Source organism: Papaver somniferum, chromosome 9 (genome assembly GCF_003573695.1).
Source record: "Papaver somniferum cultivar HN1 chromosome 9, ASM357369v1, whole genome shotgun sequence".
Taxonomy (NCBI): domain Eukaryota; kingdom Viridiplantae; phylum Streptophyta; class Magnoliopsida; order Ranunculales; family Papaveraceae; genus Papaver; species Papaver somniferum.
Genome location: NC_039366.1, coordinates 153,222,008 through 153,294,096, shown reverse-complemented (window position 1 = coordinate 153,294,096; position 72,089 = coordinate 153,222,008).

The window sequence follows — 72,089 nt, the reverse complement described above, 5'->3', positions numbered from 1 at the left end:
CTCCACAATTAGGTTTTATCACTTAACGCTCGCACGAGCACTATTCTAATAAATGATCAACACCAACATTTGATCATTCTTTCACCAACCGGTCAACTAAGGACTCTGGTGCATGCTCACTCGAGCACTAAGGCACCACATGGTCGTCCATCATCCCATGTGGTCGGTCCCTCCTTCACTAAGTGACCTATTTTCAGTAATTCATCAATTGACGAATAATTGATCAAAATTAGGTTTTCGAACAAACGCTCCAAAAATCATAATAATCTGAGCAAGTTCAAACACTAATAATTTTATGTTGATCCAGCAATCAACATCTTAATCAATTATATAATATTCGGTCCAGCTACCAATATTCTAATTAATATCTTATTTGGTCATGCTACCAATAATTCATCAAACGAGCAATATTTGCTCAGACGAGCAATATTTGCTCAATTCGTTAATATTGGTTCAACTATCAATATCCAACAATTCATCATACGAGCAATATTTTCTCAGTTCATCAATATTCATCATATTGATCTAATTATCAACATTTATTCAAGAATTATACGTCTCAACAGACATGTTCAATCCATGAATCACTGAGCATTCGTGAATCGTGCTCAATTCAATAAAACTTAGACTCATTGTTTAATCAAGTCAACGACTGACTAATCAAATACGCATCTGCTTTGCAGACTCCACGTTCGTGAGGCATCAATCACGTCACATGGGGGATATTACTTAGGGTTTTGGTCTGGCGGCCTACAACACGTGTGTTCATCCACGATGAGAAATGTGAGTAAGTTGTGTAAGCAGTTGAGGGAGTTAGAAAAGTAGTGGGTGGACAATCAACCAAGTCTCCGCATGACCTGGAACTGGTTAACACACGATTTCCCACTTTCCCACTCTTTCACTCGATCAACCGTCATACTTACTGGAGATCAATGTGTCTACTATTCTGGCAATACAAATAAGTCTTTGAATCCATGATTGAAACATAACACAATTTCGAGTAATCACTCTCAAGAATTCATCAATCAACCAGAACTTATTTGAACTCAACAGTTCACAGAAAACTTGCAGAAACCCACAACACATTCAAAATCCTTGATCATCATTGATGTCACACACCTCTCACCTTCCATCCTACAGATCAACTCATCTCCCTCTTTGTGACCGATTTGACTTTGGAATGACCATTGACTTGGTTTAGGCCAGAGTCCTACAGATTGATCTCTCGAACTTAAAAACACTCCCATGTAGTGCATCTGTTTGAGGTTAAGCAGTTTGCTCGGTTGAGGAGTCTCGTCCGCACAGTTGTCTCTTCACTTTCCTAAAAAAAACCAGCAAATCGTTTTCCCCCATCTACAACAATATACCTGTGAAATTATAATAAGATTAAAACTACCTAAAATGATAAAATTACATTCATAAATCTTCGACATCATAGAAATTCTCCGTCCTCCGTCAGTACCCGATGATTTGTCAGCTAATACTGCCAGTATGTATGTCACCACAAGCAGGTTGTGGAAGTTGAGCGTGTTCATTCGTTATAAAACTATCAATGTATGATTTTGAGCCCTTCTATCAATAGCGAAACTAATTAATATGTTAGAGCATCGCTCGGTTGAACCCATCAAGCGTTGGTATGTCAAGGTTGGTTTTCATATTTTAGTATCAAAACTCAATTAGAGTCGCTTAATTAAAATTACTAGAGTCAATTTCGCTTAGGTTGAATAATAAAGTCTAGGAATGTTGAGACATACAAGTATTACTCTAAAGACCTGAAGAACGTGAAGATGTAACGACTACAACCAAAACATCATCCTTCCACTTGAGGTTAGTAATACTTACTTGAGTTGTTTCCATCCCATCGTTTAAGATTGAAAACATAACATGCGAGGTTACATATATGATACTATAATACTAGACTTGGTCATATTTGTAGGAACCAAACACAGATGTATTGAGAAGTGTGTGAAGGGTTACAAAATAAGGGCTAGGGTTCAACTATTTATAGCCCATAGTGAACCACTAGAGGACATAACGAAACATAAAAGAAAGTAACACTACATATACGCTTATATCATCTAACACTTGTTGAGACATTAGCTTGCAAATACAAGAATGAAACTGAACAACACCAAATCTTTTAGTAAACACATCTGCAAGCTGGTGTTGAGATGGAACATATGCGAGTTTGAGAAAGCCATGTTGAACCAAATCACGAATATAGTGATAGTCAATCTCCACATGTTTAGTACGAGCATGAAAAACTGGATTTGTAGCTAGGTTGTTGGCGCCAATATTATAACAGTAAAGAGTGGCAGGTCTAGATAGCGAAATACCCAACTCTTTAAGTAGGTAAGAAATCTAGAGAAGCTCTGCACTAGTCACTGCTAAGGACTTATACTCTGCCCCAGTACTGGAACGAGAAATAATTGGCTACTTTTTAGAGTACCAAGAAATAAGAGAATTGCCTAAGGATATGCAGTAACCACTAGTAGACTTTCGAGTGTTAGGGCATCCTGCCCAATCTAAATCAGAGTAGGCCGTCAAAGTATCACAAGGTCCATCTGAGAGAGTAACACTAGAGATAATGCTACCCTTGAAATATCTCAAAATTCTTTTTACTAGTTGTAGATGAGAAGTAGTAGGTGAAAATGCGGGGGTCTAACAACCACACCCAACAATTCGTTTGGCAATCTGAGAGGACTTACTCAAATACACTTCCTAGAGAATCAACTAGACAGTCAGACTCAATCTAGAAAAAAGTATATCAAAGAGTTTAATATCTCTAAATCTTAATTCAATCGGCAATCAGCAAATAGAAATCTGCGAGCCCGATTAAATATAATAGGAATTACTTGAACAGTACCACAAACCAATATTCAAGTGTCAATCAATGTAAATCAACAACCAAAGGTTGGATATTTTAATTGATTGATCTTAACGCACAACCTATGATATTTTAATTATATAATAAAATATAATGCGGAAAAGAAATAACACATACACCAAAATTTTGCTAACGAGGAAACCGCAAATGTTGAAAAACCCCGGAACCTAGTCCAGGTTGAACACCACACTGTATTAAGCCGCTACAGACACTAGACTACAACCAATTAACTTCAGACTGGACTATAGTTGAACCCTAATCAATCTCACACTGATTCAAGGTACAGTTGCGCTCCTTACGTCTCTGATCCCAGTAGGATTCTGTAGTGATTTCACTACAATTGATATGCATAAACAACACTTGAAGAATTAAGATGAGGATTAGAATAATAAGATGAGAAGAAGTTAGGGTTGAGGAGAGAACAGATTCACAGAGAAACAATTCCACTAAGTGGTTGAGTTAGTTGTAAGGCGTGCGAGCCAAAAACGTCTATAGGATTGAATAAATATGTCTCCCACAGAAATACCCAAGAGTTTTTGTTCCGTCTTTTGATAAATCAAGGTGAACAGGAACCAATTAATAAACCGGACTTATATTCCCAAAGAACAGTCTAGTATTATCAATCACCTCACTGTAAACTTAATCGACTAGCGAAACAAGTTATTGTGGAATCACAAACGATGAGACGAAGGTGTTTGTGATTACTTTTTTTATCTTGCCTATCGGAGATATAAAATCTCGAGCCAATTATTTCAATTGTACTCAACACGATAGAAACAACAAGATCAGATCTCGCAACTACAAAGATAATAGTTGGGTCTGGCTTCACAATCCCAATGAAGTCTTCAAGTCGTTAACCTACAGGGTCTCGAGAAGAAACCTAAGGTTAAAGGAGAATCGACTCTAGTTATGCAACTAGTAACACACATGAGGTGTGGGGATTAGGTTTCCCAGTTGCTAGATTTCTCCTTTATATAGTTTTCAAATCAGGGTTTGCAATCCAAGTTACCTTGGTAACAAAGCATTCAGTAATCACTGTTAGATGAAAAACCGATTCAACCAAGCTAATATCTTTTAACCGTTAGATCGAACTTAGCTTGTTACACACAAATGAAATGTACCCTCATTTAGATTTATGTAACCGTACCCAAATAATTAACCAAAGTTAGCCACATGATTACTCTCATATCAACCTCATTCATCTCAACCATAACTAGTTCAAATGACTCAAATGAAACTAGTTAAAGAGTTATTCAATTGTTATAGAAAACACAATTGAAACCAAATCGGTTTGATTCACTTAAATCAATCATGAACATTATAGCCACAATTTGCAAAGATTGCATTCCTTCTGATCGATTTGACAAAGTAACCAGCTTAAGTATGCGTACGGGTATGCGTACTTAAGCAACCAGATTTGAGTTTGTTAAGTTTCCAAACTCAGCAGAAATTTTCGGTTCGAAAACTTCCGCCAGTATACGTACGGGTACGCATACTTAAGCTGACTAGTTTAGGAGTTTGTAATTCCCAAACTCAGCGGATATTTTCGGTTCGAAAACTTCCGCCAGTATGCATACGGGTACGCATACTTATCTTGTCTCCTTCACCAATTTGGTATACACACATATGCATACACTTGGTTCCCGGTTTGTGGATTTATACACTAATGTGAGAACACACTATATATGCTTATATCCAAACATGGTTACATTCTCAACTCTTTATTTCAATCATTGAAACATTCTTCTATAATGACAATAACCGTTTTCACACACTATTAGCATCAAAGCAATTTTCAAGATATTGAAATAATCATTATCGAAACATTCCAAGCCTACATCAAATGATTATATCACACAAACCATGTAAGATGTTACTCGGCAATTTTCTCATGATATAAGATGAACTTGGTCGAAGCGAAAGCTTACCAACACATATTTCGAGAAATATGTAAGCGAGATATACTCAGCTCGAAATCTCAAATGTCTATAGAGAAAACTATATCGTAACACGACTTATGTCTCAATATAGGATATAGTAGAAATATACTTTCCAAGTGATAGATGATTTCAAGTCTCCACATACCTTTTTTCGAAGAAGTTCCACAAGCTCCCCTTAGTAGTTCTTCGTCTTCAAATGATGAACTCTATGAAATCTAAGCTCAACTACACTATCTATGTCCTAGTACGAGACATCTATAAATATGCTACAAATCAAGACTTATAGTTTTGATCACTAACATTGACAAACATGCTTGAGATAGAAACGCATGCGAGTTCGACCGAGCAGTGCTCTAACAATCTCCCCCTTTGTCAATTTTAGTGACAAAACTATCAATACATATGGATTACATAATAGATAGAAATTATAGTTTCTCATCCAAATGCTTGATCTACTTGGCATCTTCAACGCGACTCGAAATCTTCGTCACTTCCAAGTACTCCATGATCCTAAATGTTGTAAGTTCAGCATCACAGTTGTTGAAGATCCGTAGCGATAACAATGAGAAGACAAAATGCTCTCAATCATTGTTATACAGTGTTATAGTATTAATATACAACATCAAAGTTCAATTGTATCACAACTTTGTCAACAATACTATGGTGATATGTATCACTCCCCCTTAGCCAATAGTTCATCTCAACATGAAAACCACTCCCCCTTACATAATGATCCGTAAACCATATGTATTTGTAGTATCACATTACATATTAATTCTCCCCCTTTTGTCAATATAAATTGGCAAAGGTACGAAAACTAGTGGAATCCTCATGAAATTTTCACAGAGATACTTCATGACCAAAAGAGAATACCATATCAACTTATTTAGATGCCATCATAAAGCCGAAGCTAAATGCATTCATCAAGGAGTTTATAAAGATACAATATAACCCCTAACATTCCACAGCCGCACTCCCCATAAAGATTTGACAATTAAGCACAAGTTCAAAATGAACTCTCCCCCATAAAATGTCATTCCCGAAAGAACAACAAAGGCGACCTTACTTTCACAAGAAAAGAAGGATTTCTTTGGACAAAATCAAATCACAAGAAAACATGAATTTGAATCCAAAGTATTCAATAGAATTATCCATAAAATAATTCATGATTAATCCAATCGAAATGCACAATTAAATTAATCACAAAAATTCATAATTAATTCAATCGGAATTACACAACTAAATTAACCACAACGTGATCAATTCAATTGGTCATGCTCGACATAAGAAATCTTACGGAGCAACAACTAAACTGACCACAAGAGAATGATCAATTTCATTGGTCATGCTCAAACATAAGGAACCTTACGGAGCAACACAGTATATGCTCAAAGATGTGGACCGGAGATCGACCAATACTGCGGAATAGACAATAATTCATTCTATTTTCCGTCACTATTTGCACAATGACATATAATAGATTTAATCCTTGTAAACAAAAGTTTTATACTTTCTTTCATCAAAACAATGACATAAAAGGCTTTAAATTTTGTAATGTCAAAAGTTCATTATATCTTCTATCAATACATTCATACCGGCATAATAGAGATAACATTTGAACAAATATGGGACAGTCACTGGTTCACGGACGTAAAAAACACATCCCATAACAGTTTGCAATATATAAAATCATAAAGATTAAAATTGCAAAAAATCATCTTCCAAACTTAGAATTTAAATAAATAAATCTAAAAACATCGAAGATGAAAATTATTGGACATAGCTATGTGTACTCACAATAATGGCTATTCCAAACCCAAGTTATTCTTCTAAAAACATAAAGAGAAGATTTACTAGACAAGATCAAAAACAACTCTAAAACAAAGAGCAAAAATCAGAGTTCCGGCACGGAAGTTTCACTGGTTCCAAAACCTTCAAGCGTGTGACATACAGAATTGACAGTATCCTCAGACACGACATTGAGACGATCCTTAAGACTTGTCTTCGTTAGAACGAGTTCGGTGTTGACCTTTATCAATTCGGTTCTTAACCCATCTATCTCTTTTAGAGTGTTCACAAGCAACATTTTTGCATCGTTAAACTTTTCGATAAAGTTTCGAACAACTTCATTAGAAATTTCTTCATCATCCTCAAAATCTGAGAAGTTATCAGGAGATTGAGAAGATGTGTCAATAACTTCCACTAGAGACAAAAACCCTTATCAAGAAATCCTCTTGAAAAATTACAAGTTCCCGACGGAGAATCCATGCTTGACGAAAACGCAGTCTGAGTATGCGTACTTCTTAAACAGGGTTTGGTATTTAAAAGGTTTCAAAGGAACCAGGAGATTAGGCTTTCTAAAGTCAGTCCGTAACATGTAACAAGGATACCCGTACGAACACAAACTTGGCCCGTCATCCATAAAAAACTCAAGAAGAGAAAGACTCAAAAAAACTTTTTAACAAAGAATGTTTGTCTATGTGAGAAGTTTCACAGATCTTAGCTCAATAAATTTTGTATACTCATATGAGAGAAAATTTAGAGCATAAGAGTAGCAATTTTTGATACACAAAATTTCAAAAATAAATTAAGAAATTAAAAGTTTGACAAGACAAACACATTATGCAAAAATGTTTGCGATTGATAATCCAGCTAAGAGCGATAAAAAATAGCTAGAGAGTCACAAAACACTTTGACATCAAGTATACCTGACTATATCTAACTCAACCAGGATTTTTTGTGAGTGAGATTTCAACCTTGTGATTAATTAGCACAAGCATGAGCCTTGGGCTCATCAAATGACCGTTGTTTACGGTTAAATCTCTTTCTCCCGATCTTTGAGGAAAAACCGTTATGATGTGAAAAGTTATCATAAAATTTGCTATCATCAAAATACGATGCATAGTTTTTATTCTTACCAGAAGTAATTTGACCAGGGCGATTTAACAACCTATTAATGATCTCATTATATCCCTTCAGTTATCATTTTTAGATTGTTTTTCAGCTCGCCATTTTTGCTTCCTTCTTTTGGTACCTTTTCCACATCGAGAACAACACACTCTCCCTTTTTAATCGAAGAAGATCCTTGAGCACTTCTTGAACGAAAGGTGTTTGGGAGTTTGTTAAGTTTTTGAACATTTGAAGAACATCTCGAACTCACTTTCCTGGTACGATACACAGGGTGAGTACTGAAACCAATTGGTTTAGACATACGAATGTCAGTTACAGCTTTGAGAATTAAATCTAAGGTGTGTTGAAGACGAATAATCGATTTGTCATTCAACCTAGATTTCTTCCTTCATTCAACATGACCTTTTGAATTACAAAGGAGACACATCTTTTGATCACCTGAATGACTAGACAGAACAAACTCAACACCATTGTTGGGAGGTTTCTTCCTTCCATGTGATGTGGACGTTCCTTGATTAGAGGAACGTACAAGCACATCTTTCTCAACATGAAGGGATTTTGATTTTTCTTCTAAACCAGAAGTTTTTCCAGTTATGTCAGAAGCAGTTGGTATATCAGACTCTTTGGAACATTCTTGAATAGAGAGGTTACTCAAAAGAGGTTCAATTTCCAAATCATACTCTATGAGGTTTTTCACATGAGAGTTCTGTGAAGGATAGACAGAGGCGTTTTCCTCACAAGGGATTTTTATAAGAGAGTCACGCTCATTTACCATACCAACAAGAACATTGACTTTGTGTTTAAACCGATTGATTTTATCAGCCTGGATTCTAACAAGTTTCAGAATCACTGTACTCTCTTTGCCTGTATTCCTTTTAACTTCAGAGTCAGACTCGTTAGTAAGGTAATCAGGGTAACACTTGTCAACGTACGTCTGTTTCATTGGAACACTAGGTTCATCTATATTCGAGATTGACAAATCTTTATCTTTAATAGACTTCATAGAAACAGAATTTTTATTTCTGGCGATGCGTTTATCAGAGACAATATCGTTCATCCTCAGATCTCTACAAACACAGACTGATAAGGTCTTTAACGTGTTTGCCTGCTCTGATACCAACTGAAAATGCAGGGGTCTAACAACTACACCCAACAATTCATTTGGAAATCTGAGAGGACTTACTCCAATACACTTTCTAGAGAATCAACTAGACAGTCAGACTCAATCTAGAATAAAGTATATCAAAGAGTTTAATATCTCTAACTCTTAATTCAATTCGCAATCAGCAAATAGAAATATGCGAGCCCGATTGAATATAAAAAGGAATTACTTGAACGGTACGAAAGATCAATGTTCAAGTGTCAATCAATGTAAATAAACAACCAAAGGTTGGATATTCTAATTGATTGATCTTAACGCACAACCTTTGGTATTTCAATTATATAACAAAATATAATTCAGAAAAGAAATAACACAGACACCAGAATTTTGTTAACGAGGAAACCACAAATGCATAAAAAGCCCGGGACCTAGTCCAGATTGAACACCACACTGTATTAAGCCGCTACAAACACTAGCCTACTACTAATTAACTTCGGACTGGACTGTAGTTTAACCCTAATCAATATCATACTGATTCAAGGTACAGTTGCGCTCCTTACGTCTTTGATCCCAGTAGGATACTACGCACTTGATTCCCTTAGTTGATCTCACCCACAACCAAGAGTTTCTACGACCCAAAATCGAAGACTTGATAGACAAATATGTCTCACACAAAAAAGTCTATAGGATTGAATAAATCTGTCACCCACAGAAATACCCAAGAGTTTTTGTTCCGTCTTTTGATAAATCAAGGTGAATACGAACCAATTGATAAACCGGACTTACATTCCCAAAGAACAACCTAGTATTATCAATTTCCTCACAATAAACTTAATCGACTAGCGAAACAAGTTATTGTGGAATCACAAACGATGAGACGAAGGTGTTTGTGATTACTTTTATATCTTGCCTATCGTAGATATAAAATCTCGAGCCAATTATTTCAATTGTACTCAACACGATAGAAACAGCAAGATCAGATCACACAACTACGGAGATAATAGTTGGGTCTGGCTTCACAATCCCAATGAAGTCTTCAAGTCGTTACCCTACAGGGTCTCGAGAAGAAACCTAAGGTTAAAGGAGAATCGACTCTTGTTATGCAAATAGTAACACACATGAGGTGTGAGGATTAGGTTTCCCAGTTGCTAGATTTCTCCTTTATATACTCCCTCCGTCTCACTAATAAGTGACCTATTTACTTTTAGACTTTGTCCCACCATTAAGTGACCTATATCACTAAACAAAGAGATATTTCTAAAATTATCCCTTGAATTGATTATAAGAAATATAAGAAATATACATAACTTGATAGTCGTGTTTATATTCGTTACATAGGTGTTTTAAAATGCTTTTCAATGGTACGAAGTTTGCGAACATCCGTGGTGTATTTTGAGAGATAAACCATTTCAAAATTTCACTATTTATTATCCATAAGGGTATAATTGTAAAAAGTGCTTAAAAATACTTTTCTCCTTGTTTGCCTTAAAAATTGTGCAAACTTGAACTAGGTCACTTAATAATGGGACGGAGGGAGTAGTTTTCAAATCAGGGTCTGCAATCCAAGTTACCTTGGTAACAAAGCATTCATTAATCACCGTTAGATGAAAAACCTAATTCAACCAAGCTATTATCTTTCAACCATTAGATCGAACTTAGCTTGTTACACATAAATGAAATGTACCCTCATTTAGGTTTATGTAACCGTACCTAAACGTGTACACCATGTTGGTTCACAAATAGTTAACCAAGGTTAGCCATATGATTACTCTCATATCAACCTTATTCATCTCAACCATAACTAGTTCAAATGACTCAAGTGAAACTAGTTAAAGAGTTGTTCAATGTTATAGAAAACATAATTGACACCAAATAGGTTTGATTCACTTGAATCAATCATGAACATTATAGCCACGGTTTGCAAAGATTGCATTCCTTATGATTTAAATGTTTAAGTCCATGAACTGATCGATTTGACAAAGTAACCAGCTTAAGTATGCGTACAGATATGCGTACTTAACCAACCGGATACTCAGCAGAAATTTTCGGTTCGAAAACTTCCGCCAGTATGCGTACGGGTACGCATACTTAAGGTGACTAGTTTAGGCGTTTGTAATTCCCAAACTCAGCAGATATTTTCGGTTCGAAAACTTCCGCCAGTATGCGTACGGGTACGCATAGTTATCTTGTCTCCTTAACCAATTTGGTATACACACATATGCATACACTTGGTTCCCGGTTTGTTGATTTATACACTAATGTGCGAACACACTATATATACTTATATCCAAACTTGGTTACATTCTCAACTCTTTATTTCAATTATTGAAACATTCTTCTATAATGACAATAGCTGTTTTCACACAGTATTACTATCAAAGCAATTTTCAAGATATTGAAATAATCATTATTGAAACATTCCAAGCCTATATCAAATGATTGTACCAAAAAAACCATGTAAGATGTTACTCGGCAATTTTCTCATGATATAAGATGAACTTGGTCGAAGCGAAATCTTACCAACACATATTTCGAGAAATATGTAAGCGAGATATACTCAGCTTGAAATCTCAAATGTGTATAGAGAAAACTATATCGTAACACGACGTATGTCTCAATACAGGATATCGTAGAAATAGACTTTCCAAGTGATAGATGAGTTCAAGTCTCCACATACCTTTTGTTGAAGAAGTTACACAAGCTCCCCTTAGTAGTTCTTCGTCTTCAAATGACGAACTCTGTGAAATATAATCTCAACTACACTATATATGTCCTAGTCCGAGACATCTATAAATAAGATAGAAATCAAGACTTATAGTTTTGATCACTAATATTGAAAACCATGCTTGAGATAGAAAAGCATGCGAGTTCGACCGAGCAGTGCTCTAACAGTAGGAGTACGCATAAACTGGGAGACATAATTGACTGAAAAACATAAGTCTGGTCTAGTGAGAGTTAGGTATTGCAAACCTCAAACCAGACTTATGTATAATCCAGCATCATCAAAAGAATCACCATTATATAAGGACAGTATTTGTCCTGCAGCTACAGGGGTACTGGCAGAGCTACATGTAAGCACATCAGATTTTTGTAGTAATTAAAGAACATATTTTTGTTATGTAAGAAGAATAGAAGTAGAATACCTAGAACATTTAATGCTAAGAAAATAGTGTAGAGGGTCCAGTTCCTTCATAGAGAATTCTTTGCGCAGAACAACTACAAAAGAGTCCAATAATGCCGGAGAAGAGCCAATAAGTATTATATCATCTACATATAAGAGAACAAGTATCCGATACTCACCAGAAGCATAAGAGAACAATGATTGATCACTAACTGACTTATGAAATCCACGACTGTCAAGAAAAATACTAAATCTCTCAAACCAAGCTCTAGGAGCTTGTTTGAGACCATAAAGAGATTTCTTTATATGACAGATATAATCAGGTTTTAGCTCATCAACAAAGCCTTTGGGTTGAGCCATATAGACATCCTCCTTGAGAGAACCATGAAGAAAAGCATTGGATACATCCAACTGCCTGATATCCTAGCCATTTGTAATTGCAATAGTCAACACACACCTAATAGTTGTAGTCTTTATGAAAAGACGAGGGTACCCAAATATACCACAATCTTAAACTTTTCCACCTATAAGTCCTCTTACCGAAAGTGATTATCTATGGACTTAGTCGAGACAATACAACGAACCGATATTCACACGTTGCGTGATCATCTATGGATATAAGATCGAGCCAATACAACAATCAAAGTGTGATTACTTGATAATAGGTTCAGACTTAATCAAACTCTATAGGATCACTATCAAGTAATACGGAGTTAACGTTTGTGTAATTTACTTTAAATTATAATAACAAAAACTATAATTGCGGAAAACAAAAGTAAATGACACAACAAGATTTTGTTAACGAGGAAACCGTAAATGCAGAAAAACCCCGGGACCTAGTCCAGAGTTGAATACTCTCAGAATTAAGCAACTAAACCTATAGTTCACCTAGTTTCTTCAGTATCCCTGCGCAATTCCAACATTCAATAAGTGCACGCACTGGAACAATTCCTTTCGATCGTATTCCAAACAGTAAAGGAACAACAAATCTGTTCGGTAACAACTCTATTCAATCTCAGTGATATGAGTTAGACAAAGGCTTTTCTGTTTAATCCAATAAACTCCTTTGTCGGGTTTTAGATCAATCTATCCAACAACAACCAAAGTAGCAAAGTTTAGATTATGCAATCAATAATAGGATCTATCAAGATGCTAAATACCGGTGTCGATCTACGCAACTAATCAACCAAATATATCAAAGATAAACCGATTATAGTTGGATCCCATCCGATCAAGTTTTTTGCACACCAAAGATTATGAACCCAAATAAGAAATCTTCTTCGTCTTCAAATCTTCTTAAATCTTCAATAAACACCTGCACACAACAACTTGAATCTCTTGTGATCAATCACGCACAGAACGGAGTCTGTTAATAACAGATTATCACAAGATATCTTTAGATCTACAAACAGTTCTAAAGATCCATGTTTGTACCCTGTTAAAATAGTGTACGTGCGAACCGCACAAGCTATTTGATATCGGTAAAACGTGGGTTTATTGAGGAAACCCACACGGCTTATTGTGGAAGCCAAAATGGGTTTATTGTGGAAACCCATATGGCTTATTGTGGAAGCCAAAATGGGTTTATTGTGGAAACCCGTGGGTTTATTGTGGAAACCCACATGGCTTATTGTGGAAGCCAAAATGGGTTTATTATGGAAACCCGTGGGTTTATTCTGGAAACCCACATGGCTTATTGTGGAAGCCAAAATGGGTTTATTGTGGAAACCCACATGGCTTATTGTGGAAGTCAAAATGGGTTTATTGTGGAAACCCGTGGGTTTATTGAGGAAACCCACATGGCTTATTGTGGAAGCCCAATTGGGTTTATTGTGGAAACCCACATGGCTTATTGTGGAAGCCCAATCTAGCTTATTATGGAAACCCAAAAGACTTATTTTAGAAGTCATTTTGAGATAGACACAAATCTTGGGAGATAGATAAGAATATTCCAAGATAGATACAAATATTGTGCAGATATATAAGGATCTTTCAAGATATATTCAAATCATGTGAAGATATACAAGGATCTTTCAAGATAAACATAAATTTGTGGAAGATAGACATGGATCTTCAAGGATAAGTACAAATCTAGGTAGTTATTTTGGATAACTACAAATTTAGGGATAACTACAACTAGCTTTGGTTTTTGCCTATAAATAGAGGCCAACAGCCAACTCGAATATAGGGAATTCTGGGTTTGCTAACCATACACAACTATTGTAATCATCATATCAATACAATCTCTCCCTATGGGATTCCATCCGTGGACGTAGGCATCAATCGCCGAACCACGTTAAATTTGTTGTCTCCTTTTACTTTTTTCTTCAAATTGTTTTCTAACCCTAATTTCGCAACATCATCATTAATCATCGTGTTTGTGCCTAGAATTCATTTCGGGTACGAACATTAGCACCGACTAAGGGGATTCGTGAAAGCAATCGTGTTTTACCATTGAGAAAAGCGCGGAAGAAATCTGCACGAATTCCATGCAAAAATCAGCAGCAAAAAAAAAAAATAGGGTTCTTCTGTAACCGTTGCAGAAGAAGCAATACCGTTGCGAAACAGTTGAACCAGCTGTTGCGACAACAGTAGCAGAAGAGTTGCGAAATCCAAAGATATTGTAACAGATATATATGTTGCAGAAAGCATTGCGACAGCCTAATCTTCATCCAACATTAGGGACAGCCTCGCGTACAGCTTCAAATCCAACGATCTGGATCTGTCAGATTTACAAGATCACATCCGTACGATCTGTTGAGCCTCCCATACAGCTTAAGATCCAGCGAATCAGATACGTCAGATTAAGAAGATCTGATCTATTGGTTGTCCAGCAGCCGCATCAAGCTTGTTAGAGCATTGCCCGGTCGAATTCGCATGCGTTGATATCTCAAGCATGTTTGTCAATGTTAGTGATCAAAAGATTCAAAACTATAAGTCTTGATTTCTAGCCTACATAGCTAAAGGTCTCGGACTAGGATAGAAAGTGTAGTTGAGATCAAGAACTCCATGACAATCATCATATAAGACGAAGGACTACTGAAGGAACTGGTGGATCTTCATTGACTAAAACGTATGTGGAGACTTGAACTTATCTGTCACTCAAAAGTCTATCTATTCTATCTCCTACTCTTAAGACAAAAGTCGTTTTGATATATAGATTTTCATTATACACATTTGCTATTTCGAGCCGAGTTTATCTCGCCTATCTATTTCTCGAAATATGTGTTGGTAAGATTTCGCTTTAGCTGAATTCTTCTTTACCTAGTGACGAAAGTCATGTTATGTTTCAATCACTTTGAAAATTGCTCTGACGAAAAATGGTATGTAAATAACGGCTATATCCGTCCTCTGAGAATGTTTCAGTGATTGAAATGAGAGTTTAGATTACATAACCATTGGTAGGATATCTGCATTATTGTGGAAACACATATATGTATAAGTCCTTATTCCTTGAACCAAAGTTTGCGAACTTTGTCGATCAAGAGAAATGGAAGTGGCCTGAGCCAAGTCCGCGAACTGGCGGAAGTTCTCGACCCGAGAATTTCTGCTGGAGTTTGTGAACTCCTTCCATAAGCTTAAGTCCGCGAACCCAGTCCGCGAACTTGAGCATGTTATATCCAAAACCGATTGTTCTTGAACTAATGTTTATTTAAACTAAGGGATGCTTTTGCAAACCATGGCTATAAAGTTCATGAACCGATTCGAGTGAATCAAATCGTTTTTGCTTCGATTGTGTCTTGTGTAGTTACATAAGATCTAAGCAATTGAACAACTCTCTAACTAGTTCATTTGAGTCATCTGAACTAGTTATGGTGAAGAAGAATATGGTTGATATGAAAGTAATCATATGGCTAACCATTTGGTTGACTTGTTGAACCCACAAATATTAATGTTTGGGTACGGTTCATAAACCCAAAATTGGACATTTCATTTGTGTGTGACAAGCTAAGTTTTCGATCTAACGGTTGAGAAATATTAGCTTGAATCTAATCAGGTTTTCATCTAACGGTGAATATTGAATGCTTTGTTACTAAGCTAACATTGATCGCAAACCCTGATTTGAAAGTGTATATAAGGGGGAACTCTAGCAACTGGGAAACCTAATCCCCACACATTCTGTGTGATACTAGTTGCTCTAAGCTAGAGTCGATTCTCCTTTAACCTTTGGTTTCTTCTTCTAAACCAGGTTAACGACTTAAAGACTTCATTAGGATTGTGAAGCCAGACCGATACTACTTTTCTTGTAGTTGTGTGATCTGATCTTGCATCTTCTATCGTACGAGTACAATTGAAATAATTGGCTTGATATTTTATATCTCCGATAGGCAAGATAGAAAAGTAATCACAAACAAACTTCGTCTCATCGTTTGTGATTCCACAATATCTTTTTTCGCTGCGTCGATTAAGATTATTGTGAGGTGATTGAGAATACTAAGTTGTTCATCGAGAATATAAGTCTGGTATTATTGATTGGTTCCTGTTCACCTTGATTTATCAAAAGACGGAACAAAACTCATATGTATATTAGTGGGAGACGGATTTATCTATTATCGTAGACTTTTCTGTGTGATACAGATTTGTTTGTTAAAGTCTTCGACTTTGGGTCGTAGAAACTCTTAGTTGTGGGTGAGATCAGCTAAGGGAATCAAGTGCGCAGTATCCTGCTGGGGTCATAGGCGTAGGATCATAACTGTACCTTGAATCAGTGTGAGATTGATTGGGGTTCAACTACAGTCCAGACCGAAGTTAATTTGGAGTAGACTAGTGTTTGTAGCGGCTTAATACAGTGTATGTTCAATCTGGACTAGGTACCGGGATTTTTCTGCATTTGCGGTTTCCTCGTTAACAAAATTCTGGTGTCTGTGTTATTTCTTTTCCGCATTATATTTTGTTATATAATTGAAATATCACAGGTTGTGCGTTGCTCAATCAATTAGAATATCCGACCTTTTGGTTGTTGATTTAAATTGATTGACACTTGGATATTAGTCTTTGGTACCATCCAAGTTATCTCTCTATTATTTGATAAAGACATGCAGATTTCTATTTGCTTGAGTATATATCAAATCGAGAGATTGAGATATAAACTCTTTGATATCCTTTTTATCTAGATTGAGTCTGACTGTCTAGTTGATTCTCTAGAAAGTATATTGGAGTTTGTCCATACAGATTTCTAAGCGAAATATTGGGTGTGGTTGTTGTACCCCCTCTTTTTCAAAGCTTTCGATGCATCGAACCGGTTCAGAGAGTTTCAGAAAATCAGATACAGACACTTTTCAAACCGGTCTGGTTCGGTAACGGTCCGACCACAGCAGCGAAATATCATCTGCTACGTCACCAAAAGGCCACGTCACCAAAAGGCCACGTCATTAGTGACGTGTCGGCGTTGTTTAGTGCTACATTAGCAAGCCCGATCCAGTCTACAAAATCGTGTATGCCACGTCCGCACAGGGAGACACTTCAAGCGGCCACGTCAGCATGCATGTAGCCATGTCAGCCGTGTGACAAATCATCCCCTTGCCACGACGACACGGTGCCAAGTCACCAAGGTATCCATGTCATCCGTGTGACACATCATCCCCTTGCCACGACGGCATGGTGCCCCGTCACCAAGGTCGAGCCAAGCAGCAAGACCATGCCGTGTCACCATAGTGACACGTCAGCAGGTTGGTGCCACGTCAGCGTGTTGGGCGTCCTGTCAGCAAGTTCGACTCTCGACATCACCTTTGCTACGTCATCGGGCTAAGTAACATAACCCTGCTTCCATGTCAGCAAGTTTGAACCCGGTCACATGCCACGTCAGCAAGTTCGAGCCTGGTCACCATAATGACATGTCCGCGCATTGGGCGCCATGCCAGATTGGTGCCACATCAGCAGTTTTGTACATTCAGCGTCGCCATATCAGCAGCTTCAGTCCATTCATTGACTGCCACGGGAGCATACGGATCCAGTCAACATTCCACGTCTGCAAAGTGTGCCACGCTACCTTGACAGTTCAAGAAAAAGATGAAAATGTGCACGAGTTTGGATTCGAAGGCATGACCAGCTTCTCGAGTTCTGCAATCTTGACCAACTGTGCCAACTATCATTTGTGCAATAAAACATGACTCAGTAATCTTAGTCTGTTCGTCACGCGTGATTCATGCAAATATTGTTTCATTAATAACTTCTTCGTTTTAAGTCTGAATTGAGTGCTTTTTGGCTCGTTAGAATCGTCTTTCGATTCACTACAGCATGGAAGCAAAATTTTGTGTGTCCGAGAAACTTTTATGCGCACTTGGGGCAACAACATGATCGAGTTCGAGGTTCTTGGATAACGATATAATCGAATTCGAGGTTCGGGACCAGCGACATGATCGAGTGCGAGATGAGGACATCCTAGACCCTTCAATATTTAGCCTTGCATCACATCGCAAGCACCTAAAGCCTCACCTTGCACGTGAGCACATAAGTCTTGCTCTTATCGCAAGCATAAAATCTCGCCTTGCACGCGAGTATGAAAGACTTGCATCTTTGGCAAGCATAAAGTCTCGTCTGAACCACGAGCACAATGCCCGATATTGGTCCAAAGACTCGTACTCAACACAAGAAACAACCAGACTGCCCGAGCAGCAAGCGCTTCAGCCTTGTAACGCTGCGAGCAAAAAGCCTTGCCCCAGCCGCAAGCACACTACATTCTACTCAAGACTCGACTAGCTCTCGAGCATCACAAGTCCACCACGGGGCAAAAATCTCTCCTAGCACGTGAGAAAACTTTATTGCAGGTTATTACAGTTGGTGGAGTCTTTGTAGTGTCTCTACTCACGCTCGAGGGAGATTCCAAAAGGAAAAATCACGATGGAACCACAAATAAGATGGAACCGGAAAAGATACCTGATCATAATCCCAGAGCCATCTATCAAGTGAGGAACGTATATAATAGATCTAGTTCATGCTTCACATGGGGGTGTCTTTCTTACTTGGGAATATCTCTACAGATATTGGGGGCGGCTAAAGTGACCTCGAGCATGCAATCAACAACAACTTGTTTAAAGAAGTCGAACAAAGAAGACATCTTTTTCAGTATCATGGAAAGTAATGGGGGCGGCTAAGGTTGAAGGAACGAATGTCTGGGGAGAGAAAAACAAAAACGAAGTGTTTTACTTTTCAAGGAAATAGTTGTAATGTTTTTCTAGAAAAGAGAAAAACAAAGAAGAAGTGTTTTGACAAAAGTACTTCATGAATAAGAGTAAAATGGTCACCTTACCCAAGATATGGATCAAAATGTGCCAAAGCAAGACCGAAGTAGCTGGACAATTAACGTGCCTGGTTAGCTACTGGTGGTGCCTGCATTCGAACAAGTGGAAACAGATAAATAAAATGCTATTCGATGAAAGAGAAACATCAAAGTGGCTGGTCACTAACTCCAGGTCAAAACAAGGAAGTTCTAACAGAGAGCACATCTACACATCAAGCCTCACATGCCGGTATGTGCGTAAATTTATATAAGAAATATTTTAGTACATTATTGGTACTTTGAACGTGTTTCCAGTGTGCTAGGTACCTGCAGTATGAGGGTGCATGGAAATTTTAAGTATAATTGCTATACTTAGAATTGTTGACATAAACCCGAGCGCACTCCGAAAAGTTAGCAACGCTAAATTCGCGGCAAGATGATCGTAAAAGTAACGGGATCATCGTAGGCACGATGCGACGGACGGGCGGGATTATACTCTTCTTAATTCTTCAACAAGTTGAGAATTAAGGGGGGGGGGGGCGATGTTTGTACCCTATTAAAATAGTGTACGTGCGAACCGCACAAGCTATTTGATATCGGTAAAACGTGGGCTTATTGAGGAAACCCACATGGCTTATTGTGGAAGCCAAAATGGGTTTATTGTGGAAATCCGTGGGTTTATTGAGGAAGCCCACATGGCTTACTGTGGAAGCTAAAATAGGTTTATTGTGGAAACCCGTGGGTTTATTGTGGAAACCCACATGGCTTATTGTGGAAGCCAAAATGGGTTTATTGTGGAAACCCACATGGCTTATTGTGGAAGCCAAAATGGGTTTATTGTGGAAACCCCTGGGTTTATTGTGGAAACCCACATGGCTTATTGTGGAAGCCAAAATGGGTTTATTGTGGAAACCTGCGGGTTTATTGAGGAAACCCACATGGCTTATTGCGGAAGCCCAATTGGGTTTATTGTGGAAACCCACATGGCTTATTGTGGAAGCCCAGTCTAGCTTATTATGGAAATCCAAAAGACTTATTTTAGAAGTCATTTTGAGATAGACACAAATCTTGGGAGATAGATAAGAATCTTCCAGGATAGATACAAATATTGTGCAAATATACAAGGATCTTTCAAGATATATTCAAATCATGTGAAGATATACAATGATATTTCAAGATAAACATAAATCTGTGGAAGATAGACATGGATCTTTAAGGATAAGTACAAATCTAGGTAGTTATTTTGGATAACTACAAATCTAGGGCTAACTACAACTAGATTTGGTTTTTGCCTATAAATAGAGGCCAAAAACCAACTCAAATATAGGGAATTCTAGGTTTGCTAACCACACACAACTATTGTAATCATCATATGAATACAATCTCTCCTTATGGGATTCCATCCGTGGACGTAGGCATCAATCGCCGAGCCACGTTAAATTTGTTGTCTCCTTTTACTTTTTCTTCAAATTGTTTTCTAACCCTAATTTCTCAACATCATCATCAATCATCGTGTTTTGTGCCTAGAATTTATTTCGGGTACGAACAATCTCGTCGACACTTCGATCTAGTTTGAGTGAATCTTATATCAGAAGAGAAGATTCTCAAGAATAAACAAACTGGGTGCAATCAAAGTTCAACAACCGTTAGTCAATCAAATCAAATCTAAAACTAATAATACTGCAATTATCTAGTTTCCCACCAACGGTACTCGTGGAGCTTCTTGATCCCACATAAGTCTTTAAACGAGCGGTCGTAAGAGATTTCGCCTAATTAGGGTACTTTCCTCTCCTAATAGACTGCTCCACCAGTAACAACACAACAAGGTAGTTTTGCTGGCTCTTAGGATAGTTTGCTCGAAATGCAAACTTGGGTATTTATAGACCAAGGAATTTCCAAAACCGAAAATATTCGTAAGATATGCAATATATTTCCAAATTCGATTTTCATAATTCCTAGAAATGCTCTGTCCAATATTAACCAAAATCCTACTAGAAAATCTGCAATTAGTAAATGCACATTACCAATTTTTATTTTCCAGAGATATGCATTTTAATTGCTGGTAATTAAAAGCATATGAAATTAACAACCTTAATTAAAAGATTCTGAACTTATTTAGGTCCGGGATCTCCTTGAGTTATTAAGGAATATCTTTGAACAATAAAAGATAAGAGTTACTGAACATGTTCAAAGTATGTCGACATCTTATTTCTTTGTAAATCCTTTTTCATATTTACAATCTTGGAACCGATTATACCACACTTCCAAACAAGTTTAGAACTGGTTCATCTGATTTCCAAGAACTATGTTATTGATCAAATCAACATACTAATCATGGGTTTAGCGTTCTACCAAATACAAGGATCGGTTCTACCTTAGTATGGTTACTGGGACCGGTTACATCAGTTACCAAATTGGTTACGTCAATTACCAGGACCGGTAACCATATTCTCATGGTATTACTTGTGATCGGTCACACTAGTTACCAGGATCGGTTACACCAATTACCAGGATCGGTTACACCAATTACAAGGATCGATTACACATTCTTTTGAGATCGATGACACCAATTACTAGGATCGGTTACACCAATTACTAGGATCAGTCACACCAATAACAAATATCGATCATACCATCTTAGGTGATTACTTAGGATCGGTTACACTAATAAAAGTCATACCAATACAGAAGTCAGCCATTGTGACTAGTTTTACCAAGATATAACAAGTTATGATCGGTTCTACTAACTCACACATATTGGTAATCCAAATATATGCAATGAATAACAATACCAATAAGCCTAGCGATTTCCTTTTTGATTCATAAAACAAGTTCATGAATATACTTCCTTTAAACGAATGTAAACATTGTTTCCTAGGACGAGATCTTCACCCATACCCATACACATAATCACAATAGCATTCATACGATTATGTCGATGTCTTATATACGAAGTTCAGAAGATAAGCGTTATACTTCGTATTGTAATTCCTTAACACTATGTCTACTAGAATATAATCATTCACAGCTTCGCAGTTATGTTTTCAATATAGCACGACTTGAAAGATACGTTGGGAATGAAACAGTTCAAGTCAAAATATTACTAACCTCAAGAGGAAGGATGATGTCGTCGATGTAGCTTGTTACTTCTTCACATTCTTCAAGTCTTCGAGTAATACTTGTATGTCTCATTATCCTAATCTTTATAGCCTAACCTATACGAAGTTGTCTCTAGTACATAATCAAGCGACTATTTAATTGAGTTTTGATTCACTAAAATATGACAACCAAACTTGACATACCAACGCTTGGTGGGTTCAACCGAGCTATGCTCTAACAATCTCCCCCTTTGTCAATTTTAGTGACAAAACTCTTACAATCATATGGATAAACAAATTACAAAAATTCATTATACATATGCTTGATTCCAAGTTTCAACAACACAATACCCTGCATATATTCAATCCATAAATGCCATTGTTGACATTTAAATAACAAAGCTAATACTCCCCCTAAAGTTAAGATAGGTAGATTTTCAATCCGCACATCTTTGTTATTTCCCTTTGTAGTCCAAATAACTACAATCATCTTATGATATGTTTCTCCCCCTTAGTCAGTGCTTTACTCTTTCATTAGATATAACGTTTAAGCACAATTGTCCTTTCCTAAGTGATTACAAATCACCTGTTTACTCCATATATTTCTCCCCCTTTTTGTCACAAAATGACAAAGGTCCGAGCAAATACCAAAAACCAAAATGATCTTACAATCTAAAAGAATTGTACAACCTATAAGAGTTAAACACGAGGGTTTCACATACCATTTTAGATAACCAATATCAAAACTGAAACTGCAAGTAATTTGGTTTTAATATGTTATCAAGGAAACAATTGCACGAAGAAATTTTCCCTAATAGTTTAACAAATTGACTAAGAAAACTTAGTTCCCTTGCTAAACCGATTGCACAAGTACAATCGCTTGTTTCGATAAGACCAAAATAAAGATCAGGATTAACTTTATTTTTCTCATCAGACACTAATTATTCAGAAAATAACTTAGACTTTTCACGTTAGACAAGACAAGGTTAGTTAAATAATATTTCTTTTCAAGGCATTCGATTATACTTGAATAACCGATCCTTTACTTTTGATAAGTCTAACTAAGATCAGAATTAACTTAGTTTCTTTTATCCGGAATCGAATTGGACTAAACAAATGATCCCATATTTTGTTAAGCCATAAACAATACAACAAACCAAATAAATTGACTTGCACAATTATTTCTCTTAACCGGAAGCAATTGATACAAACATAGACATTAAAGCACCGCAATTGCACCGAATTTCGTTAAGTCTAAAACGATTGATACCAAACAATAAAGAAAGATATCAAACCAGTTTTTCTTAACCGGAAACAATTGAATCACATAAATACATGCATCCATACACACATAATAGAATCAACATCAATTGTACCGAATTTTGTTAAGCAAAAGCAAAATATATGTAATAAACTCAAGTTTTTTTTAAACAGGAAAACGATTAACTAACAAACTCGTTACCTCAAATTCCGCGTCCTCTTCTCCTTTTATTTGCATCTTTCTTGGGAGGAATATCATTGTGTTGTCATCCTCTCGCATGAACAAAAGAACAACAACAAAAGCAACCTTTACCAGAGAAAGGTTGAATCGGTTTTAACTAATGCAAATAACAAGAGTTGAAAACCCGAAACACGTATGCTTTTATGTTAAACAAAAATTCAACATATTGTGACTTTTTCACATATGAGTTTCAATCGTAATACCTTATGATCCTTTGATAAAGCCTACCAACATGGGCTAGAACTTAATCCCGCTAAATCAAAAAGCCACACAAACCATAAGGGGTCACACATCATATGAGATCGAATATTAAGGTTAGAAAACCGAAATAAAACAACCCATAAACACAAACGATACACACCATAAATATTCAACAAAGAATCAAATATTGCAATTACCTCAATCTTTTAGGAAATTGAATTACGAAACTGTTTGTACCCTATTAAAATAGTGTACGCGCGTGCCGCACAAGCTATTTAATAACGTCAACCTGTGGGTTTATTGAGGAAACCCACATGGCTTATTGAAGAAGCCCAGACCAGACTTATTGAGGAAGTACGGAGGTTTATTAAGGAAACCAACCCGTGGGTTTATTGAGGAAACCCACAGGGATTATTGAGGAAGCCCAGACCAGACTTATTGAGGAAGTCCGGAGGTTTATTGAGGAAACCAACCCGTGGGTTTATTGAGGAAACCCACAGGTCTTATTGAGGAAACCCACAGGTCTTATTGAGGAAGCCCAGACCAGACTTATTGAGGAAGTCCGGATGTTTATTGAGGAAAACAACCCGTGAGTTTATTGAGGAAACCCACATGGCTTATCGAGGAAGCCCAGACCGGACTTATTGAGGAAGTCTGAAGGTTTATTCAGGAAACCCACAGGGCTTATTGAGGAAACCCACAAGGCTTATTGAGGAAGCCCAGACCGGACTTATTGAGGAAGTCCGGAGGTTTATTGAGGAAACCAACCCGTGGGTTTATTGAGGAAACCCACAGGGCTTATTGAGGAAGCCCAGACCGGACTTATTGAGGAAACCAACCCGTGGGTTTATTGAGGAAACCCATAGGTCTTATTGAGGGAGCCCAATACGGTTTATTGTGGAAACTGGTGGGTTTATTGAGGAAACCCACATGACTTATATAGAATCCCAAAAGACTTATTTAGAAGTCATTTTGGGATAGACACAAATTTTGGGAGATAGATAAGAATCTTCCAAGATAGATACAAATCTGATGAAGATATACAAAGATCTTTCAAGATAAACTCAAATCATGTGAAGATATACAAGAATCTCTCAAGATAGACATGGATCTTCAAGGATAGACACAAATAAGGATAAGTACAAATCCAGGTGGTTATTTTGGATAACTACAAATCAAGGGTTATTATGGAACCAGTGTAGATGGTGGATTTTCGACAAAGGGTAAAATTGTAAAAGTATACTCCGGATCCGGCAATCGGATGAGTATTGAGGCTCATGCCTCTCAATAAAGCATGAAAGCTCATGCCATAAACCTCTGATTGAGAAAGTTCTCTCAGAGATGATGTGGATGTGTAGTCTCTCAGCTGAGACCACGACACATCTCATGAATACTGAGCAATTTCAGTAATTACTCCGGATCCGGCAATCGGATGAGTATTGAGACTCATGTCTCTAAGCATGAAAGCTCATGCCATAAAACTCTGACTGAGAAGGCCGTCTTTCAGAGTACATGTAGATGTGTAGTCTCTCAGCTGAGGCCACGACACATCTCATGAATACTGAGCAATTTCAGTAATTACTCCGGATCCGGCAATCAGATGAGTATCGAGACTCATGTCTCTATGCATGAAAGCTCATGCCACCTCTGATGGAGAAAGTCTCTCAGGGAAGATGAAGATGTGTAGTCTCTCAGCTGAGGCCACGACACATCTCATACTGTATAGAATCGAAAGATTGGGAGGCTCCTAGACAGCATGTCTGCTAGTATAGAGCGACAACGTCTTCGGGATGTAACCAGGTTTTCCCCGACTATGCAAGAGGAATATGACACTCCAGCAAGTTCATATTGCTCAACCCTCAGATAATTAATGCTCCTAGACAGGAAGCCCTTTTAGTATAGAGCCAGCAATTAATTATCTTAAATCATTTGAATATCCAGGAATATTCTACGAGCCATCGTCTGAATATCCAACAATATTCTACGAGTCGTCAATTAATCGCCTGAATATCCAGCAATACTCTACGATTCCTCGTTATATTTCGTTACTTCAATCTGTGGTTCTTCCCAGCAGAATTCCATAGGTTAGTAATCAATATTCAACGAAACAGGCATCTGAGCATCGAATAAGCCCTGACAAAAATGGTGCAAGTGTAATTAGCAGATAATGCACAGACCAGCATTTTGAATGCACGAACGAGCATTTCAAAAATACGAACGAACGAGGAACCTATGCAAAATAGGAAGGGAAAATAATAATAATAAAATATTAAACAAAAGCGCTAAGGGACTAGGCTCACCAGCCGGACAGTCATGCCGTGGCTAGTCCCGCGCCCAATTTTATATTTTACCATATTTTTACTATTTTCACGATCTCATGAAAATCCTCTCGTTCGAGCAAATTTCCTTTATTTCAAAGAAATTATCTAAATCACATGATTTTATCAAAAAATAATAAAATTAGGGAAAGATGTCGCGGGACCGAGCACCAGCCGGCCATGCCTTGGCCGTGGCCGGTCCCACACCTCACGTCTCCATTATTTTATTATTTCTCTCAAATTATGAAAATTCCTTGATTTTATGAATTTTCCCTAAAATCATGAAAATTACCTAATTTCATGTATTTTTATCTGAATCACATGATTTTATCAAAAAATAATAAAATTAGGGAAAGGTGTCGCGAGACCGCCGGCCGGTCATGCCTTGGCCGTGGCCGGTCCCACACCTCACATCCCATTATTTTATTCCTTCTCAAATTATGAAAATTCCTTGATTTTATGAATTTTCCTTAAAATTATCTAATTCCATGTATTTTCTCTAAAATCATGGAAAATTTGGAAAACTTGTGGGACCGGGCTCTAACCGGCCGACCATGCCCTAGCCGGTCCCACACGCCGATTATTTTATTATTATTTGGTGTTTGGTTTCCTGATTTCATGAAAACTCCCTGATTTCAACAAAATATCTTGGTTTTCAACAAATCCCTTTGATTTTATGAAAAATTATCTAAAATCGTCAAAATTACATAAAATTGGGAAGAGTGCCTTTGGGGCCGCACCCATTGGCCGGCCGGCCATGCCACGGCCATTGCCGGTCCCACACTCCCATTCCCTATTTTATATTTTTATTTATGTCCCTCATCTCATGGAAGTTCCCTAATTTCGCCAAACTCTCCAGTTTCATGGAATTTCCCTTAAATCAGAGAAAAATACATAAAATCACATAAAACTGGGAAAAGCATGTGGGACCGCTTGTCAGCCATCCGACCATGCCCTAGACGTGGCCGGTCCAACACCTTGTGATTCCTTGTTTATTTATTATTTTCATCATCTCATGTATTTTTGCCGGTTTCAGCAAAACCATGGATTTTGCATATTTTCTCCAAATGTTGCTCAAACGTGCATCAGAAAATATCAAAATTCTCAGGACTGAAGCACGGACACTATGGTGACACGGGCATATCCCCTTGACCGACCAAGGGCGACCCTGAGGCTTGCAAACAGCTGGTCCCGCATGTTTTAATGATTTTAACCTAATTTGCTCAGTTGCTCATATTAGATTCGAACTCTTTCCAAACAATTGGAAGTTCGCTCAAACGATCATCTACTGGTCCCGCGACCATCAAGAGCCGGTATCGTGACCTATTGGTCGGCCCCTCATATTTTCTACATCAGGTTTTATGTTTTGTTGCCCACACGAGCATTATTTCAGTAAATGATTAAACCAACATTTAATCATTCTTTCACCAACTGGTCCTCAAGAGACTTTGGTATTTTTTGCACATTCGAGCATATGGGCGTTATATGGTGAAACCGTCATCCCATGTAGCCGGTTCCGTGTTGATTTGCAATAAATCATCATTTCGGTAAAATTAGGGTTTTGAATCCAGAGCTCTGCAGAAACGTGATTCTGTGCAGATTCGAACACTCTGATAATTTTATGTTGATTCCATGATTGATATTCATATTATTTTGCTCGACTCAGCAGTCAATAACTTAAATTAACATTTTATTTGGTCCAGCTACCAACAATTCATCAAAAGAAAAATATTTGTTCAAACTAGCAATATTTGCTCGAACTAGCAATATTCGCTCGAACCGGCAATATTTACTCAATTAGAAATATTCGCTCAGACTAGCAATATTTTCTCAAATCAAAGAATATTGGTTCAACTATCAATATTCAACAATTTAGCAACACAGTTTTGCTCGTCTTAGGTTATAATGATACCTCGTCTCAGCAGACACATTAAATTCATGAGTTTCGAAACATTTACTCACACATGTTCAACTCAGCGCTACATGGACTCATCGTCTCATAAAGTCAGCAACTGACTCCAAAATCACGAGATTTCAATCGTGTCACATGGGGGGATATTAACTAGGGTTTTGGTCTGGCGGTCTACGGCACGTGTGTTCACCTATGATGAGAATGTGAGCAAGTCGTGCAATCTGTTGGAAGAGTCAACAAAGTAGTGGGTGGAAAGTTAACCAAGTCTCCGCACGATGAGTAATTGGTTTTAGCATGATTTCCCCATTTCCCATTCTCTGATTCCAGCAACTGTCACACTTCATGGGATCATGGTGTTTTCAACTCCGGCATTATAAAATGTCCCTGAATCCTGATTGAAAAGACAGAAGTTTTCGAACACTCGAACAACATTGGCCAAGGTGAGCAATTTCTCATCAAAGTTCATGCAGACAATCTTGCGTCTACACGAACTCACAGAAATTACTCTCAATTGAGCAAAATTCAATCATCCAGAGCATTTTCATGTTGAATTCACAACACACCTACAATATCAGATCACCATTGATCTCACGCATTTCTCAGCTTCCCTCCTACAGATCAACCCATCCTCTCTCGTGACCGAATTGACTCGGGAACGACCATTGTTCTTGGTTTAGTCCGGGGTCTTAAAGATTGATCTCTCGAACTTAAAGAACTCCCTTCTTGCAGTGCATCTGTGTGAGGTTCAAAATTTCGTTCGGTTCAAGGAGTCTCCACACGGTCGTCTCTTCAATTCCGTAAAAACCAACAAATCGTTTTTCCCCATCCACAGATTGGCGACCACAGTGGGAGATTAATCTCTCGGTTGCAATCTGAAGCTTTCACAAGATGGTTGATCTTAGGTCACGTACGATCGTAGATCCTAATACAAACGACGCTAGCACTAGCAACAACAACGACAATCAGAATATCCCGGAAACAATTCCGTCCTCCAACACTGACGGTGGTGACATTACTCCTCCTCACGTTGAGGGTCATCCCCTGTTCGGCCGACACCCTGAAGAAGTCAGAGGAAATCCACCACCTACCATTGCTGATCTTATCAAAGCGCAAGAGACTCTTGCAAAGAATCAGACTGACATGGCTTCTACACATAAGGAGTTGTGTAATTATCTCAAAACTCTTACTAATAAGATATCAGAAAAGACTCAAGAAAAGGGAAAAGAGAAGGAGAAATCCTCAGATGTTGCTGATCCTGAAGTAATCCCAATCGATACAGTGGATGATGATGAAACCGGCAAAGCTACAGGTTCATCAGCAAAGGAACCATCAAATTTCATTACTCGGGAAGACGTGGAACGCCTTCTGGAAAACCGTGGAAAATACAAGACATCACATGTCCATCGTCACCAACCTCCTTATCCTGCCACTACGCAGAGGATTCCCCTTCCAAAAGGTTACATTTCTCCAACTTTCACTCTGTATGATGGAACTGGCAATGCTCGAGAACATGTCTCTCGTTTTCTCGAAGCCTTGGGAGAGCATGAACATAACCATGTTGTTCGTCTCAAGGAGTTTTCAAAATCCTTGAAAGGCAGAGCATATACCTGGTACAACAACATCGCACCGGGGACCATCAACTATTGGGGAGAAATGATCAACGCCTTCTACAGGAAGTATTTTTTCGTGTCAGAGCAATTTACTCTCTCTGACCTTGGAAGAATGTTTCAGAGGGTCAGTGAAAATCCCAACGACTACGTGAAAAGATTCAGAGTCCAAGCCCTAGATTGTCATGACCCAAATGTCACGGAGCAACAGCTAGTAGATTTGTGCATCAACGACATGCTCCCGGTTTACGGAGCTTTACTGGAGAATCTTCGATTCCAGACTTTCTCAGAGCTTCACGAAGCTGCGAAGAGATCAGAAACCACTGCGCCTGCTCTGTTGGAAAGAACAAAAGCTACAAAGGCTGAAGAACCGCGAGACACTCGAGGTAGCAGACGTCTTATCAAGAAGCAGTAAAACCTCCAGCCTTCCACAAACACTGTTGCAGAAGGGCGCCAACGAAAAGCCAAACCGCCGCGCAAGCATACCTCAGCTCCTTCAAAAGCACAAAGGAAAGATAAGCAAGATTCACAAGCCTTTGACCAACGCACAAGAGTTCCTGATCAAGAAGCACCTGACTTTCCTTTTTTCCATTGAAGAAGTGACTTCCACAGGTTCTTCAATCATCCGAAAAGCGACCGTGGAGTTTTGAAGCACATTTTCAAAGAGAAGGTTGATCCACAATAGCTTCAACTGGGTACTGAAGGAGTACACAAGAATCCTCTCCCAGTCAGAACCTTTACACTCTCTGAACAACCTATCAAAGAGGCAGTTCAATCCTTGGTCAAACGTGAATTGCTTTATCTGTCGAAGGCACAAAGGAGAGACATGTTCACAGTACTGAACCACATTGTGTCAAGAAGCCCATTCCGAAAATATTTCTTGAGCCTCCAGCTACAGATCAAGAGATATACGACTGTGGACTGCTGATCACAGTCAATCTCAGAAGAAACGAATTTGGAAGAACATGGATCGATGCTGACACCGCCATCAACAACATTCCACTGAAAACCATCGGATTCACATGCATCACTCGACAAGAAGATACTCATGCTCCATCTCAATCAGAGACCTTGAAGGAGCGCTCGGAGATACTTATGGCTACATCATTCTCAAAGTGAACATAAGTTCAACCAAGTTTCACATAATCAGGAAGATCTAGGATATGACATGTCCTTCAGAAGAGCGTGGATCCGCGATGAAAAGATGGGTACTTGCAAAGCGCCTTTGGTTACACATCTCTCCAACGAAGAAAGTTCTGATCCAGAATATTTGACGGACATTCCATCATCAGAGTACTTTGAGGAATTTCAAACTTTGACGAGGTTGAACCAAGAACCTGCAAAAGATGCATAGACATTCATCAAGAGGTTCCGCACTCAGAACACTTTGGGAGTTTCTCCTGCAAGTCCATGTGTTCCACAAAATCAGAAAGCTCTGATGTCTGCACAAGTGTCGAATCCCACTACTGCAACGAAAGGTATGCTGAATCAACAGAAGATACTCCAGGGTCGAGACGATCAAATCTAAGACATTCGATGCTTAAGTAATATGCGCTTCAACGCTCAAGCACCTAAGAAGTCTTCAAATTGTACTCTCAATCAAAGAGTACACCTTCGCATCTGGCTTCAGCACCAATATCTCGACGATGACACACTGATTCAACACCAGCACGATCAAAGTGTAACTAAACTACAATCGATAAGTCTTCATTATCCCAGGATAAGACTTCCGAAGAAGATGCAACATCATTCATATGTGGATGGCGCTAACTCCTTTAATATACAATGGGCAACCTGAAGTGATTCCACGAAACTTCATCAACAGGATTTCTCTACATCACAAGCCCCTGCACGATTGAGGAACTTCCATTCTTCACTAATCACATCCAGTATGAAACTGCTGCTTCTATCTACTGCAACAACGTCGACTTACTGACAAAGCCAGTTCATGATGAAGTTATTCTTTCAGGAGCATCAAGTTGAACTCTCAATACACCTTCATCTTAGGGACGCTCAGTAAAAGGCTCACTGGATGGAGGAGTAAAGATACTAGCCTTTTCGGTCTTTGGAGAAACTTCAACCATGGTATCAGCATTAACAATAATCTCTAGAGGAACACTATCCATGATATCATCATCGACAAGGACCTCTGGAGCGTAATCATTCATGGTTTCAGCACCAACAACGGTCTCAGGAGCAACATCCTCAGGGCTTCATCAACTAATCATTCTCTGAAGTGTTACACATGAAGCGAAATTCTCTAAGAACCAATGATCCATATCAAGATGTGTAGACCATATAACATGCTCACATAAAAGTATTCCCAAAGCCGGCACGACCGGTGGGCATAATCCAAAGTCTTCTACAAGATGTTCTCATCACCTCTACAAATGAGATACAACACACTCCAAGCCATGGGTTTGAAAAAACGTACCAATGGGTGAGGAATGGGACAATGCTTCCTCAATAAAGATGTTCTTCTATGTCTCTTCTAGAACATACCAAAAGGGCGCATCAGTCGGACATACGAGCTGAAAGATATGGCCTTTACCGTCAGGTCTACGAAATTTAAAAAAATTGTACGGGATTACAAATTACAAATGTACACGCTTCGTTGGATGACCTCTACAACTCCAAATTGAGTAATTATTGTCCCATTATATAACTCAGTCTCTTAGCTTCAAAATTTGGGGTCAAGCATCAAATTCCGACGTCGTATGAGGTTCCTACAGCTTCCAGAGCGTACAACATGCATGCAGCAATTCTTAGACGGGATTCATAACTTCCACAGTCGATCGGTGTCCACCAGGTCTTTTCGCTAAGTCCTTCATCAAGGTACCTACAACTTCGACCACCTAGGTCTTTACATCAATTTTTCTACCTGGGTCCTCTATCCAAGTCTTGCCAGAAGAAGAGAAAAGGAAAATGAGATATTTAACAAAATACTGGGGACTCCTAATCCACTGATCATGACGATCAGTTTCACAGTCCAAGACTCGTGACACCAGACTCTCATGTGCTAATCATTCATCATAAAAGCAATGCTACCAACGGGATATGAAACCATGGTCATTACATCATCCCGTCTCGAGAGCAACCTCAGCTACGGTCTCGTGACCAGGATTTCAGAAGTGATGTTTCTACGACTGACAGAAGCAAGATGGCGCTGCAAGCACCATGATCATGTACCAATCAAAGGGTCCTGATATAAAAGGAATCAATGACATTAAAAGCCTTCACCAACCGTTCAAGACACAAGCGAATGGTCTAAAGACACAACATGAATGTTTTACAACAAGCTCGTCTGAGATGATTTTACACTTCTCTGTACAAACTCACGAGCTGGGAGCAATTGGTGAAGAATTTGTGAATATGTCGTACACCATTCTCTTCGTATGGATGTTCTCTTCAATATATCCAAAATTCACAGTAATTGAAGAAACGAGCGAAGAGTTGTGGCCAAAACATTGGACCACATGCCAGCTGAAAATTTTCTGAAGGATTCCTGGAAGTTTACTGTTTCGTCGATTTCAGATCCTAAACATGCTCGGAACCCAAAAAGCTTCTTTGATAAAGTTTGGAAATTTCCTGGGCATGAGGATACATGGGTAGACCGCGAAAATCCAACATCGAACGAAGATTCTACAACAATTTCAATGAAGACCTAACTTCTGAATTTTCTGATGACGAATTATGGAGAAATTCTTCGTTGATCCACATTCGAATCAGGAGCTACCTCATCAACACAAAGCCGAACTTCATCTTCAGCCGATAGCCTCATTTGCTGAAGTCGGCGGTGCTTATGCTGATAAGGGACGACTCACAGATGATCTAGAGACATACAAAGTGCCAGCTTTCCAGCGTCTCTGAAAGGTTGATTCATCCCAGGATGAACATCTGTTCTTCATGTTCGACTTGATATTTTTGGAGTGATTGCCGGAAGATTCAGAAGGGTGGTTGTAACCAGAAGTCACCACTATCTGAGGCGAAATACACGGAGTCATGGATATACCAACAACAAGCACGCACTGAAACAGTTCCACCATCGAATCAGCGGTTCTACACCAATTTATGCTCACTGGATGATGCTCTATTATGCCACTGGGATTCCGCCCAAACCATGGTTTGCTCATTCAGTCGAAATCCGGTAATGTCTTATCTTATGACTAAGTTCAATTACTTATTTTTGTCTTACCTGGAAAATCACCATTCAATGCTGACTGAGGAACATGACTGTTCCTCATTAAGCAGGGGACTTAATATAGATGGTGGATTTTCGACAAAGGGTAAAATTGTAAAAGTATACTCCAGATTCGGCAATCGAATGAGTATTGAGGCTCATGTATCTCAATAAAGCATGAAAGCTCATGCCATAAAACCTCTGATTGAGAAAGTTCTCTCAGAGAAGATGTGGATGTGTAGTCTCTCAGCTGAGACCACGACACATCTCATGAATACTGAGCAATTTCAGTAATTACTCCGGATCCGACAATCGGATGAGTATTGAGACTCATGTCTCTCAGCATGAAAGATCATGCCATAAAATCTCTGAATGAGAAGGCCGTCTCTCAGAGTACATATAGATGTGTAGACTCTCAGCTGAGGCCACGACACATCTCATGAATACTTAGCAATTTCAGTAATTACTCCGGATCCGACAATCGGATGAGTATCGAGACTCATGTCTCTATGCATGAAACATCATGCCACCTCTGATGGAGAAAGTCTCTCAGGGAAGACGAAGATGTGTAGTCTCTCAGCTGAGGCCACGACACATCTCATACTGTATAGAATCGAAATATTGGGCGGCTCCTAGACAGCATGTCTGCTAGTATAGAGCGACAACGTCTTCGGGATGTAACCAGGTTTTCCCCGACTATGCAAGAGGAATATGACACTCCAGCAAGTTCATATTGCTCAACCCTCAGATAATTAATGCTCCTAGACGGGAAGCCCTTCTAGTATAGAGCCAACAATTAATTATCTTAAATCGTCTGAATATCCAGCAATATTCTACGAGTCGTCAATTAATCGCCTGAATATCCAACAATACTCTACGATTCCTCGTTATATTTTGTTACTTCAATCTGTGGTTCTTCCCAGCAGAATTCCATAGGTTAGTATATTTTGTTACTTCAATCTGTGGTTCTTCCCAGCAGAATTCCATAGGTTAGTAATAAATATTCAACGAAACAGACATCTGAGCATAGAATAAGCCCTGACAAAAATGGTGGATGTGTAATTAGCAGATAATGCACAGACCAGCATTTTGAATGCACGAACGAGCATTTCAAAAATACGAACGAACGAGGAACCTATGCAAAATAGGAAGGGAAAATAATAATAATAAAATATTAAACAAAAGCGCCAGGGGACTAGGCTCACCATCCGGACAGTCATGCCATGACTAGTCCCGCGCCCAATTTTATATTTTACCATATTTTTACTATTTTCACGATCTCATGAAAATCCTCTTATTCGAGCAAATTTCCTTTATTTCAAAGAAATTATCTAAATCACATGATTTTATCAAAAAATAATAAAATTAGGGAAAGGTGTCACGGGACCGAGCACCAGCCGGCCATGCCTTGGCCGTGGCCGGTTCCACACCTCACGTCTCCATTATTTTATTATTTCTCTCAAATTATGAAAATTCCTTGATTTTATGAATTTTCCCTAAAATCATGAAAATTACCTAATTTCATGTATTTTTATCTAAATCACATGATTTTATCAAAAAATAATAAAATTAGGGAAAGGTGTCGCGAGACCGCCGGCCGGTCATGCCTTGGCCGTGGCCGGTCCCACACCTCACGTCCCATTATTTTATTCCTTCTCAAATTAGGAAAGTTCCTTGATTTTATGAATTTTTCTTAAAATTACCTAATTTCATGTATTTTCTCTAAAATCATGGAAAATTAGGAAAACTTGTGGGACCGGGCTCTAGCCGGTCCCACACGCCCATTATTTTATTATTATTTGTTGTTTGGTTTCCTGATTTCATGAAAACTCCCTGATTTCAACAAAATATCTTGGTTTTCAACAAATCCCTTTGATTTTATGAAAAATTATCTAAAATCGTCAAAATTACATAAAATTGGGAAGAGTGCCTTTGGGCCCGCGCCCATTGGCCGGCCGGCCATGCCACGACCATTGCTGGTCCGACACTCCCATTCCCTATTTTATATTTTTATTTATGTCCCTCATCTCATGGAAGTTCCCTAATTTCGCCAAACTCTCCAGTTTCATGGAATTTCCCTTAAATCAGAGAAAAATACATAAAATCACATAAAACTGGGAAAAGCATGTGGGACCGCGTGTCAGCCGGCCGGCCATGCCCTAGACGTGCCGATCCCACACCTTGTGATTCCTTGTTTATTTATTATTTTCACCAGCTCATGTATTTTTGCCGGTTTCAGCAAAACCATGGATTTTGCATATTTTCTCCAAATGTTGCTCAAACGTGCATCAGAAAATATCAAAATTCTCAGGACTGAAGCACGGACACTATGGTGACACGGGAACATCCCCTTGACCGACCAAGGGTGACCCTGAGGCTTGCAAACAGCTGGTCCCGCATGTTTTAATGATTTTAACCCAATTTGCTCAGTTGCTCATATTAGGTTCGAACTCTTTCCAAACAATTGGAAGTTCGCTCAAACGACCATCTACTGGTCCCGCGACCATCAAGAGCCGGTATCGTGACCTCTTGGTCGGCCCTTCATATTTTCTACATCAGGTTTTATGATTTATTGCTCACACGAGCATTATTTCAGTAAATGATTAAATCAGCATTTAATCATTCTTTCACCAACTGGTCCTCAAGAGACTTTGGTATTTTTTGCTCATTCGAGCATCTAGGCGTTATACGGTGAACCCGTCATCCCATGTAGCCGGTCCCGTGTTGATTTGCAATAAATCATCATTTCGGTAAAATTAGGGTTTTGAATCCAGAGCTCTGCATAAACGTGATTCTGTGCAGATTCGAACACTCTGATAATTTTATGTTGATTCCATGATTTATATTCATATTTAGTTTGCTCGACTCAGCAGTCAGTAACTTAAATTAACATTTTATTTGGTCCATCTACCAACAATTCATCAAAAGAACAATATTTGTTCAAACTAGCAATATTCGCTCGAACCGGCAATATTTACTCAATTAGCAATATTCTCTCAGACTAGCAATATTTGCTCAAATCATAGAATATTGGTTCAACTATCAATATTCAACAATTTAGCAACACAGTTTTGCTCGTTTTAGGTTATAATGATACCTCGTCTCAGCAGACACATTAAATTCATGAGTTTCGAAACATTTACTCACACATGTTCAACTCAGCGCTACATGGACTCATCGTCCCATAAAGTCAGCAACTGACTCCAAATCACGAGATTTCAATCGTGTCACATGGGGGGATATTAACTAGGGTTTTGGTTTGGCGGTTTATGACACGTGTGTTCACCCACAATGGGAATGTGAGCAAGTCGTGCAATCAGTTGGAAGAGTCAGCAAAGTAGTGGGTGGAAAGTTAACCAAGTCTCTGCACGATGAGTAATTGGTTTTAGCATGATTTCCCCATTTCCCATTCTCTGATTCCAGCAACTGTCACACTTTATGGGATCATGGTGTTTTCAACTCCGGCATTATAAAATGTCCTTGAAACCTGATTGAAAAGAAATAAATTTTCGAACACTCGAACAACATTCGCCAAGGCGAGCAATTTCTCATCAAAGTTCATGCAGACAATCTTGCGTCTACACGAACTCACAGAAATTACTCTCAATTGAGCAAAATCAATCATTCAGAGCATTTTCACGCTGAATTCACAACACACCTACAATCTCAGATCATCATTGATCTCACGCATTTCTCAGCTTCCCTCCTACAGATCAACCCATCCTCTCTCGTGACAGAATTGACTCTGGAACGGCTATTGTTCTTGGTTTAGGCCGGGGTCTTACAGATTGATCTCTCGAACTTAAAGCACTCCCTTCTTGCAGTGCATCTGTGTGAGGTTCAACATTTCGTTCGGTTCAAGGAGTCTCCACACGGTCGACTCTTCAATTCCGTAAAAACCAACTAATCGTTTTTCCCCATCCACAACCAGATTAGGGTTTTTTGCCTATAAATTGAAGCCAAAATCCAACTCAAAGGGGAGGGAATTCTGGGTTAGCTAACCATACCACAACTATTGTAATCTCATATCAATACAATATTTCTCCCTACGGGGATTCATCCGTGGACGTAGGCATCAATAGCCGAACCACGTTAAATTCTTTGTGTCTATTTATCTTTTATGTGTTTTTAGCCCTAATTTCACATCAAATCATCATCACATCGTGTTTTGTGCCTAGAATTTTTTTTGGGTACGAACATTGGCGCCGACTAAGGGGACGTGAGCATCAATCGTGTTCCTCCTTTGAGAATTGTTTTCCAAGCGTTTTTGAAAATTAGGGTTTTAGAAACATTGTGAAGAAAAGTTGCAGAAAGTCTCCAAAACGATACGAAGAAACAGTTGCAAAAAGTTTCGAAAACGTTGTGATGAAAAGGTTGCAGAAAATCTCAGAAAAGTCGCGATCTAAAATTGAAGAAAGTCTCGAAAACGTCGTGATCCAAAGTTGAGTAAACGACAACAAAGGTGCAACGTCGTGATCCAGAGTTGAGTAAACGGCAACAAAGATACCTGCGCAAGATCGAAATAGCTGGGCAATTAATGTGCCTAGTTAGGAACAGGAGCTACCTGCATTCGAATAAGGTAATTCTCTAAAATCAAAGTCTAGTTATTAGTAACTTAATTCAGACACTAGAGTTTCATGAGAAGGATGAAAAAGTGATTAGAAGGTTGTTCAATTAAAGTGGAAAACAAATAAATATGAAAAAAATAAAGTGACAGTTGGGCACCAACTCGAAAATCCGATCGAACAGTGCTAGCAAGGAGCACATCTGCGATAGAAAACATTAACAGTGCAACGAAGAGCACATTTACCAAAGCATGAAAGTGGGACATCAAGATCCTAAAGAAGCCTATAGAGAATGGAGAAATAATTTCTAAAATATTAACTACTCGTCAAGATCCTTTGGTTCTTCATCTCCAGAAGGGTCGTATGGTTCCTCATCACTGCAAGAATCATTGGCATGCCCTCCATACCCATGAGCTCGAGCGCGTCTGAGACGAGTACGAATACGATCACGCTGTCCGTGCATGACCTCCAGAGCTTCATCAACCTCAACATTTTTAATCTCGAGAGCACCAAGATGATCTTTAAGCCTTGCGTTATCATATTCATAATTCTACAATGCAAGCTCCTGGATCCTTTCCCGGTTGGCTATGGACTCTGAACAAAGTTGTCTAGTTCGCTGAAGGAGGGAAAGCCCCTGAAAATAGCAAGGATTCGTAGGAGTGATTGTCAGCAGGCGGCATATGCCCGATTTGACGATTCCACGAGCAACATCAACATCGGGATCACTCACGGCAGAGTCCCTATAATGATAACAGAGCTGCTTGACTTATATACATTATAGGAAGAAAGGGGTCATCGGTGCTAGGGAGACGAGGAAGGGGTGACGGCATACGGGGCGAAGTTGCTAGAGTATATTGAGGTGAACGAAGGATTTCTTCAAATTTGTCATCACTTCTAACGACAGTAAGAGGAACTTTCATCTCAGGTGATGCTTTTGCAATGGAAGAATTGAAAACGTTCGTAGTTGTTGCACTTAAAATATTAGAGAAGGCCTCACCCATGCGCATTCCAGGAATACGTCGGAAAGGACCAACCAACGTTGTTGGAAGCACCTGTAAGATATTATTCAAATCAAAGCAAAAATATGATATCGTCTGCGTGCACCGTAAACAGGACAAAATTGCAAGTTAGGTATTCTGACAAGTGAAGGTTAGATTTCTCTCTAAAAGAATGAATATATGGGTATACCTAGTAAAGGGATATATATGTATATGCTAGGAACCAGGGAATTACTAAGGCTATGGTTTTTGTGTTGTCTGACAACTTCCAATGAGGAGAAGATGGAAACAACTAATTAATCAAGAGGAGGATTAAAGAGAATCCATTAGGCTCGTGAAAGCTTGCTTACCCTGGAAAGAAAAATAATATAGATTAAGAGTTTGATAAGATGCAGAACTGGAGACCTCTGAGGGTGCCAACTTCTTATTTTCATAAGGAGCCAAATTCCTAGTTTCATAAGGATTCGAATTCTTACCCAGCATTGCGGTTGTCGCTGATTGAACACGGTAGGACCTCATAGCTTCGACGAAAGTGAGACATATCATCAAAATGCTGGCATCAAACCAAGCTAGTCATTTATGGAGGAGAAGACCCACATTGGGTTCATGAAAAAGCGTGTCTTTTGTATAGGCAGTATCGTAAGAGATTAGCACATGGGCTTATGACTGGAAGTGTTATAATGACTAACACGTGAGACATTAGTCAAGATGGTTCAATGCATGTTTGATACTACGGATTATTAAGCCAAGCTTGAGGCAAATCCATACGACAGGCTGTCCAAGGCCACGAAAGGTTGTTAAACAGTCCGGGGGCGAAATAGAACGAGCGGCAGCGATTAATTCATTTTTTATTTATTTTCTTTTTTGAGGGCATTCAGGAAGAGAAATCGCGATGGATCCGTAAACTAAGCCCAAAACCATCTAGCAAGTGAGGATTGGATATATTGGATCCATTTCCCGGCTAACATAGGAGCGTCTTTACAATTTGGACATCTCTACAGATAATGAGGGCGACTAAAGTGTCGCCAAGCAAGCATTCAAAACCAACTTGTTTAAAGAAGTCGAACAATAGAAGACATCTTTTTCAGTAGCATGACAAGTAATGGGGGCGGCTAAGGTTGAAGGAACGAAGGCCTGGGGAGGTAAGTCCTCACCGAAGTAGCTGGGCAATTAACGTGTCTGGTTAGCTACTGGTGGTACATGCATTCGAACAACTGGAAAACAGATAAATAAAATGTTATTCTATGAAAGAGAAATATCAAAGTGGCTGGTCCTCCAGGTCAAAACAATAAAGTGCTAACAGAGAGCACATCTACACGTCAAGCCTCACATGCCGGTACGTGCGTAAATTTATATAAGAAATTTTTTAGTACATTATTGGTACTTCGAACGTGTTTTCAGTGTGCTAGGTACTTGCAGTATGAGGGTGCATGGAAATTTTAAGTACAATTGTTATACTTAGAAATGTTGACATAAATCCGGGCGCACTTCGAAAAGATAGCAACGCTAAATTCGCGGCAAGATGATCAGAAAAGTAACGTGGTCATCGTAGGCACGCTGCGACGGACAGTCGAGATTATACTCTTCTTAATTCTTCAACAAGTTGAGAATTAAGAGAGGGCGATGTTTGTACCCTATTAAAATAGTGTACGTGCGTGTCACACAAGCTATTTAATAGCGTCAACCCGTGGGTTTATTGGGGAAACCCACAGGGCTTATTGAGGAAGCCCAGACCAGACTTATTAAGGAAGTCCGGAGGTTTATTGAGGAAACCAACCCGTGGATTTATTGAGGAAACCCACAAGGCTTATTGAGGAAGTCCGGAGGTTTATTGAGGAAACCAACCCGTGGGTTTATTGAGGAAACCCATAGGGCTTATTGAGTAAGCCTAGACCAGACTTATCGAGGAAGTCCGGAGGTTTATTGAGGAAACCAACCCATGGGTTTATTGAGGAAACCCACATGGTTTATTGAGGAAGCCTAGACCGGACTTATTGAGGAAGTCCGGAGGTTTATTGAGGAAACCAACCCGTGGGTTTATTGAGAAAACCCACATGGCTTATTGAGGAAGCCTTGACCGGACTTATTGAGGAAGTCTGGAGGTTTATTAAGGAAACCAACCCGTGGGTTTATTGAGGAAACCCACAGGGCTTATTGAGGAAGCCCAGACCGGACTTATTGAGGAAGTCCGGAGGTTTATTGAGGAAACCAACCCGTGAGTTTATTGAGGAAACCCACGGGTCTTATTGAGGAAGCCCAATACGGTTTATTGTGAAAACCAGTGGATTTATTGAGGAAACCCACATGGCTTATATAGAAGCCCAAAAGACTTATTTGGAAGTCATTTTGGGATAGACACAAATCTTGGGAGATAGATAAGAATATTCCAAGATAGATACAAATCTTATGAAGATATACAAAGATCTTTCAAGATAAACTCAAATCATGTGAAGATATACAAGAATCTCTCAAGATAGACATGGATCTTCAAGGATAGACACAAATAAGGATAAGTATAAATCCAGGTGGTTATTTTGGATAACTACAAATCTAGGGTTATTATGGAACCATATTAGGGTTTTTTTTGCCTATAAATAGAAGCCAAAATCCAACTCAAAGGGGAGGGAATTCTGGGTTAGCTAACCATACCACAACTATTGTAATCTCATATCAATACAATATTTCTCCCTACGAGGATTCATCCGTGGACGTAGGCATCAATGGACGAACCACGTTAAATTCTTTGTGTCTATTTATCTTTTATGTGTTTTTAGCCCTAATTTCACATCAAATCATCATCACAATCGTGTTTTGTTCCCAAAATTTATTTTGGGTACGAACAGAAACCAAAGCAAAAAGAATGAGGTCATTTCGAGTTCAGACGAAAAAGTTATGAGCAAGATAGTTTTACACTCCTTCTTATGGACTAACCACACCAATCACTAGGATCGGTTACAGTGATTACTTGTGACGGGTCACAACATGAATCTACACGAAACTGTTTTAGACATAACTTTTGCATACAATGTCCGAATTCAGTGTTGGCCTGCTTTAATCGTAAAAACACGAGCTACACATATATGAACAGTAGATATCAAAATCATAAACTCCATACCGTTTCTATCAAAATGTCAAATATAGATAGAGAATGTATGAGTATAGAAGAAAAGAAATCTCCCTAAAGATGTTAATTAGTCATATAATAACCGAGAGATCATGTGCTCAGTTTTTCATGTGATTCCTCACCTTTCAAAAGATTGAGCACCAAGGTGATCATGCACATTCTAACACAACTAGGTTGTATTGAGTTGAGCCTTGTCTTGTTCGTCACGAGTGACTAAGACAGAATCATCATTCTTGACCTCTTGCTTTGTTTGTTTTATCTTGTTCCATCTCTTGTTTTTCTTATTTGACTTGTGATGAAGAGTGTCATTATCACAACGTTCACTAGTACAAGAGACTTTACACAACATGAAGTCTTTCTTTAGTATTTCAAAAAGACTCTTGTAAACATTGTTATCAATATTTAGCAGCTGAGAGTCATTCTTGTGACTAACTTTTGGTCCCTTCTTGGCTATGGAGGACTTCGGGACCCATTTAGAGTTGGGTTTCACAGGAGAAGTTTTCTCATTTATATTATTAGGACGATTGTCCTTTTGAATACTTTGCGAAACTACTTTTCTCCAATTTAGAACATCAGATCTTGTCTTAGCATATACAAAGTCATCTCTCTTTCTATATTCGGGTCTTTTATGAGATGACCTTGTCGAGTGATAGACAAAATTTGAACTATCATTATAATAATTCTTTTGCCTAAACTTTGGACAATATCGATCTGAGTTCCTTTGGGGGGCAATTTTAGCCAATTTGTTTGATACAAAAGAAAGTGTATCTTCTATCTTACGAATCTTGCATCCCCATTCCACATGCCCTTTATTACCACAATAACAACAATGCTTATATAGTAACATACGAAGTATGAGTTTTAATGTTACCTTTATGTGGATCATCTTGCATTGGAGCTCGCCGAGTTTTCTTCTTCTTCTTATCTTTGTTCAACGTTATTGCTTTCTTGACATTAGTGGAAGCCTTTGGTTGAGAAGAATTTGTAGCTTTGACAAATTTTACCTCTTTGCTAATATTTGAAGCATTTATTACCTTATAGCCCAATCCTCGTGCATCACGATGATTTCTACTTGCTTCTAACATTGAGGTTAAATTGTTTGAGCTAACATTGAACTTTTTAAGGTCCAAATTTTCTTCTTCCAATGTCTTGATTTATCAAGAGTACCAGCTAGATCAGCCTCAAGGCGTTTTTCTCGTGAGAGATATTCTCCTTCTTTCTCTTCAAAGTTCTTTTGTTGAGAGCAATTGTTTTCTCATTGTTATAGTTACGGATCTTCAACAACTATGATGCTGAATTGAACATCTTTCGAGTAATGTTGAAGAACCAAGGACATCAAGCATTTGGATAAGAAGCTACAAAGTTTATTTATTTTGTAATCCATATGTATTGATAGTTTTGTCACTAAAATTGACAAAGGGGGAGATTGTTAGAGCACTGCTCGGTCGAACTCGCAAGCGTTGCTATCTCAAGCTTGTTTGTCAATGTTAGTGATCAAAATTATAAGTCTTGTTTTCTAGTCTACTTATAGATGTCTCTGATTGGGATAGATTGTGTAGTTGAGCATTAGACTTCACGACGTTCATCATTGAAGACGAAAAACTACTTAGGCGAGCTTGTGGAACTTCATCAACAAAAAGGTATGTGGAGACTGAAACTCATGTATCACTTGGAAAGTCTATTTCTACTCTATATCCTATATTGAGACATAAGTCGTGTTACGATATAGTTTTTTATTATATAAATTTGAGATTTCGAGCTGAGTTTAACTCGCTTACATATTTCTCGGAATATGTGTTGGCAAGCTTTCGCTTCGACCAAGTTCATCTTGATCATGTGAAAAATCGCCGAGTAACATCTTACATGGTTTGTGTGATGCAATCATTTGGTGTAGACTTGGAATGTTTCGTTATGATTATTTCAATAACTTGAAAATTGCTTTGATGCTAACAGTGTGTGAAAACGACTATTGTCATCCTCTAAGAAAGTTTCAATGATTAAAACAAGAGTTTAGAACACTTAACCGTTATTTGATTTTGACATGTTGTGTACTCTTGCACATATGTGATCCATGTCCGGGAACCATAGTATGCATACCCATATGCGTACCTGTTGGTTTGAGAAGTCCGGGAACCTAAGTATGCGTACACGTACATATACTGGCGTAAGGTTCATGTCTCAGATTTTCTGTTGGGATTGGTAGTATGCGTACTTGTTCGCGTACTGGCGAAACCCAATTTCAGTCTGGGTATCTCAAGTATGCGTACCCGTTCGCGTACTTGTAGGTTAAAGTTCTAAAATCGGTTATGTACATGAACTAATACATTTATATAATAAGGAATGTATTCTTTGCAGACCGTGGCTATAATGTTCATGAATTGATTCGAGTGAATCAAACCGATTTTGCTTCAATTGTGTTCTTGTATACTTCTATGAGAATATAGCAATTGAACAACTCTTTAACTAGTTTTATTTGAGTCATTTGAACTAGTTATGGTTAAGATGAATAAAGTTGATATGAGAGTGTTCATATGGCTAACCTTGGTTAACTATTGTTGAGCCAACATGGTGTACACATTTAGGTACGGCTACATAAATCTAAATGAAGGTACATTTCATTTGTGTGTAACAAGCTAAGTTCGATCTAACAGTTGAAAGATATTAGCTTGGAACTAATCAGGTTTTCATCTAACGATGATTATTGAATGCTTTGTTACCAAGGTAACTTAGATTTCAAACCCTGATTTGAAAACTATATAAAGGAAAACTCTAGCAACTGGGAAACCTAATCCCCACACCTCCTGTATGATACTAGTTGCATAAGATAGAGTCGATTTTCCTTTAACCTTAGGTTTTTCACGAAACCCTGTAGGTTAACGACTTGAAGACTTCATTGGGATTGTGAAGCCAGACCCAACAATTTTCAATGTAGTTGCGTGATTTGATCTTGTTGTTTCTATCGTGTTTGAGTACGATCTTATTTAAGATTGGCTTGAGATTTATTCTCCGATAACAAGATAAAAAGTAATCACAAACATCTTCGTCTCATCGTTTGTGATTCCACAATATCTTGTTTCGCTACCATACGATTAAGATTATTGTGAGGTGATTGACATTTCTAGGATGTTCTTCGGGAATATAAGTCTGGTATATCAATTGGTTCCTATTCACCTTGATTTATCAAAAGACGGAACAAAACTCGTAGGTATTTCTGTGAGAGACATATTTATCTATTCTTATAGACTTTTCTCAGTGAGACGGATTTGTTTATCAAGTCTTCGAATTTGGGTCGTAGAAACTCTTAGTTGTGGGTGAGATCAGCTAAGGGAATCAAGTGTGTAGTATCCTGTTGGGATCAGAGACGTAAGGAACGCAACTGCAACTTGAATCAGTGTGAGAATTGATTAGGGTTCAACTACAGTCCAGTCCGAAGTTCATTGGTAGTAGGCTAGTGTCTGTAGCGGCTTAATACAATATGGTGTTCAAATATGGACTAGGTCCCGGGGTTTTTCTGCATTTGCGGTTTCCTCGTTAACAAAACTTCTGGTGTCTGTGTTATTTCTTTTTCGCATTATATTTTGTTATATAATTGAAATGTCACAGGTTGTGCGTAGAATCGATCAATTGGGAAATCCAACCTTTGATTGTTGATTGAAATTGATTGATCCTTGAACATTGGTCTTTGGTACCGTTCAAGTTTATTCTCTTATATTCAATCGGGCTTGCAAATTCCTATTTGCTGATTGCGGATTGAATTGAAAAAGAGAGATACAAAACTCTTTGATATACTTTTCTCTAGATTGAGTCTGACTGTCTAGTTGATTCTCTTGAAAGTATATTAGAGTTTGTCTATTCAGATTGCCAAACGAATTGTTGGGTGTGGTTGTTGTACCCTCGCTTTTTCAGTATTTAATACTAAAAAAGGGGAATAACAAAGATGTTCCGATTGAATATTTACCTAGATTTCCTTTAGGGGGAGTAAATCCTTTGTTATTCAAATGTCAACTGCGGCATTTATATTTTGAATATATGCAGGTTATTGTGTTGTTGAAACTTGGAATCAAGCGTATGAAGAATGAGTTATTTTGTAGTTCGTTTATCTCCATATGTAATAGATTTTTGTCACTAAAATTGACAAAGGGGGAGATTGTTAGAGCATAGCTCGGTTGAACCCACGAAGCGTTGGTATGTCAAGTTTGGTTGTCATATTTTAGTATCAAAACTGATCTAGAGTCGCTTGATTAAATACTAGAGTCAACTTCATTTAGGTTATACTAGAAAGTCTAAGAATGTTGAGACTTACAAGTATTACTCCAAAGACCTGAAGAATGAGAAGAAGTAACGACTGCAAGGAGGACATCATCCTTCCATTTGAGGTTAGTAAAACTGAATTGACTTGTTTCCATTCCTAAGACATCTTTCAAGTCGTATTTGTAGATGGTGGATTTTTGACAAAGGCTAAAATCATAAAACCATAATTGTACATATTCCTGATCCAGCAATCAGATGAGTATTGAGGCTCATGTCTCTCATTGAAGCATGAAAACTCATGCCGCAAGAGTCTCTGACTGAGTTCATTGTCTCTCATAGCATACGTGAATATGCAGTCTCTCAACTGAGGCAACGACATATCTCATGAATACTGAGCAATTTCAGTAATCACTTTTATATAGAATCGAACGATTGGACGGCTCCTAGACAGCTCACCTGCTAGTATAGAGCATAACGTCTTCAGGATGTAATAATGTTTTCCCTGACTATATAAAAGACATCCATATAGAATCTTAACGATTGGACGGCTCCTAGACAGCTTGCCTGCTAGTATAGAGCAATAACGTCTTCAGGATGTAATAATGTTTTCCCTGACTATATAAAAGAAATATGACGCTTCAACAAGCTCATATTGCTCAATTCTTGAATAATTAATACTCCTAGACGATCGTTCTAGTATAGAGCCATCAATTAATTATTTCTAAATCATTAGATTCATTAACTGAATCCTTAGAAAATATTCTACGTTCTTCATAATATTTCATTACTTCAATTAATGGTTCTTCCCAACAGAATTCCATGGGTTAGTGATAAATATTCAACGTACAAGCATCTGAACCGCTATCGAGTAAGCCCCGACCAAAATGGTGCAAGTGTATTCAGCAATAATTCACCAACGAGCACCTGAATGCACGAACGAGCATTCTAAAATAGGAAGGAACGATGAACCTATGCAAAATAGGAAGAAAAATAATAATAATAAACTATTGTGCTAAGGCGCTAGGGGACTGGGCCCACCGGTCGGCCAGTCATGCCGTGGCCAGTCCCACACCTAATTCCTTATTTTATCATATTTTATTATTTTTCCTTGATCTCATGAAAATCCCTTCATTTGAACAAAACTCCTTCGTTTGAAGAAACTCTTCAGTTTCATGGTGTTTCCTTCACACCAAGAAAATAATATAAAATTGAGAAAGGTGTCATGGGACCGGGTCTACTAGCCGGCCGACTATGCCCTAGTTGTGGCCGGTCCCACACCTCATGATTTCTTATTATTATTTTATTATTATTTCCTTTATCTTATGAAAACTCCTTAATTTCATGATATTTCCTTCAAATCATGGAAGACTCATGGGACCGGGCCACTAGCCGGCCGACCATGCCCTAGCCATGGCCGGTCCAACACACTCCTTATTTTTTATTATTATTATTATTATGAAAGGGAGCCGCTGAGGCATTTATTAAGCAAACCAAAAGAGAAATTACAACGACTTGGCTGGGAGCCGCTGAAGCATTTATTATTATTATTATTTATTTATTTATTTATTATTATTATTATTATTATTATTATAAAAGGTATCCACTAAGGCATTTATTAATCAAAACCAATATTACAAGAGATGGTGGGTAGCCTAGCAACAAGTTGGGCACCAACACCTTTCTGAATAACGATTCCTAGCCTATGAAAAAGAGAATTTCCTATCTTAAAGTTGGCATCATGTCCTACCATGCAATTCCTTAATCTCTTCAGGAAAGTTAATAAATCCGTTCTAAGCTCGCCAAAAGTGGAGAAAGCCAAAACACCGAACCCATATCCGAGAGAAGTGCAAACATCTAAGTATTTAGTGTTCTTGCGAGTAATTGCTGCAGAAATGGCGTGACCTGGTACGAAGTGACGTGACTTAGCACTGGTAAACGAAGAGACCCCAGTGACATCGAGACAAACATCCTTCCCATCTATCCGATTATAAACCATGATGTCCGCTGGCCGAAAATCCTTATTATTGATGACGCCCAAAGAAACCTCTTTTCTAGCCCACAACCCCATCTCTGTAACACATGTCTGCCAGAATATCTTTTACTAAATCATGTATGAATTTAAGCCCGACCTCGCTAGCACAATGGATAGCGTGGTCTCCAAAGATATCCATGAGTTTGCCACAACAGGTACATTTATTACCTTCCTCAAAAAGGGGTATAGCTAAACGATATTGTAAGACCGAGCTAAACTGCCTGGAACCAACTGCCTGGTTGAGCCCAGGAATAGGTATTTCCTTAAGGAAATCCATAGCATGATCAGATCTATTACATTGCCAAACAGTAGCTTCACGTGTAGAAAAAGAAAAGGGAGTAAGTACCTTTTCCCTGATAGCTCCAAAGTAGATAGCAGCCAATGACTTCATGTAATGAGGGGCGGCATCATTAATGTTGAAATCAGAGAGGGGGATCTCACAAGCTTGTGTGAAACTCTGTAAAGTAGTATGGAAACCAAGGCATAAGTCGGTTGTTGCAGGCAGCCTCAAAATAGAATTCTGCAAATGCTGGGTCTATGCCTGAGATGCAAGGTAACAGTACTGCATAGTATCTGTCATAGTAAGAATACCCAGACCACCATCTTTGATGGGGAGAGTGGCTAGTCGCTGTTGGACTAAGCCAAAACCAGCCCCATCTCCGACTATAAGACGACGAAGATATCGCATAAGATAATCATCAAAGCGCGTGGCAACATTCTGAATCGCCTTGGGGCAAGTAGTGCGTAAGGCAAAATATAACCTCGAAACTCCAGTACAGTTGCGCAAAAGCAAAAGTTCACACTGAGGATCATGCAGCTCTTGAATCTTGTCAATGAGCTGAGAGGTTTTGTCAATCCTGTTCAACACCACATTACTACAGAAGTTCATATCTAGGCTGACTGGTCCACCAAGCAATTTAACACCATCTTTTGGCTTACCAATATTCGCAGGAAAGGCAGTATCGGAATCCCTTCTCGGGTCATAAGAGGGCCAAAATAATTCAGTCTTCGAAATATTCAAATGTAACCCGTAGACAGGACCGTCATCTTGGAGAATCTTCAATGCCTTAGACACTTCCAAAGTGTCACCTGCGATGGTGCCATCGTCTAAATACCAGGCATGGAAATCCAACATACAAGTGGACGCAATCTTCTCGATAAGAGGGTGCAAAGCTAAAGCAAAAAGAAGGGGACCAAGAGGGTCAGCCTGCTGAACCCCTTGTGCCGAGGAGAGTAAGTGTTCCTGATAATATAGCCTGGCGGGTTGCATATAGCAGAATTCAACCCAACGAGAGATGCTAGGGCAGTGTGTTCTTACCTCACGGATAATAGTAGATCGATCAACCATGTTGAAAGCGTTTGAAAAATCTATCAATAACATAGATTTGGTGTTATCAGATCCATGCATTTCAAGCAATCTATTCGCCGCATGTAGAATACTTTCTCCGCCGCAAGGGATGCCAACTCCATATTGGTGATTTCCAAGATAGTTGTTCAAGTTTTTGCAAACAGAAGTAGCTGCTAACTTAGAACACAGCCTGCGCCATATGGTGCCTACCGCAATTGGTCTCAAACCACCACCAGGTTTAAGTAGTGGGGTTAAGGGAACACTGGATACAAATATACCAAGGGAAGGAGGGCATTTACCTGCAAGCCACAGGTCCACAACGCCAGTAATCGACAGCAGCAAATCATCAGAAATCGCAGCACCATCTCCACTCATGGCGTCCAACAAATGCTGAGCACGTAGACCGTCTCTGCCACAAGATGTCCCCTTGGGGAAGCTCTTAAGGGCTGCAAGTACAGCCTTGGAATCAACAGTCAGGGAAGGTGTTGAGACAGCTTCAGTGGGTATAGTAAGGGGTGGAGCATATGGGTGTTTCTGCTGGAGTTCGAACAAAGTGTCTTCGGTAGGTTGAGCAACGCCACTAGAAGAAAGAATGCGAATTGTTGCTGTGTAGTGGCCATAACTCAGCTTTTTACGACAGGCTTCTATATGTATCATCGTCTTCTTTTTGATAGGAGCACGTTGTGTAGAAGCTCTTTTGGTCAGGCCAAGCAATTGTTGTACCAAACTGATGCAGCCGGCAGGTTCCCTCCAAACCAACAAAGCTTTGTTTACAGCAGCAGTCTGCAACTTCTTTCTCGTACGGGAGCGTTCCTCACTGGAGCTCTGAGGTTCATACAGGTTTAGTGTACAAATTGGCTGCAATAACAATCGTATCCAGGCCGCAATGTTCATGGGATTAGCAAGAATAGAATCTAATGCAGACTTGAGAGCACGCGAAAAATGTAACCTGCAGTGTGGAGGAATACTAACAGTTGTATGTATTTGTCGTTGCAGCATCAGGTTTAGTATATCCACATTAAGGCCTGCAAACTCTTCACTCACTGAAACACCTGCACCAGCATTATCCACTGTACCAGGCGAAGCAGTTTGAGGTTTCGCAACACCATGAATCAGGAAATCTGCATCAATTCCATTGAACGGCCCTGGAACGACATCTGCAGCATGCAACTTGTTTTTGCATGCCATTTTCCATGTATGATTAGTCATGCATTTGGTGCATAACCAAGATTCCAACATCAACAGATTGCTTTCCCATGCAGTGAAGCAGCTCTCGTTAGTCTGAATCCTTTCAATGCAAACCAATCTGGCATCCTCCGTTGGAAAGTGGTGGTCTTTCAGATGTCTTGATAATCCACTCTTGGAGTAACCCAAACCACCAGGACCTCCTTGACAGCCATCAAAAGTTGCGAAAGGACAAGGAATCTTATCACTCTGCGAAGAAACCTGCCATGCATCCCTACGGACTGAAGAAGATGAGGCCGTGGAGGATTGGGAATCAGGGCTGTCATTCCTACGGACTGAAGAAGCTGAAGAACGTGTTATGGGCATAGAAAATTCTAGGGGAAAGCTGCGTATGAACAGAAAAACCCTAGAAGAAACCTTCCATGCATCCCTATATGCAATCAAACAATAAACACAGAGGAAACAGGGAGATTATACGTTGAAATCACGGACAAAGGCAGGGGAGATTTCTGGTTTTCAGTCGCCTGAAAATCCCCCACACAATCGCCGAAGCTTCTCTTTCCTTTATTATTATTATTATTATTATTATTATTGGTTCGTTCATCTGATGGAAACTCCTTCACTTCAAGGAAACTCCTTAGTTTCAACAAACTCCTTGATTTCATGATATTTCCCTAAAATCATGAAAATAATATAAAATTAGGAAAAAGTGCCATGAGACCGGGCTTATTGGCCGGCCGGCCATGCCTTAAGTCATAGCCGGTCCCACATTTCATGATTTCTTATTTTATTATTATTATTTCCTGCATCTTATGAAGTTTCCTTAGTTTGAGCAAAAACCTTGATTTCTTCATATTTTCTCAAAATATTGCTCATAAGCACATCGGAAAATATCGAAATTCTCAGACTGAGACACGAACACTTTGGTGACATGAGCATATTACCTTGACCGACCAAGGTTATCTTTTTGGCTTGCAAGAGGCCATTCCTACACTTTTTCATCATTTGACCTAATTTGTTCACATTAGGTTCAAACTCTTCCAAACAATTTGGAATTTCGTAAAACGATCGTCAGTCGGTCCCACGACCGACCAGGACGGTTTCATGACCCCTTGGTCGGTCATTCATCTCTTCATAATTAATTAGGTTTTATCATCTAAGGTTCAGACGAACATTGTTCTAATGAAGGATTAAACCAGCATTTAATCATCTTTTCACCAACTGGTCTTCAAGAGACTTTGGTATTTTGCTCACTCGAGCATCTGGGCGTTACATGGTCGATTCATCATCCCATGTATCCGGTCCCTCCTTCACTCCGTGGTTGATTTTCAATAAATCATCAATTAATCAGCAATTGATCAAAAGTTATGATTTCGAACCCAAAGCTCTGCAAAACATAATTCTGAGCAGATTCAAATACTAATAATTTTACGTTGATCCCGTGATCAAAATTTTAAATATCATACTCGGTTCAGTTGCTAGTATTTTAAATTAATATTTTATTTGGTCTTGTTACCAATAATTCATCAAACGAGCAATATTTAACAATTCATCAAGTGAACAATATTTATTCACCTTAACTGTCAACATTTATTCGAAAATTATACCTTTGTCTCAACAGACATGTTCAATTCATGAGTCCCAGAACATTTGTTCAACTCAGAAATACAAAGACTCATTCTGTCTCAACAGACACGTTCAATTCATGAGTCTCAGAACATTTGTTCGACTCAGCAATACAAAGACTCATCGTCTCATCAAGTCAGCAACTGACTAACTAAAATCACGAGACATCAATCGTGTTACATGGGGGATATCAACTAGGGTTTTGGTCTGGCGGTCTATATCACGTGTTCATACACGATGAGAATGTGAGCAAGTCGTGCAAGCAGTTAGAGGAGTTAGCAAAGTAGTGGGTAGAAAATCAACCAAGTCTCCGCAGGATGAGCAACTGGTTTTAACACGATTTCCACTTCCCCAATCTTTGACTCCAGCAACTGTCACACTTCATGGGATCAAGGTGTTTACAATTCTTGCAATATAAATAAGTCTCAGAATCATGATTGAAATAACAGACACTCTTTCGTCGAACAGACAACAAGAGAACAAAAACTCATCGTCTGAACAATTACTCTCAATAGAGCAAAATTCAATCAATCAGATCTTATCTTATTTCTTTACGCAGAATACACAACACACCTACAATCTTCGATCACCATTAATCTCACACATTTCTCATCTTTCCTCCTACAGATCGACCCATCCTCTCTTGTGACCGAATTGACTTTGGAACGACCATTGTCTTGGTTTAGGACGGAGTCCTACAGATTGATCTCTCGAATTCAAAGCACTCCCTTTCTTCAGTGCATCTGTGTGAGGTTAGACAGTTAGCTCGGTTCAAGGAGTTTCTTCCGCACGGTCGTCTCCTCAATTCCTTAAAAACCAGCAACTCGTTTTGCCCCATCTACAGATTGGAGACCACAGTGGGATATTAATCTCTCGGTTGCAATATCAATTCTCACAAAGAGGGTCGGTCTTAGGTCTGGTTCAGTTACCAATCCGGGTTCAACACCCGACTCTAACATCGCAAGTTCTAGTAGTACTTCCACCGCAAGTATTACTCCTCTCAACATTGCTGGCTCTAGTGGTACCGCTAATACCACTCCTCCGGCCAGCAATGTCATGCCACATGTTACTACTACTCCTCCGAGTGCTGGTGCTCCAGTGATCACTCATGTCAATGCTGTAAGTAATGCTACTGGCACTATCAACAATCCACCTCCTAGAGAATCTTCTGAAGAAACCAGAGGAAATCATCCTACCATAGTTGATCTCATGAAGGTTCAGACTGAAATGGATGCAACGCAGAAAGGGTTGTGTGCTTATCTCAAAACTCTTACGGACAAGCTTGCATCAAAACAAACTCAGCCTCAATACGAGAAAGGAAAAGCTAAAGAAACATCTTCGACCGCTGATCATGAAATCTCTCCAATCCATGTTGTAGATAATGAAGAAGTACGCAAAGCTGCAAGCGATACACCAGCAAAGGAATCTGCAAGTTTCATCACTCGAGAGGACCTGAAGCGCTTTTTAGAAGATCGAGGAAAAGACAAGACATCATCTGTCCACCGTCACCAACCTCCGTACCCTGCTGCTACACAAAGGATTCCTCTGCCAAAAGGTTATACCTCTCCAACATTCACTCTTTATGATGGAACGGGAAATGCTCGAGAAAATCTTTCTCGGTTTCTGGAATCACTGAGTGAACATGAGCACAACCATGTTGTCTGTTTGAAGGAATTCTCAAAGTCTCTGACAGGCAGAGCATACACATGGTACAACAATATTGCACCAGGAAGTATCACAAATTGGGGAGAAATGATTAATGCTTTCTACAGAAAATACTTGTTCGTCTCAGAGCAGATCACTCTCTCTGATTTAGGAAAAATGTCTCAGAAGAACAATGAACATCCGAACAATTATGTGAAGAGGTTCAGAGTGCAAGCTTTGGATTGTCATGACCGGAATGTCACAGAACAACAACTGATGTACTTGTGCATCAACAGAATGATCCCGGTCTATAGAGCCTTGCTGGAAAATCTCCGGTTCCAAACTTTCTCAGAGCTTCATGAAGCAGCCAAACGATCAGCGACTACTGCACTTGCTTTACTGGAAAGAGCAAAGTCTGCAAGGTCGAGGAACCTCGAAGAAACCGACGCCAGTACAATCTCCAGCCAACAAACGTTGTTGCTGAAAGGAAAGACGAAACACAACATCATAACGCTTCTCCAACATCCCAGGCTCCTCTGAAGGCACAAAGAAAAGATAACCAATCCTGAAATGCACAAACCTCAACCCGGCATCAACGAACGGGGAAATGGTCTGACGGACTCAAACTACTCTCTTCTCATGAAGGAGTGATCGAGTTACTGGAAGTATGGGTTTAATATGGTGCAATCAAATTGTCGTTCATCAGGAGAGAGCCAACTGAAGAAGAAATAGAGAATCTCCGGTATTGTCGCCTACAGGTTTATCGATCATCCAACAAGTAACTGCAATATTTTTAAGCACATCTTCAAAGAGAAGGTTGATCCCTAATAGATTCAACTGGGGACTGAAGGAGTACACAAGATTCCTCTCCAGTCAGAACCTTTACACTCTGAACAACCAATCAAAGAAGCAGTTCAATTGTTGATCGAGCATATCTGTGAAAATGCTCTATATGTCTAAGGCACAAAGGAAAGACATGTTCACAACACCGAATTACATTGTGTCAGAAATTTGTCCATCTCGGAAATACTCCTTGAACCTTCATCCACAGACAAGGAGATGCACGACTGAGGACTGCTTACCACAGACCATATCAGAGGAAATGAATTCGGAAGAATGATGGTCGATGCTGACACCATCATTTCACTGAAAACCCTCTGAGCCGCAAGTATCACTTGACAAGAAGCTACTTGTGATCTATCTCAATCAGATACCTTGAAGGAACGCTCGGAAATACTTATGGCTATATCAACATAAGTTCAACCTAGGCAGAAACCAAGTTTCACACATAATCAGGAAGATCTAGGATATGACAAGTTCTTCAGACGAGCGTGGATTCATGCTGAAAAGATGGCTACTGACAAAGCACCTTTGGTTGCACATCTCTCCAATGAAGAAAGTTCTGATCCATAAGATTTGGAGGGTATTCCGTCATCAGAGCACTTGGAGGAATTTTGAACTTTGACGAGGTTAAAGCAAGAACCTGCAAAGATGCATAGACATTCATCAAGAGGTTACGCACTCAGGAAAGTCTCATTCCTCTCATGTCTATGTCATTTATTTCCTCACATTCTATCCTAGCATGGGACTTAATATGCTAGGAACTCTGTTATTGCAAGACGAATGGTAGCTTCACCGCATTAGTACTTTACCAAGTGGTTGAATCTGACATTTCTCCGAATAGAACACTGAGACATTCATTACTGAGATGATATCCAAGCCTGGCAAAGAACACTTTGGACGTAGCCTTGCAGGAGTGTTCATGTGTGCCACAAAATCAGAAAGCTCTGATGTCCGCACAAATGTTGAATCCCACTACTGCAACGAAAGGAGTGGTGAATCAACAGAAGATACTCAGGTCCGAGATGATCAAACCTAAGATCTTAAGGGATATGATGCTTCAATTCTTAAGTATCTAAGAAGCCTTCAACTTGTACTCACAATCAAAGAGTACACCTTCTATAATGGTGCCTCTAGCTTCAGCACAAACATCTCGACGATGACACACTGATTCAACACCAGCACGATCAAAGTGTAACTGAATTTATCCCATGATAAGACTTCTGAAGCAGATGCAACATCATTCATCCATGGATTGCACAAACTCCTTCAATATACACGGTGGACTTGATCTTATTGGAGAAATCAATTCTATTTCAATAAATGTTATCCACATAACAAGTTATTGCAACCTGATGTGATTCCATGAAACTTCATCAACGGGTCTCTCTACGTGACAAGCCCCTGCACGACTGAGGAACTTCCTCTCTTCACCGATCACATCCAGAATGGAAACTGCCGCTGCTATCTACCGCAACAACATCGATTCCCCGACAAGGCAATTCACAGTAAAGGTTCGGGAGAATTTGGGTTAAATCCTACACCCTCATCTTAGGGACGCTCGACTCATCAATTAGGTCGTGAATGTAAAGGCTCACTGGATGAAGGAGTAAAGACTATGTCGATAATCATGGATCTAGCCTTTTCGGTCTCTGGAGAAACTCCGACCATAGTATTGGCATCAACAAGAATTTCTGGAGAAAATTCTATCGTGATCCAGCATCAACGACGGTCTCAGGGGCAACATCCTCATGACCAGCTTCATCAACTATCCGTTATCTGAAGTGTTACTCGGTGGATCGGACTTCTCCAAGCACTAATGATTCATATCAAGGTGTGTAGACATGAAATATGTTCACATTAAAGTCTTTCTTAAGCTTGCACAACAGGCGGGCACAATCCCAAGTCTTCTACAAGATGTTTTCATCACCTCTACAAATGAGATACAACATACTTCATCCCATGGGTTTACAAAAACGTACCAATGAGTGAGGAATGGGACAATACTTCATCAATGAAAGATTTTCGTCTATATCTCTTATACAACATACCAAAAGGGCGCATCAATCAGACATACGAGCTGAAAGATATGGCCTCCACACTCAAGTTCATGGAATCTGAAAACTTGCACGGGATTACAAGTTACAAATGTGTACGCTTTGTTGTCTGACCTAGACAACTCCAAATTGGGTGATTCTTTTCTCATATGATAACTCGGTCTCTTAGCTTCAAAAGTTGGGGTCAAACACCGAATTCCGACGACGTATGAGGTTCCTACAACCTAGAGCATACAACATGCAAGCAGAAATTCGTGGATGGGATTCATAACCTCTACAGTCGATCGATGTCCACCAGGTTTTTTCGCTAAGTCCTTCATCAAGGTACCTCCTACTTAGACCACCTAGGAGTTTACATCAAGTTTTTTGTACCTGGGTCCTCTATCTAGGTCTTACCAGAAGAAGGGAAAAAGAAAGGGAGAGATTTAACAAAATACTGGGGACTGACGGTCCACTGATCATGACGATCAGTTCACAGTCCAAGACTCGTGACTGGAACCAAGTTCACCTACGCTAATCATTCATCATAAAAATAATGCTACAACCAAGATATACAGCCATGGCCATTACATCATCCCCTCTTGAGAGCAACCTCAGTTAAGGTCCCGTGACCAAGGTTTCAGAAGTGATGTTTCTACGACTGACAGAAACAAGATGTCACTGCAAGCACCATGCTCATGTATCAATCACGGGTCCTGATCTCAAATACGTAAATGACATTAAAATCCTTCACCAAACACTCAAGACACAAGCAAATGGTCTAAAGACACAACATGAGTTTTTTACAACAAGCTCGTTTGAGATGATTTTACACTTTCCCGCACAAAGAAGCGAGCTGGGAGAAACTGGTGAAGAATATAGATATGAGTCATACACCATTCTCTTCGTATGGATGTCCTCTACAATATATCCAAAATTCACAACAATTAGATAAACGAGCAAAGAGACGTGGCTGAAACATTGGACTACATGCCAGCTGAAAAATTTCTGAAAGTCTCCTGGAAGTTTACTGTTTCGTCGATTTCGGCCCTTAAACGTGCTCAAAATCCGAAACGCTTCTTTAATAAATCTTGGAAATTTTCTGAGGGTGAAGAAACATGGGTAGATAGCGAAATCCCGACGTCGGACGAAGATTCTACAACATTTTTGCTAGAAGACCTAACTTATGAATTTTCTGATGACGAATTATAACGAACTCTTCATTCATCAACATCTGAATTAGGAGCTACACCATCAACGCGAAGCCGAACTTCATATTCAGCCGATAATCTCACTTGTTGAAGTCGGCGGTGCTTCTGCTGATGAGATATGAGCTTTTCATCTTCAGTTCTTTTCTTCATCACGTCCATGCTTTCCCTCCGCATCTGCTAATACCAATAAAGCATACATCTTAGCACGGACGACTCGCAGATGATCGAGAGACATACAATGTGTCATCCTTCCAGCGTCTCTGAAAGGTTGATTCACCTTGGCATGAGCATCTGCAGAAGTCTTCATCTTTGACTTCATAGAGCGTTCTGCGGAAGAGCCAGAAGAGTGGTTGTAACCAGAAGTCACCACTATCTGAGGCGAAAGACATGGAGTCATGGATATACCAATAACAAACGCGTAACAAAATGATAACAATCCAACTCTTACCTATTTACAATTTCACTGGCTGTAGTGATTATAATGTCAGAATTTCGAAAACTTGCTCGTTCCTTCAAACCCGCAAAAAAGAGCAAGATTCATTATTCAAAATCATGACTTGATTTTCATAAAAATCATGAACAACCCACGTGAATTTTAACATCCACTGGTTTTTCAAAAATTGCACAGACGTCCATTCTACAATTGTGAAAACTCACATAAAAACATTATTTCACCATGTATAATTGTCTACTTTTAAAATTTGTTCAAAATCAAAACATTGATTTTACAAAAAATACGTTTTAACGTGAAACTCATGTAACTCGAGAGTATATTTTCAAAAATTTGTGAAAGCTTACATATCGAAAATACATTTTTCATGAAGGCTCATAGACAATTTTTTTACTAACAGACGCACGTCTATTCAAAAAAAAAAAACTTTTTCTCTCGTACAAGCATCCACCTATGAAACGAGAGTTTATTAAAATCTCACATATTTACAAAAGAATTCTCGTACATTAGGGATTATTGCTAGTTTCTTAAACTAACGATCGAACGTTTGTTCCTAAAACTAGGGTTTTTACAAAACTCACGTCTATACATGCATATGTATATATAATTTTAATATGAACAACTCATGAACAAGTTATCAACTTCTGAAAAAGAAATAAAAAAAAGAGTGGTACTACACCAATTTATGCTTGTTAGACGATGCTCTGTCATGCTACTGGGATCTTCGTTCAAGCCATGGTTCGCTCGTACAATCGAAAATCCGGTAACATTCTATCTTACGAATAAGTTCAATTACTTATTTCGTATGTAACTAAAAAAAATCAACATCCAGTTGTAGATGGGGAAAAACGATTTGCTGGTTTTTAAGGAATTGAGGAGACGACCGTACGGAGGAGACTCCTCGAACCGAGCGAAATGTTAAACCTCACACAGATGCACCGCTGCAAAGGGGGTGCTTTAGATTCGAGAGATCAATCTGTAGTACTCCGGCCTAAATCAAGACAATGACCGTTCCAGAGTAAATTCGGTCACAAGAGAGGATGGGTTGATCTGTAGGAGGGAAGCTGGGAAATGTGTGGAATCAATGGTAATCAAAGATTGTGGGTGTGTGAATTCTGAATATGATAATCTCTGAATGATTGAAATTGCTCAATTGAGAGTAGTTTCTCAATTGATGAGTTGATGATCTTGTGTTGTCGATGAGACGTGAGATTGATGATACTGTTGATGCTGATTCAATCATGATTCAGAGGCTTATTTATATTGTTGGAATTGTAGACACCATGATCCCATGAAGTGTGACAGTTGATGGAATCAAGGAGTGGGGAAGTAGAGATCGTGTTTGAAACCAGTTTCTCAACGTGTGGAGACTTGGTCGATTTTCCACCCACTACCTCGTGAATTCCTTCAACTGATTGCACGACTTGCTCACATTCCATCGTGTGTTTGAACACACGTGCCGTAGACCGCCAGACCAAAACCCTAAGTGATATCCCCCAAAGTGACACGATTGACGTCTCGTGGTTTGTTAGTCAATTGATGACTTCGTGGTTTGATGGAACGATAAGTCCATGTAGTTTTTGAGTTGAACATGATGTTCTGAAACTCATGAATTGAACATATCATGAGACAGAGGTATAGTTCTTACGATGAAGTGAGCAAGTATTGCTCATTCGATGGATCGTTGAATATTGATTGTTGAACCAATATTCCTTGGTTTGAGAAAATATTTATCATCTGAGCAAGTGTTGCTCATGTGATGAATTGTTGAATATTTGATCGTCTGAGCAAGTGTTGCTCATCTGATGGATTATTGGCAGCGTGACCAAAATATTAATTAAAGTATTGGTTGTTGAACTGAGCATAATTAATAAGATTAATGACCATGAGGTCGTCGTAAAATTATTAAGGTTGGAATCTGGAATGATGATCCTTGGATTCAGAAACCTTAATTTGATCAATTTATGATCAATTCATGGTTCGTCGGAATTTTAACCATGGGACGAAGGAGGGAGCGACTACATGGGACCGTGGATCAACCATGTAGTGTCCATATGCTCACGTGAGCAAATACAAAGAACTCCTGAAGAGTTGACGATTTGTTGGTGAAAGAATGATTAAATGCTGGTTTAATCATTTATTCGAAAATGCTCGTCTGAGCCTTAGGTGAGAAAACCTAATTAATTATGACGGAGTGAGGGACCGACCATGGGGTCATGAAACCGGCCCTGGGTAGTCACGTGACCGCCTGACGATCACTTCATGAAAATCCAAAGTGTTTGGAAGAGTTTTGGACCTAATACGAGCAATTGTGCAAATTAGGTCAAAACTGTGAAAATTGATGGGACCGGCTTTCGTGAGCCAAAGAGACAATCTTAGTCGGCCAAGATAGCTTGCTCGTGTGCCTAAGGCGTCCGCGTCTCAGTCCTGAGAATTTTGATATTTTCTGGCGTGCAATTGAGCATCCATTCGAGAAAATATGCCAAAATTAGTGTTTCGACGAAACTGAGGAAAACACCATGAGATGATGAAAAATAATTATAAAATAAGGAATTAGGAAGCGTGGGACCGCCGTGGTCAAGGCATGGTCGGCCGGTCGTGACCACGGTTCTGTGGTGCCTTTTCCTTAATTTTATAATATTTTGATGATTTTATGAAAAATTCATGAATTTTGAGAAATTTAATGAATTTAGGGAGTTTCCATGAATTGAAGGAGTTTTCATGAGTTCATGGAAGCAAAATATTAAAATAATAAAAACACGGGCGTGTGGGACCATGGAGGCATGGCCGGCCGGCTATGGCCCGGTCCCACGAGTTTTTCTTAATTTTTTAATATTTTTTAGGTATTTTTGATGATTTGAGGGAATTTTTCCTAATTTGAGAGAAATACCATAAAATCAAGGAATTTGATGAATTCAAGGAAAAATAGGATAAATAATAAAGCAAAGGGCGTGTGGGACCAGCTAGGGCATGGTCGGCCGGCTAGTGGCCCGGTCCCCACAAGTTTTCATTATTTTATTTTATTTTATTATTATATGATGATTTGTGCAAAAAATACAATGAAATCAAGGAGTTTTTCATGAAATTAGATAAATAATAATAATAAAATAATAAGGAACCGTGAGGTGTGGGGACGGCTGGGACCAAGGCATGGCCGGTTGGCCAATGGTCACGCCCCACACTCCTTTCCTTAATTTTATATTATTTTTTATGGATTTATGGAAGTACCATGAAACCGAGGAGTTTCCTCGAGACGAAGGAAATTTGATTAGATGGGAGAATTTTCATCAAATCACAGAAAATAATAAAAATGTATTAAAAATATAAAACTGGCATGGAACTGACCACGACACGGTCGGTAGGTCGTGTGTCCGTGTTCCCAGCACCTTGGTCAATATTTTTAATTATTTATTATTTTCTTCCCTATTTTTCATAGGTTCATCGTTTCGTTGTATTTTGAAATACTCGTTCGTACGGTGACTATTAGTGCATCGTCATTGAATACACTTTCACCATTTGAATCGGGGCTTACTTAGAGGTAGATCAGACGCCCGGTTGTTGATTATTTATTACTAATTATGGAATTCAGTGAAGAATAATTCGCAAAACTGAGTAATAAGATGTCTATTATTAATTCATAGGATCAGCTAAGGATTCGACTATGAATTCAGAATAATAAAGTGAGCATTACCATTCCATGGGATCGTAGATTCGACCATAGAATCGGAGTAATTAAGATTTATCTACATTTAAGAGACTAGTTGTGGATTCGATCATGAAATCGGAGTAATGAGATAATATAGTTATTGCTATTCTATGAGATCAAGCCGTGGATTCGATTATAGAATCAGAACAATTGTTATTGCCATTCCATGGGACCGGTCGTGGATTCGACCATGTAATAGGAGCAATTGTTATTTCCATTCCATGGGACCAGTCGTGGATTCAACCATGGAATAGGAGCAATTGTTATTGCCATTCCATGGGACCAGTCGTGGATTCGACCATGGAATAGGAGCAACTGTTATTGCCATTCCATGGGACCAGTCGTGGATTCGACCATGAAATAGGAGCAATAATAGATTATTCTGGGAATTCAGTAGTGAATGTCACGGTAGAATTAATCTTAATTAGGAATAATTAACTTTGTGGCTCTATACTAGCAGAGTAAGCTGTCTAGGAGCATTAATTATCCCGATATGAGCTTGTCGGTAAGTCATATCCTTTATATAGTCAGGGTAAACTCGTTGTTTTTTCCTGAAGACGTTATCGCCCTATACTAGCAGAGCAAGCTGTCTAGGAGCCGTCCATCTCGTGATACTATATAGAAATAATCACTGAAAGTGTTCAGTATTCATGAGCTATGCCGTTGTCCAGTCGTGAGACTACATATCTACATGTACTCTGAGAGAAAGTACTCTCCGTTGAGAATTTGATGAGAGACCCGTGTCTCAATACTCACGTCTGATTGCTGGATCAGAGCTTAGTATAATTATGAGTTTACGATTTTAGCCCTTGTCGAAAATCCACCATCTACATTAAGTCCCCTGCTTACTAAGGAAAGCTGTGTTCCTCAGTCAGCATTAAATGGTGATTTTCCGGCCATAAATAATAATACCAGTAATTGAACTTAGTCGTAAGTTAAGACGTTACCGGATTTCGATAGTATGAGCATACCATGAGTTGAATGAAGATCCCATTGGCATGATAGAGCATCATCGTCTGATGTGCATAGATTGGCGTTGAACCGCTGATTTGGACGACAGGACCTTGGTCGTTTTAGGATTCGCGGGATGGGCCCATGAAAACAAATCCTTGTTTTATGAATAGACGCTCGTTCATTCGTTAGTTTAAGGAACAAACAAAATAGACCTGAGTCTAATGATATAAAATTCGTCTATGAGCTTTCACGAAAACCGGAATTTTATATTTTAAATATGTGAGATTTCACAAAGTGAAATAAACTCTCGTTCCAAAGGTGGATGCTCGTACGAGAGAAAAGTTTTTTTTTTTGATAGACGTGCGTCTGTTAGTAATAAAATTTTGTTTATGAGCCTTCATGAAATTTTTTATCTTCGATCTTTCGAAAATCTTTGAAAATATACTATCGGTTCAAAGACAGATGCTCGTGCGAGGGAGCAAAAATATATAGATATATTTTTCAAACTTACGTGAGTTTCACGTTTAATATATTTATTTTGTAAAATCAATGTTTTGATTTTGAACAACTGTTGAAAGTAGACAATTATACATGGTGAAATAATGTCTATATGTGAGTTTTCACAATTGTAGAATGGACGTCTGTACAATTTTTGAAGATCAGTGAGTGTTCACATAGTAAAAATTTACGTGGGTTGTTCACGGCTTTATGAAAATCAAGTCATGATTTTTGAGCAATTGCTGAAAGTAAGCAATTGTATACGTGATGAAATAATGTATGTATGAGTTTTGCGATTTTATAGTGTATGCACACATGTAGAAAATCAGCGAATGTTCACATGAAAGGTTATGTGAATTATTCATAGTTGCACGCAAAGTCAGGTGTTGACTTTAAATAATGAATTTTGCTCGTCTTGGCAAGTTTGAAGAAGCGAGCAAGTTTTTGAGGTTTTTACGTTGTTATCACTAGGTTCTTGAAACCGTAAATAAGTAAGAGTTGAGGATTACCATTTTTGTTGCGTGTTTGTTATTGGTATATCCATGACTCCATGACTTGCGCCTCAGATAGTGGTGACTTCTGGTTACAGCCACTCTTAGGGATCTTCCGTGGAGCGCTCCAAAAATATCAAGTCAAAGATGAAGACTTCTGCGGATGCTCATACTGAGGAAAATCAACCTTTCAGAGACACTGGAAGCTGACATATTGTATGTATATCGATCATCCGAGAGTCATCCCTCATTAGCAGAAGCACCGCCGACTTCAGCAAGTGAGACTATCGGCTGAAGATGAATTTCGGCTTTGTGTTGATGGTGTAGCTCCTGATTGGATGAATGAAGAATTTCGTCATCAGAAAATTCAGAAGTTATGTCTTCGTTGAAATTGTTGTAGAATCTTCGTCCGATGTCGTATTTTCTCGGTCGACCCATGTATCCTCATGCCCCGGAAATTTCTTTGAGTTATGAGCATTTTTAGGATGTGAAATCGACGAAACAGTAAACTTCCAGGAGACCTTCAGAAATTTTTCAGCTGGCATGTGGTTCAATATTTTGGACACAACTCTTTACTCGTTTCTCCAATATTTTTGAATTTTGGATGTGTTGTAGAGGACCTTCATACGAAGAGAATGGTATATGACCCATCCCTTGATTATTCACCAATTTCTCCCATCTCGTCGGTTTGTACAAGACAGTGTAAAATCATCTCAGCCGAGCTTGTTGTAAAACACTCATGTTATGTTCTTAGACCATTTGCTTGTGTCTTGAACGGTTGGTGAAGGATTTTAATGTCGTTGATTCGTTTGAGATCAGGACCCCTTGATCGATACATGATCATGGTGCTTGCAGCGCCATCTTGCTTCTGTCAGTCGTAGAAACATCGCTTCTGAAACCCTGGTCATGGGACCATAGCTGAGGTTGCTCTTGAGAAGGGATGATGTAATGACCACGATTTCATGCCTCGATGGTAGCATTAATTTTATGATGAATGATTAGCACATGAGAGTCTGGTGCCACGAGTCTTGGACTGTGAAACTGGTCGTCATGATCAGTGGATCGTCAGTCCCCAGTATTTTGGTTAGATCTCTCCTCTTCGTTTTCTCTTCTTCTGGCAAGACTTGGATAGAGGACCCAGGTAGAAAAATTTATGTAAAGACCTAGATGGTCGAAGTTGGAGGTACCTTTATGAAGTAATTAGTGGAAAGACCTGGTGGACACCGATCGACTGTGGAAGTCATGAATACTGTCTAAGAATTGCTGCTTGCATATTGTACGCTCTGGAAGATGTAGGAACCTCATACGACGTCGTAATTTGATGCTTAACCCCAACTTTTGAAGCTAGGAGACTGAGTTATCCCGTGAGACAAGAATCACTCAATTTGGAGTTGTAGAGGTCATCCAACGAAGCGTGCACATTTGTAATTTTTAATCCCGTATAAATTTTTCAGATTTCGTAGACCTGACGGTAAAGGCCATATCTTTCAGCTCGTACGTCCGATTGATGCGCCCTTTTGGTAGGTTGTATAAGACATAGAAGAACATCTTTTGTTGAGGAAGTATCGTCTCATTCCTCACTCGTTGGTACGTTTTTGTAAACCTATTTGCTGATGAATTATGTTGTATCTCATTTGTAGAGGTGATGAGAACATCTTGTAGAAGACTTTGGTGTTGTTCCCGCCCATCGTGCAATCTTCATAAAGACTTTCAGGTGAGCATATTTTATGTCTACATGCATTGATATGAATCATTATTGCTTCGAGAAGTCCGTTTCTTCGAGCAATACTTCAGAGAATGGTTAGTTGATGGAGCCTTGTCATGAGGATGTTGCTCCTGAGACCGTTATTGGTGCTGAGACCATGAATTATTATGCTCCAGATATCTTTGTCGATGCTAAGATCATGGATGGTGTTCCCCTAGAGATTATTGTTGATGTTGATACCATGGTTGAAGTTGCTCTAAAGACCGAAAAGGCTAGAACTATGATTATAGATATAATTTTTGTTCCTTCATCCAGTAAGCCTTTTACGTTCACGAACTAGTTAGTGAGTTGAGAATCCGGTATACTGGGAGTTCAACCTGAGTGCTCTTGAAAGCATGACTGTATCGTGAAGCGGCTTTGTAAGTGAATCCACGTTGTTGTGGAAGATAGTGGTAGAAATCTCCGTTATAGATCGGTGAAGGGAACAAGTTCCTCAGTCATGTAGGGTTTTTTGATGTAGAGAAGTCCCGTCGATGAAGTTTCACGGAATCACCTCAGGTTTCCCAGTGTATGTTGAAGGAGTTGGTAACATTCATGTGTGAATGATGTTGCATCTGCTTCAGAAGTCTAATAATGAGATAATGAAGACTTATTGAATGTAGTGCCGTGCTGGTGTTGAATCAGTGTCGAGATATTTGTGTTGAAGTCAGAGGCGCCATTATCGAAGGTGTAATCTTTGATTGGGAGTACAATTTTGAAGGCTTCTTAGATGATTGAGCGTTGAAGCGTCATACCCCTTGAGCATGTCTTAGGTTTGATCGTCTGGGTCCCGAATTTCTTCTGTTGATTAAGCATTCCTTTCGTTGCAGCAGTGGGATTCAACACTTGTGTAGAAGTCAGAGCTTTCTAATTTTGTGGCACACATGGACGCTCCTGAGTGTGAAACCTCTTGATGAATGTCTATGCATCTTTTGTAGGTTCTTGCTTCAATCTCGTCAAAGTTCGAAATTCCTCCAAGTGCTTTGATGATGGAATGTCCGTCAAATCTTCTGGATCAGAACTTTCTTTGTTGGAGAGATATGTAACCAAAGGCGCTTTGTAAGTACCCATCTTTTCAGCGTGGATCCACGCTCTTCCGAAGGACGTGTCATATCCTGGATCTTCCTGATTATGTGAAACTTGGTTTCTGTCCAGGTTGAACTTATGTTCACTTTGAGAATGATGTAGCCATAAGTATTTCCGAGCGCTCCTTTAAGGTCTCTGATTGATATGGAGCATGAGTATCTTCTTATCGAGTGATGCATGTGGATCCGATGGTTTTCAGTAGAATGTTGTTGATGGCGGTGTCAGCATCGATCAACGTTCTTCCCAATTCGTTTCTTCTGAGATTGACTATGGTAAGCAGTCCCCAGTTGTACACCTCTTGGTCCGTGGATGGAGGCTCAAGAAGTATTTTCGGAATGGACTTCTTGACATGATGTGTTCAGTGCTGTGAACATGTCTCTCCTTCGTGCCTTCGACAGATAGAGCAATTCACGTTCGACCAGGATTGAACTGCCTCTTTGATAGGTTGTTCAGAGAGAGTGTAAATATTCTGATTGGGAGAGGACTCTTGTGTACTCCTTCAGTCCCTCGTTGAAGCTATTGTGGATCAACCTTATCTTTGAAAATTTGCTTCAAAATATTGCAGTTACTTGTTGGATGATTTGATGAATCTATGAAGGTGACAGTACCTGGGTTTCTTCATTTTTCTTCAGTTGGCTCTCTATGATGAGAAGCGATTTGATTGCACCATCTTGAACCCAAACTTCTAGTAACTCGATCACCGCTTCATGATAATTTTGAGTATGTCCGATCATCTCCCCGTTCGTTAATGCCGGATCGAGGTTTGTGTAAGATTGGTCATCCTTTCGTGATGCTTTTGTAGGATGAGGTGTTGGATGTCTCATATTTGAGTAGGAGATTTCCTTTTGCTTGAGAAATAACGTTCATGGAAGGTTGGATATTGTATTGTTTGTTGATCAGGCGTTGGCTGCTCCGAGGTTCCTCGACCTTGTAGACTTTGCTCAGCAAAGCAAGTGTAGTAGTCGCTGATCGTTTTCCTGCTTCATGAAGTTCTGAGAGAGTCTGGAGTCGCAGAGAAAGGCTCTGTAAATTGGGATCATTTCGTTTTTTTCATGCTCTCCTAGTGCCTCCAGGGATCGAGAGACGTGTTCTCGAGCGCTCCACGTTCCGTTATATAGTACGACATTGGGGAAGTGTAGACCTTCGGGAAAGAAATTATTTGCGTAGCAACAAGGTATGAAGGTTGATAACGATGAACAGATGATGCTTTGTCTTTTCCTCGATCCTCCATGAAGCGTTCCAGGTCCTCACGAGCGATGAAGCCTGCAAGTTCCTTTGCTGGAGATTCATCTGCAGCTTTGCGGAATTCTTCATCTTGTACAACATGGATTGGAGAGATTTCAGGATCAGCAGTTGAAGATGTTTCTTTAGCTTCTCCTTTTTCGCCCTGAGGCTGAGTTCGTTCAGACATAAACTTGTCTGTGAGAGTTTTGAGATAAGCATACAACTCTTTTTGTATGTTGCAGCCACGTCGGTCTGAACCTTCATGAGATCAAGCTGATTTCCTCTGGTTTCTTCGGGAGACCAACCGAAGAGTGGATTGTTGATGGCGCCAGTGTCGTCACTTGCAGGGGAGATCTCTGGAGCACCAGTGCTTGGAAGAGTGATAGTAACATGTGACGTGATATTGCTGGACGGAGGAGTGGTGTTAGCGCTACCACTAGAGCCTGCAACATTAATAGGAGTAGTACTTGCTGGGAGTACCACTAGGACTTGCAATGTTAGAGTTGGGTGTTGAACCCGGATTGGTAACTGAACCATACCTAAGACCGACCATCCTGCCGAATTGAGATTGCAACCGAGAGAATGATCTCCCACTGTGGTCGCCAATCTGTAGATGGGGAAAAACGATTTGCTGGTTTTTAAGGAATTGAGGAGACGACCGTACGGAGGAGACTCCTCGAACCGAGCGAAATGTTAAACCTCACACAGATGCACCGCTGCAAAGGGGGTGCTTTAGATTCGAGAGATCAATCTGTAGTACTCCGGCCTAAATCAAGACAATGACCGTTCCAGAGTAAATTCGGTCACAAGACTGGATGGGTTGATCTGTAGGAAGGAAGCTGGGAAATGTGTGGAATCAATGGTAATCAAAGATTGTGGGTGGTTGAATTCTGAATATGATAAGCTCTGAATGATTGAAATTGCTCAATTGAAAGTAGTTGCTCAATTGATGAGTTGATGATCTCGTGTTGTCCATGAGACGTGAGATTGATGATACTGTTGATGCTGATTCAATCATGATTCAGAGACTTATTTATATTGCTGGAATTTTAGACACCATGACCCCATGAAGTGAGACAGTTGATGGAATCAAGGAGTGGGGAAGTGGAGATCGTGTTTGAAACCAGTTGCTCAACGTGTGGAGACTTGGTCGATTTTCCACCCACTACCTCGTGAATTCCTTCAACTGATTTCACGACTTGCTCACATTCCATCGTGTTTTTGAACACACGTGCCGTAGACCGCCAGACCAAAACCCTAAGTGATATCCCCCAAAGTGACACGATTGACGTCTCATGGTTTGTTAGTCAATTGATGACTTCGTGGTTTGATGGGACGATGAGTCCATGTAGTTGCTGAGTTGAACATGATGTTCTGAAACTCATGAATTGAACATGTCATGAGACAGAGGTATAGTTCTTACGATGAAGTGAGCAAGTATTGGTCTTTAGATGGATCGTTGAATATTGATTGTTGAACCAATATTCCTTGGTTTGAGCAAATATTTATCATCTGAGCAAGTGTTGCTCATGTGATGAATTGTTGAATATTTGATCGTCTGAGCAAGTGTTGCTCATCTGATGGATTATTGGCAGTGTGACCAAAATATTAATTAAAGTACTGGTTGTTGAACCGAGCATAATTAATAAGATTAATGACCATGAGGTCGTCGTAAAATTATTAAGGTTGGAATCTGGAATGATGATCCTTGGATTAAGAAACCCTAATTTGATCAATTGATGATCAATTCATGGTTCGTCAGAATTTTAACCATGGGATGGAGGAGGGAGCGACTACATGGGACCGTGGATCAACCATGTAGTGTCCATATGCTCATGTGAGCAAATACAAAGAACTCCTGAAGAGTTGACGATTTGTTGGTGAAAGTATGATTAAATGCTGGTTTAATCATTTATTCGAAAATGCTCGTCTGAGCCTTAGGTGAGAAAACCTAATTAATTATGACGGAGTGAGGGACCGACCATGGGTTCATGAAACTGGCCCTGGGTATTCACGTGACCGCTTGACGATCACTTCATGAAAATCCAAAGTGTTTGGAAGAGTTTTGGACCTAATACGAGTAATTGTGCGAATTAGGTCAAAACTGTGAAAATTGATGGGACCGGCTTCCGTGAGCTAAAGAGCCAATCTTGGTCGGTCAAGATAGCTTGATCGTGTCCCCAAGGCGTCCGCGTCAAAGTCCTGAGAATTTTGATATTTTCTGGCGTGCAATTGAGCATCCATTCGAGAAAATATGCCAAAATTAGGGTTTCGACGAAACTGAGGAAAACACCATGAGATGATGAAAAATAATTATAAAATAAGGAATGAGGAGGCGTGGGATCGCCGTGGTCAAGGCATGGTCATCAGGTCGTGACCACGGTCCCATGGTGACTTTTCCTTAATTTTATAATATTTTGATGATTTTATGAAAAATTCATGAATTTTGAGAAATTTGATGAATTTACGGAGTTTCCATGAACTGAAGGAGTTTTCATGAGTTCATGGAAGCAAAATATTAAAATAATAAAAACTCGGGAGTGTGGGACCATGGAGGCATGGCCGGCCGGCTATGGCCCGGTCCCACGAGTTTTTCATAATTTTTTAATATTTTTTAGGTATTTTTGATGATTTGAGGGAATTTTTCCTAATTTGAGAGAAATACCATAAAATCAAGGAATTTGATGAATTCAAGGAAAAATAATAATAAAATAATAAAGCAAAGGGGGTGTGGGACCGGCTAGTGGCCGGTCCCACAATTTTTCATTATTTTATTTTATTATTATATGATGATTTGAGCAAAAAATACCTGAAATCAAGGAGTTTTTCATAAAATTAGAGAAATATTAATAATAAAATAATAAGAAACCGTGAGGTGTGGGGCCGGTTGGCAAATGGTCACGCTCCACACTCCTTTCCTTAATTTTCTATTATTTTTTATGGATTTATGGAAGTACCATGAAACCGAGGAGTTTTCTCGAGACGAAGGAAATTTGATCAGATGAGAGAATTTTCATCAAATCACGGAAAATAATAAAAATGTATTAAAAATATAAAACTGGCGTGGAACTGACCACGG